The sequence below is a fragment of the Leiobunum rupestre genome, chromosome 5 (genome assembly GCF_980474605.1).
Source record: "Leiobunum rupestre chromosome 5, qqLeiRupe1.1.hap1, whole genome shotgun sequence".
In the NCBI taxonomy this organism is placed as follows: Eukaryota; Metazoa; Arthropoda; class Arachnida; order Opiliones; family Sclerosomatidae; genus Leiobunum; species Leiobunum rupestre.
In genome coordinates this window covers 28264084-28336172 of record NC_143388.1, presented here as the reverse complement: position 1 = coordinate 28336172, position 72089 = coordinate 28264084, and the positions used below count along the sequence as shown (strand labels likewise).

General features: G+C 36.2%; 4 protein-coding genes across 4 annotated transcripts; 3 read left to right on the top strand and 1 right to left on the bottom strand.

The window, feature by feature from the left end:
* Positions 1-6254: 6254 nt before the first annotated feature.
* LOC149944045 (uncharacterized) lies at positions 6255-7891 on the top strand. Its single transcript, XM_090175847.1, has 4 exons — positions 6255-6384; positions 6930-7172; positions 7241-7448; positions 7517-7891. The coding sequence occupies exons 1-3, from the start codon at positions 6332-6334 to the stop codon at positions 7425-7427; spliced, it is 483 nt and encodes a 160-aa protein (XP_090031973.1). The 5' UTR covers positions 6255-6331; the 3' UTR covers positions 7428-7448; positions 7517-7891.
* A 24683-nt stretch (positions 7892-32574) lies between these two features.
* On the top strand, positions 32575-33283 carry LOC149944044 (death-associated inhibitor of apoptosis 2-like). Its single transcript, XM_090175874.1, has 2 exons — positions 32575-32641; positions 32841-33283. Exon 2 carries the CDS (start codon positions 32848-32850, stop codon positions 33214-33216), a length of 369 nt encoding a protein of 122 aa, XP_090032000.1. The 5' UTR covers positions 32575-32641; positions 32841-32847; the 3' UTR covers positions 33217-33283.
* A 25207-nt stretch (positions 33284-58490) lies between these two features.
* LOC149944043 (uncharacterized protein F54H12.2-like) lies at positions 58491-59828 on the top strand. Its single transcript, XM_090176280.1, has one exon. The coding sequence runs from the start codon at positions 58491-58493 to the stop codon at positions 59826-59828; it is 1338 nt and encodes a 445-aa protein (XP_090032406.1).
* Positions 59829-60010: 182 nt separating this feature from the next.
* LOC149944042 (uncharacterized) lies at positions 60011-62409 on the bottom strand. The gene is made up of 6 exons (XM_090176278.1): positions 62268-62409; positions 61924-62205; positions 61166-61627; positions 60827-61108; positions 60551-60766; positions 60011-60069 (listed from the first exon to the last, which is right to left on the bottom strand). The coding sequence occupies exons 1-6, from the start codon at positions 62407-62409 to the stop codon at positions 60011-60013; spliced, it is 1443 nt and encodes a 480-aa protein (XP_090032404.1).
* Between the last annotated feature and the right edge of the window lie 9680 nt (positions 62410-72089).

The window sequence follows — 72089 nt, the reverse complement described above, 5'->3', positions numbered from 1 at the left end:
ATAATAAGATATTTATGAATCTGTTTTTTTATTCATGTACACAAAAATATTTTTGCCGTTGGTGGGGGCCCATGGCCTGTGCCTAGTAGGCCTAGTCCTTAATCCGGCACTGGTACGGAGGAATATTTCAAATGTTCAGGGTGACTATTCTTCCTTTATTTTATAATTTTTCCTATATATCAATGCTTTCCTTTATTTTCCTATAATTAAACCATTTTCCTATATATTCCTATAATTAGGTATTATTTTCGAATTTCGTGCGTGCCTAGTTCGCTTTCCGTAATACAGATGGCGCTTAATGTACTAAATCCTTTTGATAAAATGTAAACTGCTTCTCCAAAGAACTGCGCTGAATGGAATTAAGAATATCGTCATCTGCTTAAAAGAAGTTCCTTTAATATTAAAACAAATTTAAATTTTATTTATGCAAATTGCCTATATATTCCTATATTATCAAAGATAATACTGCTATATTCTCCAATAAATCGACCATGAATTTCCTATATTCCTATAGATGTTTTGGGGTTTTTCAGAGGTCACCCTGAATGTTTAGAAACCATTAATGCGCACGGCTCGGAGAATTTTAGATATTTTTGGAGCTGTCATTTTTGACGTTTGGAGATAAATGGAACTATAAATTATCGTTTAAGAGCGGAAAGGAAATCCCGAGAGAGCCGCTGTAGTCTCTTAAAGCAACTGTCGGCTCTATCATTGCCACCTATATTATGAAAAGGCCCCTGTTATTAGAGATGGCCTTGTATATATCCGATTCTTCGAAAAAAGCGACTTTAGTGGAGAGCGTGGTGCCATCTATTAATGGCAAAGGAAGTTAAATTCAAAATAGCCAAATGATAACGTCGTCAGAGAGCCTTTGTAGAGTATTATATTTAGACAACTTATACTCTATTTAGTGGGCTTTAACTTAAACTATATATCCCATGTAAAAATATTGTTTAAAATAACTGTAATTTCCATTGAGTTGGGAATATTAATCTAGAGGTCCAATCAAAACGTCGGATTTCAGTATTTCGCGAAACAAGTTTTTAACAAAACAAGAATACTGCCGTCTGCTCCCAAATGACGAGAAAACTTTATCATTCTACCCGTGGCGCCGCCTATCTCTCAATGGGTCGTTCAAAGAAGACGCAGCAAAAAGATTTTTTTTCTTCAAAAATAATGGATGGCGCCACGGGTCATATGATAACGTTTTCTCGTCATTTTAGAGGAGACGGTACATTCGTAATTTTCAAAAACTTGTTTCGCGGGGAGCAGATTTGATTGGATCTCTAGATTAATATTCCCAACTCAATGGTAATTTCTGACATTGACCAATTCATAAACGATCCAATCAACGCGAGATGAACCTATAAGTACCCGCCTTTTGGGTTAAAATGTAGCTTAACTAACTTGTTTTGATTACGACGATAGTGACATCTGTTGAAAATAAGACTTGACTTCGAGCCGATTTAAAAGAACTCGAAATGAGAGTACCAACGATTTCACCAAATCAGATCCAAAGACAATAGACGCTTCAATAAAACATCTTCAAGGAAATTTAAAAGAAGTAATATTTCCGAAAGACAGGACCTGCATGCTACTGTTTATATAGTACTAGTTGAAATATTGGAAACTTTTCACCTATACGGTATGCCACAAGTGTTTCCTTTTAATAATATAGCTTTTGGCCAATATATTAAGGCTTAGTAAAAACACAGGTGTGCACTCAAATGTCCGTGACACCTTGTTTTTAAGTGTTGCGATGCTGATGATATTATAAATATGAACAAATTTGCCAATTCAAATTTTATACGAACGCGATTAGCGTAGAAAAGTGTTAAAAATAATCTTTAAAGTTGACTAATTTCTAAAATATTTTTCATATATATTAATAAGGGTGTCTAAAGGAATTTATTTCGAGATTATTAGAAATTGTATTATATTAATAATAACTTGAAACCATTTTAATAGCTTAAGGGGGAAGACTACAGTGGCCATTGTCTACTTTCGCGCTATTTCAAGCTGAACTCTTTTAATTTTGTATTTTAACTTATAAAATTAATATTTAAGTGTAGGATAGCCTCTTTTTTAGTAACTAAAATCATTTTGAAAATTTTAAATTTAAAAGTAATTAAGTTATTACGTTTCAATTCGGACCCCCCCGGAGCAAAACAAGTTGGGCAAGTGCCTAATCTACCCTTTAGTTAGGACCTAATATATCGTTAACTATTAATATTGGAATAATCAAAATTATTTTAAGCACTAGAGGAAGGTTCAGCCTAATAAGAAAAATATAATTCAATTATGTAATTGTTAAAACAGAAACGTTCGACTTGAACGAAAAAGATGCTTCTAGTATCGATCTTAACTCACTGTGCTTGCGGGAAATAATCAAACAGCGCCTTCTGTATCTATTTTCCGGAATGAAAGAGTCGAATTTACCAGAAATCCATAATCTAGTCTAGGTATGGATATCTGAATTAACTATTACGAAAAAAATGCATTTACCCTAAATGCATAATCTTCTTTCTAGATAATAAACCATTGTGATATTTACGTTATTGTAAATAACCAGATGGCGGCCCGAAATATTGATTTCACCCTCATTTATCGCGTTGAATTGGACTTGCAGGAGAGGTACTGTCTATGTAATTATTAAAGCATTATTATTTGCAAATTAGCTAGAATAATTCACTACATAAAAAGTTATACATATATTATTTATTTAATCATTTTGGTAATTTTTAGAATTTTTGAAATAACATTTTTTATGGATATTCTAAAATGATTGATTTTGGTTTTCCGATATTTAACCAACTGATTTTATAATTTTTAAAGAAATAACAAAATAAAAATAAATATGAAACTTATCATAAATGATAAATATAGTACCACCCACCGTGTCTAAATATGCCTAGAACCCCATAGTGTATATTGTCTAATTATGACCAAAGATAAATATAGTACCACCCACAGTGTATAAATATGCCTAGAACCCCATAGTGTCTATTGTCTAATTATATCCAAGGATAAAAATAGTACCACCCATAGTGTCTAAATATGCCTAGAACCCCATAGTGTCTATTGTCTAATTATATCCAAGGATAAATATAGTACCACCCACAGTGTATAAATATGCCTAGAACCCCATAGTGTCTATTGTCTAATTATATCCAATAATAAATATAGTACCACCCATAGTGTCTAAATATGCCTAGAACCCCATAGTGTCTATTGCCTAATTATCATGTCCAAGGATAAATATAGTACCACCCATAGTGTTTAAATATGCCTAGAACCCCATAGTGTCTATTGTCTAATTATCATGTCCAAGGATAAATATAGTACCACCCATAGTGTCTAAATATGCCTAGAACCCCATAGTGTCTATTGTCTAATTATCATGTCCAAGGATAAATATAGTACCACCCATAGTGTCTAAATATGCCTAGAACCCCATAGTGTCTATTGTCTAATTATGACCAAAGATAAATATAGTACCACCCATAGTGTCTAAATATGCCTAGAACCCCATAGTGTCTATTGTCTAATTATCATGTCTACGCGTGTGTACAAGGAAAGTTTCACTGCTACAGCTCATGTTAAGCCCCAGACGTTAACGTCGACTTCCGACGCTCGCAGCTTTCATAGTTTAAGAGTATTTCACCAAGTTCAAGCATGGATGAGTTCAGAGCTTGACCCTCTACAATGGGGTTGGAAATTCTACAGGGACGATTGTTGCCACGAAGATCATCTCAACATCCGTCCCCATTACACCTACTTAAATGTATAATTTGTGCAAGTATCAAACTTTGCGCGTAAAGAAACCGGGTCTGGCATGCACATCAGCTTGTGCAGAGTGTAAAGTTATTAACTGTTGCAACGCCGAACGTTCGGACCTTGAAGACAACTTAGAAGACTAATTGTTATGTGTAATGCTATAATATTTACTTCGGTAATTACAGAAATAAAAAAAATATTTCTAATTGAATACTCGGACACATATTAAGTAAAAAAAACGTTAACGGTTGTAAGTAAATTATACAATTATCTTCCATTTATTAGTTTTAATAACGCGTATTTATATAAAAACATGACAATTTGACCCCTGAACCAAAAGAAGTGCCGCGTAAAAAAAAAAGTTTGTCGCATATTTTTCATCCAGAAATCGTTGAAATACTTTCTGTAATTGGAAACAAAGGTTTGTCTTTAGACAACGCCATACATAAGCCACGTTTTAGTATTGATTAAACAACTATTTATTTTCTTCATGTACCCGCTTTTAGCAAATATTTCTAACATGTTTTACAATTCTATTGTAACCGCACTTCATTTTTAGCCGTCCAAGTGAAAGCTCGCTTAGCTGATTTTAAGGATTTTAATTTCCCGAACGTCTAAATACTCCCCGTTTGATGTCATCACTAGAGCCAATCAGGAGACTCGATTCACAAAACGTTTCCGGGTTCGCGCGGTTTAACCGAAAAAAATATTACACGTCATTCTTAGAAAAAAAAAAATGTTGGAAATGACTTGAAAATCATAATTAAATGAAATTATTATTAATATCCTAACTTATTTTCATTTAACTAAAAATATGTTTATTAAAATTATAAACTAAATTTCGCAGCTAAGCCTTAGAACTGAAAGCTAGTCAAGTTTCAAAACGTTGCCCTTGAGCGTCGTAGCTAGGGGCTGGCCCAGCGGGGGTCTGCCAGGGGCGCAGACTCCAGGGGCCGCACTTTGCAGACCCACAGCCTGTAGGCCGCTTTATACACTTTCAAAGTAATTGTGTCGTATCTTCCTAGAAAATAAGTATTGGGTAGAGCAAAATTGAAATCTTGCGAAAGGCGCTCAAGACCCTAGCTACGGCGCTGTTGTCCTTCGACACAATTTTTGAGCGGCGGTGCGTGACCAACGTCATACTACCAAAGCCCCTCCCATCCAAGCGACTGATGCCATACTACCAGGAATTCATACCTCGAACTTGGTATGGTTATCCGGCCGTATTCCCTATGGTAAGAACTCGGGGACCATTTTCGGTGACGTCCATGAGAAAAAAATCGCCCCTCGCACGCGTCTCCCCTCTTTAGGAGTTTTTACCCCGCGTAACCTCCCGTTTTAACAAAGTTAGTTTTTTATTGTTTGACTCCCCAGCTATTTCGAAATGTAGGGTTAGGTTTGTCCAGATAATCTAGCAGACGGCTATACAAGGTAACTGGGGGTCCCGGATATTTTTGGTAGGAAATTTTAAAGCCAATGAAAATCGTAAGAGGAAACACGTGTGCTCTGACGTCAAAATGATTGGGGAAAAAATGGTCCCTTAGAGGGAGACGGAAATCGACCGAGATAAGCATTCCAAGTTCGATGTCTGAATTCCTGATACTCCTTAATGCAGTTCGTTATTCATGGTTGACATGAATACGTTCATAGTAGCTGCTTCAGTCGCCGAATGCTAGAAAACAGAATTTTGAAGGAGGTCCCATTTCAATATTTATGGAAAATTAGGAATTAACAAAGTAGTTCCAGGGACCATTTAGTCTTGGTTTCCGAAAGAATTTGTGAGATGAAATAATAGTGCTATCAATATTACGCGTTACCAACGAAAATATTCTAACACGGATGAACCAGTAAAAGAAAACCTAGCACTGTAGTGGAAAGCGGGGATGCTCGCGAAAACCATTTATTGAGGAAAATTAGTAAGAACCGGTGTACGCCAGGATGAACCTGGCACTGCAGCTTATGCATGGCTCCGATTTATCTGTTACACCGACGCCTCGTCCCATTTCTTGATATTATGTCTCTGGAACAGAATACAAAAAAATTTTCACACTTGAAATATATTAGTTTAATAAAAACGTTTTATTTATATATCTCTCGTAACCTACAGCATTTTTAAAAAGTACAATTAGAAGTAGTTATGAATTGGAAACATTTGGTATTTGTGAAAGTCGCCATTAATAATACTTTCGATTTCGCTAAATATATGGCGTCACCTGAATATATAAACCAATAGAATATGATTTTATAAAAAAAGTTGAGCAAAAAATAGAAACGAAAAATGTGTATCTTACGTCACATGACGTACGTAATCTAAGCGCGTGTGCACGCGCCATTTACACGCGCTAAATAGATGGCGTCATTCGAATTTGTCCGACGTCACGAGACATAGCTTTAATAGTATAATATTCCTCGCGACTCTTTCACGCGCTCCGGCACCTAAAAATTAGAAAATAAAGAAACGTTAAAACTAGAAGTGACTTTATTGGAAGACATTGTTTTATGTCCTGTCTATTTTCATTGTACTTGCACAACACTTTAGCGATTAACTACGAAAATGAACACCCACTGGACAGTGTCGGATAAAGAGTCGTCACCATTAGTAAACACGTAAGTTATACAAAACTTTCTTAGAATTTTAACTCCCCCTACTAGGCCTACCATAGAACAGATCAAAACGTTCGAAGAGTACCGAAAGAAATATCGCTACTACTAGACAAAAAGGCACATTAACTATTTCAAGGATTCCTAGTTTTAGCACTCCTCCCGAATTTATCAGAACTACTTTATGTCTTTTTGTGACGTCAAAACTATATCATTCTTCGTATGTGGCTATTTACAAGTCAATAATTTCAGCCAGGGTGCTAAATGCAGTTGAAGAAGAGTTACTAAAAATTAACTTCTCCGCAACTCTATAAATGGGAAATCATTTTGGGGCTTCTACTAGACAGGCCAAAAACCTGTGAGGGGAACTTGTAGATTTGGGTGTAGTCTGTACGCAATATAGCTAAGTTTAGAGACCAACTAGTTTTCGCTGCACGTTATGTAGTTGTAGCTAAAAGTATCTATTATGTTGGAACAACCGCTATAATCTTAAAATCCACCAAAACTATAATTAATGATTAAAAGTTTAATGAGTTTCTTTTATTATACAGGACAACAAAACACCAATCGAAAGATGAAGACCCTCAAGATGGAAATCAAAGGAAATCAAGAAAAGGTAAGTCTAAATTTAAATTAACCAGACTCACAAGATTGATTCAGAAAGAAGACAAAGGTCAAGAGAAAAGCGAAATTAACCAGCGCCGCAACATTCCGTTGATCCTGGCCACATGGGCCAGAAGGGACTTTGAAACCATCTCGTCGAGTGCACCCGAGGACGATCAGCCCCAACAGACGTAATAGGACACTTAAATGCCACTGGACATCTTGATCAATAGTTTTGACCTTTTCATTTATTATACAGGACACCAAAACACCAATCGAAATATGAAGACCCTCAAGATGGAAATCAAAGGAACTCAAGAAAAGGTAAGTGCAAATCTATATTAACAAGCTTCACAAGATTTTTTCAGAAGGGAGACCAAAGTCATGAGGAAAGTGATATGATCAAATTATTCAACTCGGAAGAAACAAACTTTGGACAGGCCTGAGGACGACCAACCCTAGAGGACGTAATAACCACCGCTACAGTTTTAAAGGCCGCGAAACATTGGTTAAACTAGAATTATTTTTCTTAAAGGACATGAAAGTACTTTCCTAAAGATAAGCAAAAATGGTTCACGCGAGGTACTAAAGCCAACAGATGCCAAACGAAGGTGGCTGAGCAAATTCAGAAACAAATCAGACTTCGAAATGGAAAGTTCAAAAAATTGTAGTAAGGCCCTGAATTACAAAATTTAATATCTTTTGAAGCCTTTGGAACAAATATCAAAATTGTTTTCGGGAGCTTTCAGACCGTGGTCCGTCGTCAGCCGTTACATCGTTAATACAGTAACGATGTAACGACTGACGAAGCACCACGGTCTGAAAGCTCCCGAAATTTTTAATAAATACCTTTTATATCCAGGAAGTATCAGCTCCTTTGATATTTATTTATTTTTTAAGTTTAAATTTACCATGGATCGAAATTTTAATATTAATAATCAAAATTGTTTTTCTTAAAGATAATCTAACTAACTGTAATCAATCTTAAACGTAAATATATATTCTTATTATGTTTTTTTTCTCAAGCCATACTTGGTTTTTCGTATTAATATAGGTTTTCATTTAAATGTGTTCATTTCTAGTGCATTCAATAAACATTACTTTCTTAAATAGCAACTTCAAGAACAAATATCAAAATTGCTTTTCTTAAAGATCATATAATTAACTGTACTTAATGTTTTACATGTATATTTCGTTGACGCCATAGTTACCGTATCTTAGTATTAAGTAGTTAGTTATTAATATTTAATTTAATTCTAATGTATTATTATATAAAATGCATTTTGATAAACATTATTATCTTATATATCAACTTCAGGAACAAATATCAAAATTGCTTTTTTTAAAGATAGAATTAACTGTTATTAAAGTTTTACATGTATTTTTTGTTGACGCTATAGTTACCATAACCCTTACTTAGTATTTACTAGTTTAGTATTAATATTTGTTTTGATCTTAATGTTTTATTATATAGAGTGCATTTTGATAAACATTATTATCTTAGATAAAAACTTTAGGAAGGAATATCAAAATTGTTTTTCCTAAACAAAAACAGTTCAAAATATTATATTATGTTAAATTTCCCTCAACTCTGCCTTTTTTTAAAACAGTCCTATTAATCGCTTTACGCGCTTTAAAACGTTTATCAATTTATTAGCTATTTGCTTTTGTACCGTGTTTGGTTTTTCAATAAAATTAAGTATTCCCTAAACTGTTTGTTTTTATTTCGCCGTCTTTTAGACTCACCCTCTAGTTATAGAGGAAATGAGACTGTTATTTTCACAATTGACGTTGTCGTTGGTGGTGGTGAATACCCCGCTGCGCTAGCTCCCAAAGAGACTCCGAAAAAAGTTGATTGCTCATCTACGGCACTTGATGAAAATTTAATTGATACGTCGTTCGATCGGTATTAATTTCCTCCGTCTAGCCGTGCCGTAGCAGCACCGTTGCTATTATTCAAAGGGGGTTTTTCGTCCCCCAAATGCCAAAGGTATTCCTAGGTCGATTTCTCCCCAAAGGCACAACGCGCGTGGTCACGCATTTCACGAATTTTCACGAGTATCACGCATTTAATGAAACGGTTAATTCTCCACAACGGCACTAAATAATTTCCCAAATTTTTCTCTAAGGTGAGCTATTCCAATAGACGCTTTAATAAAACAATTTCGATGAAATTGCCAAGAAGTAATATTTCCGAGAGCCCAGATCTGCCAGTTACTGTTTATATAGTGCCTGTTGAAATAATGGAACGTTTTTGTGATATTTATCCATATATAGTCCTTGGTTATATTACTTCTGGTGTTGTATAATTAGTCTAGGCTTAATTGTCTATGCTAAAAAAAATGGTTTTATTTTACTTGTGGAACAAAAAATAAATGATGTACAACCGCTAATAAAGTGAATTGGTTTTAATAATTAAACCAGTCTCTATGGTCCATTAGTGTAAATAGAAATAAAACAGTTTTCACCTCTACGATATGCAACAAGTGTTACCTTTTAATCAGGTACCTTTTTTGTGACATATTAAGGCTTAGGAAAAACACGACGTTCTGTTTACATTTGAAAAGTTTCAATTATTTCAACATAAATAGTAGCTTACAGGTCGTGGCTCTCGGATATTTTACTTCTCGGCGATTTTCTTAAAGCGATTTATTTTAAGCGTCTTTTCTGTATAAATGTCGTCCGCTTGCTTTCGTAATTTTAATTCGTTTCATGATACATTGAAGATTTCATTAGTTTTTGGAAAACTAGCATAGTGAAATAGTACACTTACAAAAAACTTATTAAACTAAACGAATTGCGATTTGTTGTGTCCACCATGGTGGTTTGCACTGGCGGTCCCATATGTTCGTATTGTTATTTGATGGAATATGTGAAGTCGCTAAATGCGTTATGACCTCTTGGATGCCTTCCCACGTTCGGAGATGGTTTGGAGTCGTTGTTGCAATGTAGTCCGCTTCCAGAGTAAAATTGGTCCAATTTGCACTTTTGTAAAACCATTTTCGGCGAGAGACTGGAGGTGATACTCTAGAATCTGGGGAAGGCAGATCTATAAAAATTGGGAGATGATCACTTGTACCTTCAGGCAGGGTCCTTCAGTGTAAGGTTGAAGCAATATCCGAGCTTGCCAGTGACAAATCGATCATTGTAGATCTGGTATTTCCTTGAATTCTGGATGGAGCCCCGTCATTAAGGATAACCATATTGCAATTAGCTAAAACCCAGTCCGATATAACTTTCCCTTGGCTATTAATAAGTGCGTCGCCCCACTGATAATGGCGGCCATTGAAATCTCCCAAGATAAGGAAAGGTGCTTTCAAACTTGAGGACAAAGTATTCAACTCGGCCATTGATGTGTCACCTTTAGGGCTGTAGACGGACACTACTTGAAGGGTGTAATTATTCCACGAAAGCTGAGCACCGACTAATTCCAGATGGAAGATGTGGGGGAGTTGGATTCTGGTAGCCTTAATATGTCGAGATACCATTAGAGCAACACCACTGCCAGTTGAAATTGTTCTGTTTGTACGAAAAACGTCATATGTCTGTAAATTGAAATTATTAGTGTGTTTTGCCATTAACCAGGTTTCTTGAAGGGCCACAATACAAGGTGTAAATCGGAGGAGAAGATCAGTTAAGGTGGAAATATTGGCGTGAAGGCTACTGATGTTCCACTGAATTGCGGAGATACGTTTATGAGGGTCATTTTTGGTTCGTGGGCACATTAACCATCATGGATGCTGCTACTATAACAGTATTCTGTTTAAGAATCTCCTTGGTGAGGGATGTTTTAATGAAACGGCTGGTGCTGTGGATGATTACTTCGGATAATTTGTCTAAGTCTGCCTCTGGCAAAGATTGGTAGAGAACGTCAGTAAGAATGTGTAAAAGTTTTGAAATAAATTTCCCAGTAATGGTATCTGAGTGAAATGAAGTGAGTGCATTTGGATAAAGGTTCCATGGGTTCTGCCGTGCATTGTAGCCTGAGGCCAATCCAGGATTGGGTGAAGCTAGCTCCGGGAAGTTTGAAGCGTTGTAGTGGTATGCCTGGTTATTAGAATAAGAATGGAATGTTTTACTTGCTTTTGTAATAAGATATCCGCTATCTAACAGATCTTGATAGATGTCTTCTATTACTATATTGGTGTCACCATTGTCGATAATTCCTTTATTCGCTAGTGCTGCATGTGAAACTGTTCTTTTAACCGAGATATGGAACTTCCCAAGACGGATAAGATTATTCAAGACTTTTTCTTGATCGCTATTATCACTGTTAAAAAAATTCGTTCAGAAGACGTTCAACTTAGAACAGTCTGTTCAAAAATGAACGATAGCGTTCTAAAGGTATGTAACAGAGAACGGTGTGTTCAAGATATTTTATTTCGTTCAAATAAGAGCGAATGCTCTTTCGCCCTCTGGAGGAAGGTTTGTTAACTACACAATAGAATAGATTCGTTCCAATAGCTAGGAGATCGTTCCCCTTAGAACATGTTTTACACACAATAAAATATGGATTTCTTTGTATTGGTTTCATGTACATGTACTAACATATTAGCATGACACTTTCAACGTATGACCAAAAGTAACAAATAAGTGTGACACTATTTTGCGGAAAACGTCGTAAGGCCAAAAGTAACAAATAAGTGTGACACTATTTTGCGGAAAACGTGGTAAGGCCAAAAGTAACAAATAAGTGTGACACTATTTTGCGGAAAACGTCGTAAGGCCAAAAGTAACAAATAAGTGTGACACTATTTTGCGGAAAACTTCGTATGGCCAAAAGTAACAAACAATTGAAACAAGTATAACATCCATAAAGTAATAAATGAAAGGTTTAGAGTGCGCTTTGTTATAGGTAGTTTTTTCGTACATTATTATGTTGTTTTAAGTTAGTGTACTGGTTGATTAAACTCGCAGTAATTTATTTACAGTTTGAGTTAGAACATGTTGTAATGAAGTAGTTTTTGTAGTTGTATGTACAGTGTGTTTGGAAATTTACCGAAGATTCAATTTCATTGTTGTAGCGTATAGCTCCTTCACTAGCGACTCAAATGGCGTTATGTCTGTAACGCTGTTTCTAAGAAACTACCCCTCCTATTGAAAAGAATCTTTACACAAATAACGATATAAATAACCTCCGTGTCCTAACGAAGTGGAAAACGAAAAAGGGTTGTGAAAGGTCCAAATTTATAGGAAACGCACTGTTTTTTTTAAGTATATTTTTATTTGATTGGCAAGGTAGACGGAATTCGTTCGGAAATGTAATTGCCCAAGTTCCAGAATTAAAATTTACAGAAACTATTCGTAATATACTGCAATTTGGTTTGACGTTTTCAGCATAAAAATAAATTCTAAAATCGTTTGTTAGCAGTTCTCGGCCCACAGGTTGAGAATAAAATGAAATATCTTAAGCGCTATGAAATGGTTTTATATAGTGTACGAATATCGCTTTCGTGGTAGATATTTTAAGCTTAATAAGATGGTTGGTGTTGAGGTTGGAACTAAATTCAGTAATCTAGTTTTAGGCCTGGTGTTCCTTTTCGGTGGGCAATGGGTTAGGTTAGGTTACTTTTATTAATTTAGCATGATGAACCGCCGGCAGGAGACATGAGCTATAATTCTGAAAGCAACAACATTATGTACTCTTTGTATTGAATAACAATAAAACATTCCGCGGCGAACGACAAAGCGTTCCACCGCGAACGACAAAACGTTCTAATTTGAACAAAGAAGGTTTGTTCAATATAGAACATCTAAGTTCAATATTGAACCATCAACCATCGTTCTTCATCGAACGAATATTTTTTGTTTATATTAGAACAAAATGGCGTTCTGTTACAGGGACAACCTTCTGAACGGCGATTTGTTCAAATTAGAACAATTTTTTTTAACAGTGTAGACGGTTGGATAAAAATATCGCCACTCTTTAATACTTCGATTGCTGCTATTTCTCCAATTTATTTTTTAATAATTAGGCTTAATTCCATAAGGCTTACATCACGAAAGGTCTTTCTGGGTGCATCGCAACTAGCTAATTTTGATTGTTGAGTTTGTTTCATAGAAATGATAAAATATTGACTAGGCAAAGGCTTAGATCCACAGTCTTGTGAATCGTCTTCCATGCTATCAAATTCAGTGCCTTCCTCATTATCCTGTCCTTTTTTACGTTTGAATTTCGGAGAGTGACCCGAGGGCCAGGCGCCCTGCGCCATAGAAGTGGAAGATGGGAAAAATGGGGAAGAAAGGACAAAGACGGGAGAAAAGATAGAAAAAAGAAGAAAGAAGGAGTCATACCTTAATTAAAGAAGGCGGCAAGAGCTAAACACAATTCAACTGTAGCGTACAAAAGACAGAAGTCGAATCCTACTAGTACTAATTTGCAAAATAAATCTGCACGAGCTAGTTACAACAACGTAGCAAACGTCTATCGGAGGGAAAATCGATGGAAATTATTATAGAAATATATTTCGCTATTGAAAATTCCAAAAACAAAACTCTTTAAACTTAAAACATTTTCAATATCTCAACACCTCCCCCTTTAATCAACCTTTCAACTGCTTTGATAAAAGCATTTTTTATTTAATATAAATATCTCTCGTAACATACAGCATTTTTCAAAAGTACATAGAGAAGAAGTTATGATTTGGAAACATTTGGTATTTTTGAAAGTCACCATTGTTAATACTTTCGATTTCGCTAATTATATGGGGTTATCTGAATAAATAATACCATGAATTTATTCATTTTACACATGAATATAGAACCGCTCTAGATATGTTTCTATCTCTGTCTGAAAGAGGCCGAACTATAAGCTCCGCCCCTCTTACACCTGACGGATATACCATGGAGGAAGCACGTGACTGATACTGCCTTCAGTCAATAGGAGCGGAAATCTCCATAGAAGAGTAGGGGTTCAAAAATTAAGTGGCTCTGCCGAAGAATTTTCATGAAAATTAGTTTTTCTCCCCAATGCTTTTCCTACGGGACTTTGTTTTCCTAACTGTGTTGCAGTTCTGAGACTTTTAAATAATTTTAGTGTTTGTACTCAACTATGAATTTTTCATATGATTGTTAGTACGTTTCCAGGTTTGATTTAAGACTACTTTCATAATTTTCCCTTAATTATTTCACTCGTAATCTACTTTTCAAATCGACGAAAATTTTAAGGCGAGGAAATGAATTCCCCGCCTTTGGGACCTGTATTTGTGCTAGGCCTCGGTTTTAATGTTTGGAATTTAAAAACCATTGCGCAATAATTGAAAACGGCTGGTTCGTTACTCGTTTGCTCCTATAGTGGGGTTTTAATTGTGAAATGGATTGGAGTTCCAGGGGGCCCCTTTTTAGTTCGTGTTATAACCTTGCTTTTGTTCTATCACGGCACGAGCTTTTTAGTCTGTAGGAAAAGAATTTCGGTCATCATTTCCGATAAATCAAGGATAAGTATAAATGAAGAAAGTCAAGAACCTTCATTAGCAGAGTTTCTTAAAAACGTGTGCCAAATTTCAGAAAAATTGGAAATAATTTCGGGTTTTTGTAAAAAATATTTAAAAAAAAAAGATTCGATGAGAAAGTTTTAGAGTGCTGTCGAAAATGTTCAAAGAAAATGGTTTCATTGGAAAAGAGCAATGTTTCACTAAGATATGAGCTGATGAAAAAACAAGCTGTCCATAGGGGCCAATAGCCTTCGCATTTTTGCACGTAAATGAAGGAAATCACGTTAAAAGATTAAATTGCTTAAAAAAAGTACATGTAATTTACAAAGATGCCAATTTAGGCCTACAGTAGACCTAAAAACGTATCAGTAGGCCAACTACGCACAAAGGTCAAGTTTTCAATTAGTATTTAATGTGAAACCATAGAAACTACCACAGGAATAGAAGACCCTGCCTTTGTACGTGCTTTACTAAGATTACACAGGCAAAAGGTTCTCCCTTCATTTCCGGTTATCTCTGGTCTAATAAAAAAAAAGCTTTGGAAATTACGGACAATTAGAATCAAGCGGAAATGAACGGATAACCTTTTGCCCGTACCGAGCCCGTAACACTTTTCATCGACTCTTTCTATTCCTCTTGTAGTTTCTATGGTGAAACCTTTTGTTTTCAACCATTCCCTAACGTTTATTGAGTCTAATCAACATGCCTCTAAATTTTTCTCGTGATCTGCGTGCTTTTATGGTCGAGTTATTTTATGGTGAAGCCAATCGTAACGCGGAAAGTGTTAGTGAATTGTTCACCGTTCGATATCCAGATAGAAGACTTAGGCACAACACCGTTCTTGGAGCTGTTCGTGACTTTCATAAATACGGAAACGTCAATCCTAGATTTCGTGGACCAGGTCATCAAGACAACAACATGGAAGACACCGTTCTAGCCTATTTTGTTGCGTATCCTCGAGCAAGCGTCGGAGGTACAAGCGACGATCTCGGACCACTCTTCACAATCATAACGTCCATCCGTATGGAGCGACCCTCCACCAAGCTCTTCACGAAGGAGATATGGAACGTAGATTTAATTTCTTGAGAACCCATCATTACATTACATCAATCAAATGCTGGTGACCGACGAGTGTTCCTTTGGGAGAGATGGGCCTCTCAACCATCGAAACGCCCACATGTGGTGTGACGAAAATCCTCACTGGGATTTTCCTCACCACCATCATCATCATCAACAACAACTCCGACTGAATGTTTAGGCGGGTTTGCTCGGGATCGAGTTATTGACCCATTTTTCCTCCCAGCTCGTCTTAATGGACAGCACTACTTGGCGCTTTTGCAGAACGAACAAGCAGACGCTATATAAGATATTCCGCTGGAAGCTTACAGACAGATGTGGTACCAACGTGACGGCGCACCACGCCACGTACCTAGACGTGTAGTGGAGCATCTTAACGAGTTCCCTCAGCGTTGGGTTGGCAGGAACGGTCACGTTCGATGGCCTGCGAGATCTCCGGACCTAATTCCGATGGACTTTTTCTTGTGGGGGTTCATCAAAGCACAAGTTTACGAGATGACCGTTGAGAATATCGAAGATTTGCGTCACCGAATCATTGCAGCCTTCAAACTTGTCACTCCTGATATGATCAGACGCTCGTTTCAAAACATGCTTCATCGTGCCTAAACATGTATCGCGGCAAACGGAGGTATCATAGAACCGCACTTGTAAAATTCTTATGTTAATTCGAATTAAATGTTCAATTAAATCTTTCAGACATTTCTTTCATTTACGTACAAAAATGCGCTAGCTTTTTTTTCGTGGAAGTGTTCTTTTCCAATGAAACCAAGTTCCTTGAACACTTCGACCGCACTCTACAACTTTCTCATTGAAACGTTTTTTCTAGCACCTACCGGTGAAAAAATATTTTTTACAAAAACCCGAAATTATTTCCGATTTTTCGAAAATTTAGGTATTAAAGCCATCCTACACTTCATAGCTAGGGGGCATCTACGAATCAAATTTCGAGGCGGTTTTCGCTATTCGGGAAGGTTGAGAGAAAAGGAAAGGTGGTGGAAGCATAGCTTTGAAAGTGCTAAACCCCCAAAACCCTCCTTAAATACGCCATTGTTTATTAGTAGTAAACCAAAGTCTCGCAAAAATCCGCATAAGGGGGCCCCAAAAAGAGTTTCGCGGGGGGCCCCGAGGACCTTAGTTACGCCACTGGTTCTTCGAATTGTGTCCCCATGTTTTTCCAATCCGAAAATCCCTTTAGAAATGCAGTGTTTCTACTGCCTAAAAAATGACGGCAACAAAAACAATACACTGCATCCTTTGCAACTGAATATTCAATCATTTGATATTTGTCATACCAAGAAGAATTGAAACCTCGATTTTTACCGCCAATTAATCTTTTAGGAAAAGGATTTAGTTTAGGCTGAACTGGAAGGCAATCTTTATCTAGACTAATATCCAAGTTATTCAACGCGTGTAAGCCCATTTATTTTGAATTTGACACGTTGTTTGATGTATTTTGTGCATGGTTAAGAGTTGGGGTTTGCAATTACTTCTGCAATTTCTCCTTCATGAGTCAGTTCCATTTCCATATCAGTACTGACGTTTGGAAGAACTTCAGCAGTATTACTAAAACAGTGACTGTTATCAGTCTCCAAGGATTCTAAACCCTTTCCCAATTCTTTGACTAGGTTTTTCTCAGAACTATAGTTATGGGTTTGCGCCGACGATTTCAAAAAACGTGAATTAAGCTTATGTTTATTGTGTTGGTTGGAGCTAAGTTATCACTGAGGCGAGCAGGTGGTTTTTTTTGCGGCTTTCCTTGCACGACGGACTTCCCCGTCCCGGGCCAGTCTTTTGTCATATACTCTATATCAATGTTAACAGAGTACACTACCAAAAGCAGAAACCACAGAGTTCGCTGCCTTTGTTTGTGTACTCCAGTAATATTGATTTCGAGTATAGGTGGTTCAAAAGGGAACGTTTTGTTAGGGCCATTTAGGACTCTTGGAAATTGGAATTGAATGGGAGTTCTTTTTTTAGGGGGCTAGATGACCAATTTTTAAAAATAAATAAAATTAAAAATCACATTTGGAGGCCCCAGAGGCAATTTTTTTAAACTTTTAGAGGCCCCTAAAATAGGCCTAAAATTTTTGAACATAGGCACGTGCCTACTTGTGCCTACTGCTGGCGGGGGCACTGACCACACCCAATACGAGGTAGAGGAGGAGGTTTGAGACCAGCCACAGTTTCAACTTCTGACTCCACCCCGGAACCAATGCCAACCATAGAACAAGGTAAAGGAAGGGGACTGCCATCATCCCGCCCCACAATCATGGACATCCATGAAAAAATACCAATCTACCTGGTGAATTCAGCAAAAGCACCAAGTATCCGGTCGCTAACCCCAAGAGGCATCGAACCATTGAAGACCGAAACCACTTCACTGACCCAAACCATGCCTTCATTATGAACAATGTGTAAAACTTTCAAAACCTTTTTTCTTTTTAGTCTCAAGTGTTTGTTCTATATGTCAGTATCCCCCTCAAGTTAATTTATTTTTATGTTCGAGGACGAACAGGGTTTTAAGTGGAGGGAGATATCACGACCCTTTAACTTTCGGGAGTGATCATCTTGTTATTTTTCTATTTTTTCGTGAAAAACTTAACTTGTATTTTCTTAAACTTTTTATTTTATTGTAGTATCTCTCACATTAATAATACCAACAAGACTGGTCCTAACCGTATCAATTTTTCACAAAGAGCCAGTTAATTACATTTCTAATGGAAACTAAAGCATGGACATTTACTTGGAAACATAGAACGCCCTCACAAAGGAGTGGCCTTCGGTCATTGAAAATCTAAGCTCAACATCAATAAAAAATATTGCCCTTCCGATTCCATTCGTTGAACCATATTCTGATTGTACCAAGAATGTATTGAAGTGACTAAGAATATTGGACTACAGGATTCTGATTCCCATCCTCGCAGCCTTTGAAGCTTAAATTCGTCTGCTTTCCCATTCGAGTTTGCTATATGGTATGACCTTGAATGCGCCTTAAATGCAGACGAACTTTCTCCACAACAGCTGTGAGGATGGTACCAGGGGTTAATTATAAGCTGAAATATTCTTAGTAACTTCAATACATTCTTGATTGTACTATTAAACTCAATTCTCAAGTTTCTTCCTCGGACGCAATTGACTTTTACTAAAAAATATTTTGAATACGAAATGAACTTTTCCACCAGCCTATCTCTTACAAGGAGAGTACCCGAGGTGTTTCTTGTCGATTTTGTTCAAAGTCGGGCGTAATGTAGACCTATATGAGGTATGAAATTTCCCAAAAGGAGACGTTGCACTACCCATTCGATTTGCCATGGCAACCGAAAGTGTCTCTGAAGATGATCTGCTAAGCAGATCGAAACTGAGTAAGACAAGGCTTAGTGCCTTTTTAATTAAAAATCTCATATATGCAAATTTAACGAAGTTTTTTATTCACAACAAATATTAAGAAATGCCGTACCGGCTATAAACAAAATGTTTTTTTATTGGTCGATAATCTTTCGAAATTTAAAGAGGTTTATAAACTATTGAAGAAGAGAGAAGCACCTTGCGTGTTTTAGAATTAAGTGACCATTGTTTAAATGACGTGAAATATTTAAGAATCATTTTCAGCTTGTAAAGAAATAAAATGTACATTTTTAAAAATATTTAACACTGAATATTTTCTTTGTTACATTAACACACTTACAATTACATCTTAACATTTATTTTAAAAACTACCAAATTATATTCGTATTTTAATGAACGCACGGACAATAGTTTTTTACAGATTCCGCAATAGTTGGATGTTTCACATTCAGTCGTATGAAACAATACACCGTTCCTGAATTTGGGAAAGGAATTAGCGCTAACCACTTAGGTTATTTTTATGTAATTTATAACTAACGGCTTTTTTATGCAAATATTTACTAACAGGTGGTCTTCCGTAATCAAGTTATTTTACTTCAAATTATACTACCATGACAAAAATCAGCCTCTCTATTACAGGTGGTATGTTAGTACGTAAAGATTTATAAATGCAATTTTTTATATTCATGAAGTTTTTTATATACATTAGATTAATTATAGTTTTATTAGATAATTTCGGATAAGGATTGTTACACGAAATTATTGATGCGTTAATATTAAGTATAGTTTCAATACGTTTGTAGAGATTTCATTGTAGCATTTACTGTACACAACATTTTCATTAATAATTGTAGATTTATTTGTTAAATATAGACTTAGATAAAACTTGATAATAATAATAATGATAAACAAATGCCAGCAAGCAAGACGACAGAAGCGAAAAGATGTACGCTTAATAAAACACCTTACAAAAGAGAGGGGGATGTCCATCCGGTGATTGAGAATTTCATTCTCAATCACCGGAAGGACACAAAGCTGTAGCTTGGCTCCCGCCGTTCACCCGCGCCTCTCCCGTTCCTCCCTTAATCACCAGAATTTCTAATCACCAGATTCTCGTTCACCCGCTCCTTTCCCCCATTGCGTTCCTCCCTTAATCACCAGAATTTCTAATCACCAGATTCTCCCGTTCACCGGTTGCTTTCCCCCAAACCCCATTCACTGGATACTTTATCTCTCGTTCACCAGCTCCTTTCCCCCTTTGCTATCCCCATTCACTGGATACTTTATCTCTCTCTCTCTCTCTCTCTCGTTCACCCGCTCCTTTCCCCCATTGCGTTCCTCCCTTAATCACCAGAATTTCTAATCACTAGATTCTCTCTCTCCTGTTCACCAGCTGCTTTCCCCCATCCCCATTCTCCAAAATTAGTTTTGCTCGCGCAGATATCTGGAGATTAGATTTTTACCCGTTTGCTTATCGCTTCCGAACTCCTTAATTTCTAATCTCTAGGTAATAAAAACAAGTTATTTACATTTAATTTTTTATTTTAGAACTTTGTTTTACATGTTAGTAGGTACTATCAGATATTCCATTAGATGGTTATATTGTACATTACACAATTAAAACAAATTAAAGTAGTTAAGTTTACATGCATCTAAATGGGGTGAAACGATCTCCTGCAACTTAATTTAATTTAAAGTTCTAACTCACGTATTTGTAGTGTTTAGCAGCAGTATCGTCTGACATCCGAGGGACAGTCACAAACGTCTTCTTCTTCTTCAGGTACAGGTGAGAAGCTTTTGTCAGAGACTGTAGTTGCTTTTGGCGTCGGGGGAATGTCCCATTCTAGCGAAAGGTACTTTTTTCCGATGGTGAATTATCCCTAGCCGGACAGTTTGGAAAGAATCTAGCATGTTCAAGTTCTGGTACGTCTCCTGATTTCCATCCTTCTAATACGCCATGGCATTTGTAACATCGTACTTCATCGCCCCGCTGAATATTGTAGAATCCAGCCTTCGCTAGTTGCTCCTTAGTGACGTGTGGATTTTTCCAGTGACGAAACGTTTCAAGTCGATACACTTCAATGTCCATAGCTGATCTAGACCAAATACGTTCTATAGTTTCAAATGATACATTCTCTAAGCCTACATTTACCCCTAAGTCTACTAAACCTAATTTTATCAATATGGTTAAATTTCTACGCTAAAATTCTCAATATAAACGCTTTTTTCAATATGCAAATTGTTTTAAATATGTCTAAAAATATAGTCTATTACAAAGAAAAAATAGTTACTTACTTTACGGGTAGAAATCCATTGTCGAGCTGTAGAAAAGACTGAGCGATCCGTCAGCAGGTCTTTACTCGTCAATGCGCCGTAGAGAAATGACGCACGGAAGATTAATTTATTCCTATCTTGTTGAGAATAATTCATCACGTGATCTAAACTTCAAATAACCCTCAAATTCTATTGGCTTTCTCTCTCTGACAGTTTAAACTGCCTCTAATGATTGACGGCACATATTAACCCACTTGAGTATTTGGAAAAAACCCTTTGCTACTCGAAGGAGAGTTTTGGAAATACCACGTTGACGATATCAAAATCGAGCTCTCACTTGAAAATGTTTACGGAAAACAATCCTCTTGGAAAATTGAGTTACGTAGAAGATTGCTAAAAAATGGCTAAGTGTTATGTTTTTTTCAATAATGAGTCTTATTTTTTACATTTTAAAGTATTTATTAAGAGTGAAAAATCCTATGACTACACTGACGGCATATCTTAAGTACCGGTGGAAAAAAAATCCATTGCTCAAAGTTCAGTTATCTTATTAAACGTGCGCGTGCACAGAAAAATGAACGAGTCACGTGATAGTAACTTAATTTCTACGCTAATCTTACCCCTACTAGACCTAATTTCTGTCTAATACATTTCCAATATATATATATATAAAAGAATGCCTAAAAATTTCATTTTAAATATAATAAAATAGCCTAGCTGATTATTATTATTATTATTATAACTTACTTTTCAGCGTGACCTTCAATGACTATTCCCAATGCTAAGACTCTTTATTGAGATAACGAAAACTGTAACTAAGAATTGATTCCCATGACTACCCTGACGGCATATCTTAAGTACCAGTGGAAAAAAATCCATTGCTCAAAGTTCAGTTATCTTATTAATCGGGTGCGCGCGCACAGAAAATGAAAGTCACGTGAGAATCGGTACGTCACTGAAAATAGTGGAAGTGTCATCACTAGAGTTCTTTTATCAATATATTTAATTAAGGATTATTTCAAATTTTAGATGGCGCCATGGTTCTCAAAGCAGTGATATTAAAAGATCTCAACGGGTGGAATTGGAGAAACGCTAAAAATATTATCGACATATTCATTCTCCCTGAGTATAAATAAATAAATAAATAAATAAATAAATAAATACATTCTTGGCGTAGTAGTAGGATTTTAAGAAAAAAATTAAATACGGAAAATCAATTATTTTATTTTAAAGGTTTTGTGATTTCTCACCAAACAATTTCAACATCTTCAATGTAGGCTATCACATCAGGGGCATCTCAAAAATCTTTTTCCTCTGATCTCCTAGTTTCTGCCTCTGTCTTTAGTATTTATAAATATTTTCCTATCCATAAACCATTTCCTAACTGGTGGACATTGATAACATTAAAAGTTTACTTATAATAATATGCTGAAATACATTTTCCAATACGCAAAAAATTAAAGCTAGACCTAAAAACCTGTAAAGTGTAAATAGTTAAGACTAAATTTCTAAGCTTAGCCCATGAAAGTACATTTTCCGTAAATCATATCCTAACATGAATGCATTTGTTAAGAATAAATGTTTTTTTTTTTAAATATGCTAATTAATTTCGTAAACAAGCATAAATTTTAGTTCGCCCTTCCTCCAAAATATCTAATAGAGTTAGTACATTCTCGATAAATATACATGTTCTTGGGGAATAAGAGACGTTTTTTATCAAAGTAAGCCAAGTTTAAAGCTTATTGTCATTGGTTCCATAACAAAAACCACATTGTAACGTGATAATGGCTGCTCACTAATCCCAATTCCATGTGAAACTCTTTCAGTTTCTTTTGAGTTTCAAAATAGGGTTTTAGAAATAGATTTTTCCTATTTCATTAAATATAAGTATTAAAATTAGAATTGCTTCATTAAATTATGCATTTGTACTGTACTGTACACAATACCTGCATTTGAAATTGTATAACATTAAAACACAGTTTTTAAAAAAAAAAATATATCAAGGTTTTCAATTCAGTTAAAAATAATTATATTAGATGTAATGTGTTTATATTTTTAACTTAATTGCATTGATGTTTTAAAAGCAAACCTCGGGCCTAAGAAACAGGCAAAGTGTAAATTGCTAAGACTAAATTTCTAACTCTAATAATGTGTAAATCAATTATACAATTATCTATTCATAAGTGTTAGAGACTTTATTACAATGAAATAAAACCACGTAGAAATGTATATGATATAAATTTAAGAAAACTCAAACATTCGAAAGACATAACTTTTCTGTTTTAAATCAACAATTTTATTATTCTTTCTTATCATTTTTTTTTATACAACCATTTGTTTTTATATAGATAACCTGAGGACGGCTATAATATGAACATATACCTAAAAAAAAAATCAGGGGTTAAACAAAAACAACCTTAAGTTTACTATTTTTATATATTCACACGTCCTCAATTATGCAAATTTTATATTAACATTTCTACTATACATATTTCATAATTATCTCGTATAAAAGAGGGTCATTTTTGTACTATAAAACCATTCCATTCCTGAAATCCGCTACAGGAAAATCTGCAAAGGGATAAAAAACAAACATATATGTATATATATATATATATATATATTTATATATATAGCTATAATCAAATAAATAAATACATATATTCCTTATGGATTATAAGTTCGCGAAAGGTGTGTATTATATTTAATTTCTTACATTTCGTTTCATTATTTAATGATTTTTTTTATTTTTTAAAAAAGTATGGCTTACTCTAAAGTCACACTCTGGTTTTTGGAGTTACAGCTTCAATTTTTGATGGTGCCCCAGCCGTGTACTTAACAAACGGTGTCAATAGTATCGTTGTCTCAATTCAATCTTGGGATTGTCTTACTGAAAAATGGTCCTATGTCATTGACGCTCTAGGGTCACAAACAGGAATACGAATTACTCTACCAACGCCTACTATTGAGCAGTATTCGGATTGCTGTTACAACCATTACTTTCGCGTAACGTCGACAGGCGGAGAGTTTAATTGGATTCTGCAACCATTTAGTCAAAAGTATTTGCTAGATGAAATGTGTTTAACTGGGAGTTTGACGCTTAGCGTACCCCAGGTAATTGCGTTCGATCAGTGCAAACCCAGAATTGATGAGCAACTTTCCGTACTTCAGCAAAATCAATCATCCATCACCACAATGTATGAAGTTCTCGAACAAAAATTCAGAACTTTCTATAGTGTTTTCAAACCTTTGGAGAGGAGAGAGAATCCCTGTGGCTTTTTAGAACTATACAGTGGATTCCGTCTCTCAAACGACTATTCTAAGCCTTTGGAAAACCTCTTTTTAGAAAAATTCTGTGGGAATTGCCCCTTTGAAATATATTCTCTAATGAATTATTGTTTGAACGATATAAAACATTTACAATTACTGTTGGGAGACATACTGTAATTTTCTAAACAATAAACAAAATACGAACCATTTTCATGTTTTATTATTATTAGGAATATGGATGAAAAAAAACACACATTAAATATTTATTTCAAATATCTGTAGAACCGAAGCCTCTTGATCCTCTTTCTGTATCTTCTTCAATTTGCTAATACAAACCAAAACAGGAAAATTGAAATAATAATAATAATAATTTTGGAGGGTGGAACATATCAATTTAACTCACAAGGCATTCCATAGGAACTGGCATCGAAATACATTCGCAGATAAGTTGAGCTATTCGATCGCCTCTGAAGATTTTAAATGCGTTTTTCCCGTGATTAATCAAGACAACCCCTATTGTACCAGTGTAATCTTTATCTATCACACCTGCTAAAACATCAATACCATGTTTTACGGAAAGACCCGAACGAGGGGCTAGAAATAAATAAATAAATATAAAACAACTCCTTCTGCGTTGAGTTTGCAAGTTCTCTCCCCACTGGTTTAAGGGGTTTTCCCCCGAGTTCTTCGGTTTCCCCTTCCATAAAAACTTGTCGAGGTTAACGGTAATAGTTAGTGTAGGGAGCTGTTGGCTCGATCACGTGGCATGCAGGGCTTGCCACCACCCTCCTACGCATTGTAACCCGGCCACCTGAATCAATGGCTTCAAAAGTCGCTTGATGACTTAGACCTAAGGTGGTGCCTTGGGTATTAGCCTAGCTGATTATTATTATTATTATTATATATATATATATATATATATATATATATATATATATATATATATATATATATATATATAAAATATTACCAATACGTCCGTAGCAGAAATCAGGTATAACTACACTTAAATCAGTATTTATTAGCTCTCTTGCCATGTGGGCTACAACATAGTTATATGCACTACATAAATCAAGACCTGCAGAGCCAGGTGTTTCTCGAGTAGGCGCGCATGCATATTTCGTTAATCTTACGAATTTCAGAATTTGCTGAGGAATTTCCATTATGGATAAATATTAAAGACAAATATTAAAAAAATATTCTAACGAGTAAAGAAGTTTCAAACACAAATGACAAGTTTTACGAAAAAATTCCTTTTATAGCGTTTAACTCGATTTAAAATTCTTTAGATACGCTACTTAAGATAATCTATGAAGTATTCTTGTAAACTGATCTTGTTATAGTGAAGATAAGTTGATTAAGCTAAGCAATTTACGAGCGACGTCCTAGCGTACTTGTAATTAAGAAAGTAAGTACTTAGTTTTACGATTTTGCTTAAAACTATGATTTTAAATCGATAAAGTGAAACACGTAAAGTGTCCCTGACCAAAATTGTTTCACAAACATCTGTACCGTTTAATAAGATACGAGTATGATAACGATTTCTAGAGCCCTATGTTCGATAATGATTCATTAGGAAAATTTGAATATAGTTTAAATTTTTAATTACTTATTTTTGGGTTGACTACCAATTTGGAGGACTACTGTTTTGATTTTGATATAACTAATATTGATTGGTTTTCGAAAAGTTTTATCTTCTACCCCCACACCCCCCAGTTTATAATTATGATGTCAGTTGTAAATTGTTTTTTTCGAGTATAAAAAGGGTAAACAGAAAAATTTAGTGATAGTATTAAGAAAACAGCCAATTCGAATTGTTTCGGAATCGGCTCGAGGGACTAAGTACGTAGAAATACCTCAATTGTAAATTCTAAACTTTGTATATATATTATATTCAATCATTCATTCTTACTAATTTTATAGTAATGGATCCTATTTCCATAACTTTGGCCTTGGGGAAATGAGTACGTCGGTACGACAACCGAATCTATGATTTGCTTTCACTGCGGCGAATGTACGGAAGAATTGGCAGTAAGAGGCGGAGGACTCTTCTTTTGCTGGGGTCGAGAGTGCGCGCATTATCAAATGGGTGTAATTTTTCGACATGGTAATGTCTATACCAAACACATCCCCGGGCATCTTATAAAGGAGTTCCCGCTCCATCTCCGTTGTACGTACTGTGGAAGAAGAGGGTCGAAGAGAAGCCGTCGACGGGAGGAGTGCTCAGCGTTCGATTTCATGGGATGCTGTCATTACCCTAAGCCTCCCAGAGACCGAACTGTAGTTCGTTTTATAAATAAATAAATAAAATTGCGAATAATTTACAAATAAATGTCTATTGACTTTTCTTCATCCTATAATATAAGTTTATTCCTAAATTTTTAAGCTTATTACAATAAGATTTCTTTAAGAGAGAGAGAGAGAGAGAGAGAGAGAGAAAAGAATTGCTTAAATTATTAAGTTAGGGTTATAAGTCAACATGATAACTTATATCCTGGGTATAATTTACTAAACTTCAATAACTTTGACTTGATAAAGTAGGTAATATATGTTTCCATCTAAGTATACAAAAAAATGCTTCAATCTTTCAATAACTTTATTTAAATTACATTGATTGTGAGTTGAATTTACAGGGTATTCCCCCAACGATATAAACGAATTAATTTCTCATTGTTTAAATGATGTCGCATACTTAAATTATGCCTTTTCACAATCAATGTAATTTAAATAAAGTTATTGAAAGATTGAAGCATTTTTTTTTGTATACTTAGATGGAAACATATATTACCTACTTTATCAAGTCAAAGTTATTGAATTTTAGTAAATTATACCCAGGATATAAGTTATCATGTTGACTTATAACCCTAACTTAATAATTTAAGCAATTCTTTTCTCTCTCTCTCTCTCTTAAAGAAATCTTATTGTAATAAGCTTAAAAATTTAGGAATAAACTTATATTATAGGATGAAGAAAAGTCAATAGACATTTATTTGCAAATTATTCGCAATTTTATTTATTTATTTATTTATAAAACGAACTACAGTTCGGTCTCTGGGAGGCTTAGGGTAATGACAGCATCCCATGAAATCGAACGCTGAGCACTCCTCCCGTCGACGGCTTCTCTTCGACCCTCTTCTTCCACAGTACGTACAACGGAGATGGAGCGGGAACTCCTTTATAAGATGCCCGGGGATGTGTTTGGTATAGACATTACCATGTCGAAAAATTACACCCATTTGATAATGCGCGCACTCTCGACCCCAGCAAAAGAAGAGTCCTCCGCCTCTTACTGCCAATTCTTCCGTACATTCGCCGCAGTGAAAGCAAATCATAGATTCGGTTGTCGTACCGACGTACTCATTTCCCGAGGCCAAAGTTATGGAAATAGGATCCATTACTATAAAATTAGTAAGAATGAATGATTGAATATAATATATATACAAAGTTTAGAATTTACAATTGAGGTATTTCTACGTACTTAGTCCCTCGAGCCGATTCCGAAACAATTCGAATTGGCTGTTTTCTTAATACTATCACTAAATTTTTCTGTTTACCCTTTTTATACTCGAAAAAAACAATTTACAACTGACATCATAATTATAAACTGGGGGGTGTGGGGGTAGAAGAGAAAACTTTTCGAAAACCAATCAATATTAGTTATATCAAAATCAAAACAGTAGTCCTCCAAATTGGTAGTCAACCCAAAAATAAGTAATTAAAAATTTAAACTATATTCAAATTTTCCTAATGAATCATTATCGAACATAGGGCTCTAGAAATCGTTATCATACTCGTATCTTATTAAACGGTACAGATGTTTGTGAAACAATTTTGGTCAGGGACACTTTACGTGTTTCACTTTATCGATTTAAAATCATAGTTTTAAGCAAAATCGTAAAACTAAGTACTTACTTTCTTAATTACAAGTACGCTAGGACGTCGCTCGTAAATTGCTTAGCTTAATCAACTTATCTTCACTATAACAAGATCAGTTTACAAGAATACTTCATAGATTATCTTAAGTAGCGTATCTAAAGAATTTTAAATCGAGTTAAACGCTATAAAAGGAATTTTTTCGTAAAACTTGTCATTTGTGTTTGAAACTTCTTTACTCGTTAGAATATTTTTTTAATATTTGTCTTTAATATTTATCCATAATGGAAATTCCTCAGCAAATTCTGAAATTCGTAAGATTAACGAAATATGCATGCGCGCCTACTCGAGAAACACCTGGCTCTGCAGGTCTTGATTTATGTAGTGCATATAACTATGTTGTAGCCCACATGGCAAGAGAGCTAATAAATACTGATTTAAGTGTATATATATATATATATATATATATATATATATATATATATATATATATATATATATATATATATATATATATATATATTTAACGAATACCATGTTTTATATTTATTTATTTATTTCTAGCCCCTCGTTCGGGTCTTTCCGTAAAACATGGTATTGATGTTTTAGCAGGTGTGATAGATAAAGATTACACTGGTACAATAGGGGTTGTCTTGATTAATCACGGGAAAAACGCATTTAAAATCTTCAGAGGCGATCGAATAGCTCAACTTATCTGCGAATGTATTTCGATGCCAGTTCCTATGGAATGCCTTGTGAGTTAAATTGATATGTTCCACCCTCCAAAATTATTATTATTATTATTTCAATTTTCCTGTTTTGGTTTGTATTAGCAAATTGAAGAAGATACAGAAAGAGGATCAAGAGGCTTCGGTTCTACAGATATTTGAAATAAATATTTAATGTGTGTTTTTTTTCATCCATATTCCTAATAATAATAAAACATGAAAATGGTTCGTATTTTGTTTATTGTTTAGAAAATTACAGTATGTCTCCCAACAGTAATTGTAAATGTTTTATATCGTTCAAACAATAATTCATTAGAGAATATATTTCAAAGGGGCAATTCCCACAGAATTTTTCTAAAAAGAGGTTTTCCAAAGGCTTAGAATAGTCGTTTGAGAGACGGAATCCACTGTATAGTTCTAAAAAGCCACAGGGATTCTCTCTCCTCTCCAAAGGTTTGAAAACACTATAGAAAGTTCTGAATTTTTGTTCGAGAACTTCATACATTGTGGTGATGGATGATTGATTTTGCTGAAGTACGGAAAGTTGCTCATCAATTCTGGGTTTGCACTGATCGAACGCAATTACCTGGGGTACGCTAAGCGTCAAACTCCCAGTTAAACACATTTCATCTAGCAAATACTTTTGACTAAATGGTTGCAGAATCCAATTAAACTCTCCGCCTGTCGACGTTACGCGAAAGTAATGGTTGTAACAGCAATCCGAATACTGCTCAATAGTAGGCGTTGGTAGAGTAATTCGTATTCCTGTTTGTGACCCTAGAGCGTCAATGACATAGGACCATTTTTCAGTAAGACAATCCCAAGATTGAATTGAGACAACGATACTATTGACACCGTTTGTTAAGTACACGGCTGGGGCACCATCAAAAATTGAAGCTGTAACTCCAAAAACCAGAGTGTGACTTTAGAGTAAGCCATACTTTTTTAAAAAATAAAAAAATCATTAAATAATGAAACGAAATGTAAGAAATTAAATATAATACACACCTTTCGCGAACTTATAATCCATAAGGAATATATGTATTTATTTATTTGATTATAGCTATATATATAAATATATATATATATATACATATATGTTTGTTTTTTATCCCATTGCAGATTTTCCTGTAGCGGATTTCAGGAATGGAATGGTTTTATAGTACAAAAATGACCCTCTTTTATACGAGATAATTATGAAATATGTATAGTAGAAATGTTAATATAAAATTTGCATAATTGAGGACGTGTGAATATATAAAAATAGTAAACTTAAGGTTGTTTATGTTTAACCCCTGATTTTTTTTTTAGGTATATGTTCATATTATAGCCGTCCTCAGGTTATCTATATAAAAACAAATGGTTGTATAAAAAAAATGATAAGAAAGAATAATAAAATTGTTGATTTAAAACAGAAAAGTTATGTCTTTCGAATGTTTGAGTTTTCTTAAATTTATATCATATACATTTCTACGTGGTTTTATTTCATTGTAATAAAGTCTCTAACACTTATGAATAGATAATTGTATAATTGATTTACACATTATTAGAGTTAGAAATTTAGTCTTAGCAATTTACACTTTGCCTGTTTCTTAGGCCCGAGGTTTGCTTTTAAAACATCAATGCAATTAAGTTAAAAATATAAACACATTACATCTAATATAATTATTTTTAACTGAATTGAAAACCTTGATATATTTTTTTTTAAAAACTGTGTTTTAATGTTATACAATTTCAAATGCAGGTATTGTGTACAGTACAGTACAAATGCATAATTTAATGAAGCAATTCTAATTTTAATACTTATATTTAATGAAATAGGAAAAATCTATTTCTAAAACCCTATTTTGAAACTCAAAAGAAACTGAAAGAGTTTCACATGGAATTGGGATTAGTGAGCAGCCATTATCACGTTACAATGTGGTTTTTGTTATGGAACCAATGACAATAAGCTTTAAACTTGGCTTACTTTGATAAAAAACGTCTCTTATTCCCCAAGAACATGTATATTTATCGAGAATGTACTAACTCTATTAGATATTTTGGAGGAAGGGCGAACTAAAATTTATGCTTGTTTACGAAATTAATTAGCATATTTTAAAAAAAAAACATTTATTCTTAACAAATGCATTCATGTTAGGATATGATTTACGGAAAATGTACTTTCATGGGCTAGGCTTAGAAATTTAGTCTTAACTATTTACACTTTACAGGTTTTTAGGTCTAGCTTTAATTTTTTGCGTATTGGAAAATGTATTTCAGCATATTATTATAAGTAAACTTTTAGTGTTATCAATGTCCACCAGTTAGGAAATGGTTTATGGATAGGAAAATATTTATAAATACTAAAGACAGAGGCAGAAACTAGGAGATCAGAGGAAAAAGATTTTTGAGATGCCCCTGATGTGATAGCCTACATTGAAGATGTTGAAATTGTTTGGTGAGAAATCACAAAACCTTTAAAATAAAATAATTGATTTTCCGTATTTAATTTTTTTCTTAAAATCCTACTACTACGCCAAGAATGTATTTATTTATTTATTTATTTATTTATACTCAGGGAGAATGAATATGTCGATAATATTTTTAGCGTTTCTCCAATTCCACCCGTTGAGATCTTTTAATATCACTGCTTTGAGAACCATGGCGCCATCTAAACTTTGAAATAATCCTTAATTAAATATATTGATAAAAGAACTCTAGTGATGACACTTCCACTATTTTCAGTGACGTACCGATTCTCACGTGACTTTCATTTTCTGTGCGCGCGCACCCGATTAATAAGATAACTGAACTTTGAGCAATGGATTTTTTTCCACTGGTACTTAAGATATGCCGTCAGGGTAGTCATGGGAATCAATTCTTAGTTACAGTTTTCGTTATCTCAATAAAGAGTCTTAGCATTGGGAATAGTCATTGAAGGTCACGCTGAAAAGTAAGTTATAATAATAATAATAATAATCAGCTAGGCTATTTTATTATATTTAAAATGAAATTTTTAGGCATTCTTTTATATATATATATATTGGAAATGTATTAGACAGAAATTAGGTCTAGTAGGGGTAAGATTAGCGTAGAAATTAAGTTACTATCACGTGACTCGTTCATTTTTCTGTGCACGCGCACGTTTAATAAGATAACTGAACTTTGAGCAATGGATTTTTTTCCACCGGTACTTAAGATATGCCGTCAGTGTAGTCATAGGATTTTTCACTCTTAATAAATACTTTAAAATGTAAAAAATAAGACTCTTATTGAAAAAAAACATAACACTTAGCCATTTTTTAGCAATCTTCTACGTAACTCAATTTTCCAAGAGGATTGTTTTCCGTAAACATTTTCAAGTGAGAGCTCGATTTTGATATCGTCAACGTGGTATTTCCAAAACTCTCCTTCGAGTAGCAAAGGGTTTTTTCCAAATACTCAAGTGGGTTAATATGTGCCGTCAATCATTAGAGGCAGTTTAAACTGTCAGAGAGAGACAGCCAATAGAATTTGAGGGTTATTTGAAGTTTAGATCACGTGATGAATTATTCTCAACAAGATAGGAATAAATTAATCTTCCGTGCGTCATTTCTCTACGGCGCATTGACGAGTAAAGACCTGCTGACGGATCGCTCAGTCTTTTCTACAGCTCGACAATGGATTTCTACCCGTAAAGTAAGTAACTATTTTTTCTTTGTAATAGACTATATTTTTAGACATATTTAAAACAATTTGCTTATTGAAAAAAGCGTTTATATTGAGAATTTTAGCGTAGAAATTTAACCATATTGATAAAATTAGGTTTAGTAGACTTAGGGGTAAATGTAGGCTTAGAGAATGTATCATTTGAAACTATAGAACGTATTTGGTCTAGATCAGCTATGGACATTGAAGTGTATCGACTTGAAACGTTTCGTCACTGGAAAAATCCACACGTCACTAAGGAGCAACTAGCGAAGGCTGGATTCTACTATATTCAGCGGGGCGATGAAGTACGATGTTACAAATGCCATGGCGTATTAGAAGGATGGAAATCAGGAGACGTACCAGAACTTGAACATGCTAGATTCTTTCCAAACTGTCCGGCTAGGGATAATTCACCATCGGAAAAAAAGTACCTTTCGCTAGAATGGGACATTCCCCCGACGCCAAAAGCAACTACGGTCTCTGACAAAAGCTTCTCACCTGTACCTGAAGAAGAAGAAGACGTTTGTGACTGTCCCTCGGATGTCAGACGATACTGCTGCTAAACACTACAAATACGTGAGTTAGAACTTTAAATTAAATTAAGTTGCAGGAGATCGTTTCACCCCATTTAGATGCATGTAAACTTAACTACTTTAATTTGTTTTAATTGTGTAATGTACAATATAACCATCTAATGGAATATCTGATAGTACCTACTAACATGTAAAACAAAGTTCTAAAATAAAAAATTAAATGTAAATAACTTGTTTTTATTACCTAGAGATTAGAAATTAAGGAGTTCGGAAGCGATAAGCAAACGGGTAAAAATCTAATCTCCAGATATCTGCGCGAGCAAAACTAATTTTGGAGAATGGGGATGGGGGAAAGCAGCTGGTGAACAGGAGAGAGAGAATCTAGTGATTAGAAATTCTGGTGATTAAGGGAGGAACGCAATGTGGGAAAGGAGCGGGTGAACGAGAGAGAGAGAGAGAGAGAGAGAGAGAGATAAAGTATCCAGTGAATGGGGATAGCAATGGGGAAAAGGAGCTGGTGAACGAGAGATAAAGTATCCAGTGAATGGGGATGGGGGAAAGCAGGGCTGTACCCAAAAATGGACCAAAATGGACCAAATGTACCCCAAAAACGACCAAAGTCACCATTTTCGGCCCTATGTACCCCATTTCGGACCAAATGTACCCCAAACTGGACCTTTTAGCTTTATTGTAATGTTAAACTCCCATAGAGATTCCCCTAAAAAGAATAATAAACTGGCGGTCCAATTTTGGGTACATTAATTATTTCGGAGAGATAAAACTAATTCTGGCAAACTGCTGCGATTTATAGCGAATGGGGAAAAAGCCAATTTCTAGCGATTGGGAGCGATAGTATGAGAGATAACAATTATGGTTGTTTTTGTTGCCTAGAGATGGGGGAAAGCAACTGGTGAACGAGAGAGATAAAGTATCCAGTGAATGGGGATAGCAAAGGGGGAAAGGAGCTGGTGAACGAGAGATAAAGTATCCAGTGAATGGGGATGGGGGAAAGCAGGGATGTACCCAAAAATGGACCAAAATGGACCAAATGTACCCCAAAAACGACCAAAGTCACCATTTTCGGCCCTATGTACCCCATTTCGGACCAAATGTACCCCAAACTGGACCTTTTAGCTTTATTGTAATGTTAAACTCCCATAGAGATTCCCCTAAAAAGAATAATAAACTGGCGGTCCAATTTTGGGTACATTAATTATTTCGGAGAGATAAAACTAATTCTGGCAAACTGCTGCGATTTATAGCGAATGGGGAAAAAGCCAATTTCTAGCGATTGGGAGCGATAGTATGAGAGATAACAATTATGGTTGTTTTTATTGCCTAGAGATGGGGGAAAGCAACTGGTGAACGAGAGAGATAAAGTATCCAGTGAATGGGGATAGCAAAGGGGGAAAGGAGCTGGTGAACGAGAAAAAGTATCCAGTGAATGGGGTTTGGGGGAAAGCAACCGGTGAACGGGAGAATCTGGTGATTAGAAATTCTGGTGATTAAGGGAGGAACGCAATGGGGGAAAGGAGCGGGTGAACGAGAATCTGGTGATTAGAAATTCTGGTGATTAAGGGAAGAACGGGAGAGGTGCGGGTGAACGGCGGGAGGAACGGGAGAGGCGCGGGTGAACGGCGGGAGCCAAGCTACAGCTTTGTGTCCTTCCGGTGATTGAGAATGAAATTCTCAATCACCGGATTGACATCCCCCTCTCTTACAAAGTCTAGTAATAATAATAATCAGCTAGGCTAATACCCAAGGCACCACCTTAGGCCTAAGTCATCGAGTGACTTTTAAATCCATTTAATTCAGGTGGCCAGGTTACAATGCGTAGGAGGGTGGTGGAAAACCCTTCATGCCACGCGAGCCCACAGCTCCCTACACCAACTATAACCGTTAACCTCAATAAGTTTTTATGGAAAGGGAAACCGAAGAGCTCGGGGAAAAACGCCTTAAACCAGTGGGGAGAGAACTTGTAAACTCAACACGGAAGGAGTTGTTCCGAGTTTTCACCCAGAGTCATAAGCTGGGATCGAACCCGGCTCCTCTTGCTAACCACTCCGCCAACCCACTTCAAACAATCGTCCTGAAAGTATTGGAAGGAATAAAACCGTACAAGTAGAAAAACCATCCAAAAATTCCATTAGAAGTAAGAATCAAAGTGGCTATGTTTTATTTGTAATATTTCATATTTTAGTTTAGAAATAAAGGACGATAGTTTTTGGACGTAGAGAACTGTTGAAGAGTAATATTTTAAACTTTTAATCTTAGCCTCTCAGCTAGGTCATTCTCCCTAGATACGGAAGACTGACTTCTGTTTTATCCCAATGTCATCCTTGCTGACAACGGCTTCCGTGAAGAAATAACAAACTACTAACCGTAATATTTTAAAGAATTTAAGGAAACATGTTCGATTTCAAGTAATGGTTATTACAAGATGTATATCAGTTACACCAGAAGTAAATGAACCGAAGTTATCGAAATAGCGCTCAGAATCGGAGGGCGTTTTCCTTATGAAAATTATGAGGAAATCGAGTCAAATAAAAGCTAATTTCCACCCCCTTCTTTTGACGCGATAAATTGCACTTGGGAATTGTGGGTATAACTATGTATAAAAAAAGTTTTCATAAAAACAAAAACGTTATTTTTTTCGGCCTAGGAGCGCGCAAAATTTCAAATTCGAGATAAAAATGTAACTTTATAAGGAAAACGCATCCAACATGGGGAGTATAGCAGTCTGATAACTCGGTTCATTTACTTCTGGTTACACCGAATAAAACTAAGGCTAATCAAAAACAATGTTACTTCACACCAAGATCAATGAAGGGAGAGACGAGTTACTGCGATTTTTCTTATTAAAAGAAAACTCTTCCCTAATATTTGGTCGTTTGATGAATTTCAACAAATAAAATTGACAATGAAAAGGTTAAACCAACAAGAAAAATAAATAGAATGAATTTTTCGTCTTGAAATGTGAGAATTCTGTATGAATCGTGTGAATCTTGAAATGTGACTCGGTCCCATTTATATTTATACTTCTTCCAATCAAAGACCACCATTTCGGACTCAAACATACTCAAAAACCTATAAAAATAGACAAACAATTATTTGGTAATTTACCCACTAAAAATCTGATCCAGAGTTGGTAATTGAAAATATATTTTACCCAGGAATTTAATATTTAGCACGTGGAGGGGGTCATAAGATAAAACCAAAATCAATGACCTTGAACTTTATGCTCAAGGTCATTGAAAAACTGTCTCTACAACCATGGACACTGTATCTCTAACCGGACGGGAAAAGCTGAAATGGGGGTTTACATTCTTTCGAATGACCTTGACGGCCCTGCGAATCGAGTACGGCCGACTATTTCAGCTAATACGAAGTAGGACGCAAACGGACAGTGAGGGGTAACTCTTTTAGCCTGCTTTTCCCGTCCGGTTAGAGATACAGTGTCCATGCTAGAACCGTTGGGTTTAGAGACTCCATTCTATATAGCATGGTGTGCGTCATTTGAACCGATGAAAATTACCCAATAAGAAGCCAAGAAAACACAAAAAGCAAATGTCCAAGAGATCATGCTTAGTTGTTTATAATACTTGTGCTACGGCATCGACATTTCCAGGACCAATTAACTCTGGTAAGATCTTATGCTATTGAAATTCGGTTGACTTCTAACGAGGTCTTCAAGGTAATTCAAAATTTATATCGAAAACTGTAAGTTTGGAAGGTCGGATCCAATTCTTAATGTGTTCCGACCTAATCTGAGCTTAAATGAAATAAATTTTAATGCTGATAATTAGTCATTGAACATTTTTATTTATGACCTTGTTTTTGGTGTTAATTTTCTTAAAATCCTGTTGACCAATTTACATAGGTTCAGAGCCACATGGGCATAAAATGTGATTGCGCACACCTTTCTAATTGGAACCGCGTCTCTAAGCCCAACGGTTCTCAATATAGATTTTGAATAACCTTGAGGACATGACTCAAGGTCATTGTGTTTTGTTTCATCTAAAGACCAATACGCGTGCCACAGTGTTTCAACGAAATCCAAAGGCGGCACTGATGGGTACCCCTCGCGTTCATGGGATCGTTTGTAAATTGGTCAATAACATAAATAACAGTAGTTTAAGCCGTTCGTTTTTACACGGGATATATAATTTAGGTTAAAGTTCACTAAGTAAAGTATAAGTTGTCCAATTATAATACTCTAGAATGGCTCTCTGACAACGTTATCATTTGGCGATTTTGAATTTTAGCCACCTTTACAAATTACCATTAATAGATGGAATCACGCTCTCCACTAAAAACGCATGGCCAGCTCTAATAACTAGGGCCTTTTCACAATACAGGTAGCAATTATACAGCCGACAGTTGCTATTATACACGGCATTAAACTAGCATCAATAGGTGGTTTCTTTTGGCCTGTGTGGCTTGTTCCGGAGTATTAGGGCCACTCTTTTTACTCCTTCTGGAAAGGAGTTGTAAACATAAAGGACTTAATCGGATTTTGTCGTCTGCTAGCGAGAAATTATCTCATAAAAAGGCCATAGGCAGCCATTTTGGGGAAAAAACGTTTTTCCTAAATCCTGGATCAAGCGAAAAGAAACAATCTAATATTTATCGATTGGCTAACCACTTCCTTAAATTATGTACACCAATTACAGGCAATGCCAATTCTGTAATCAGTAACGTCATTACTTTAGAACAGTCAAACCTACAAGTTTGTATACCAATTACGGAGAGGGTATTAGCCTAGCTGATTATTATTATTATTATTATTATTATTATCTAGCGATTGCTGGTACAAATTAGATTAAGTTAATATGGTTTTTAATATAATAATGGGTGCAAATTACTTTTATCAAGGGGTAACATTAAATTCCGAAACGGTAGGACTATTCTGATACCATTATTTCTAGCCAAATTTTCACTAGGAATTTAGTCATTAATTTCTTAATTTTAAAAACCAATTTTCTCCCAAGGTTGCCAAGGGAAACTAAAAAAATATATTAAACGAACTAATTGTAATGTTCGCTAATAAACGTTGGAAAAATAATTTCTTATTAACACGTGTCTTTCGGAATAAATCGCGTGTTAACACGCTCAAAAATGGCTTTTTTTCCGACCCTTCAACTAAATGTACTGTTTGAAATAACTTATGACTGTGAATATTTTTCCACGTTCTAAATTAGCTAAGCTCTTTCGAATGACACCGACGAAAGCTCTGTCAGGGAAGGTAACTTCACCGCTAGGGGTCACTGCTAAAAACTTTTAGTGCTGTGTTACTCTCCATTATTTCCTTATTACAAAAGTGTAACGGTACATTTTTTTAAATTTTTGCCAAAATTCGGCCTCTTTGAAAAACTGCGGCGTGCTATGCGATCTGAAAATATCCAATTATTAGGAAAAATAGCTTTTCAATTATAAGCTCTAGATCGTTTTTTAGTGGACACTCTGTATAAAGGTACTAAAGCATTTTGGAAAAAATGTCAAAAAATAGGTGACAGTCAACCAAAATATAATTTTACCTACTTTATTATTAAAAAGTATATTAAATCAATTGAATTTGTTTCCCAAGATAGAAATACTAAGATTTAAGCTACATTGAGTAAACCTTGAGACAACTTTAAACTAACTTCGTCATTTGAACTTAAAATGTAAAATACTAAGGCTCTAGAAAGTATTGTTGATTGATTAAATTACATAATTTAAACTAATTACTGTTCTTCAAAATAAGGTGAAATAAAACCAATACGTCGCCAATTAAATCCTATTTTACTCACTTCTTAGAAAATACATTTTACTGGCGATACGAAAAGAAAATGGAAACCACAGAACGAACCAGATTTAGTACTTAGGCATTTGGAAATTTTGTAGATGAATTTAAATTGATAATTGACAGAAAAAAAGGAGATATTTTAGCAAGTTTCAAGTTAATTTTGATACAAAACCAATATTTCTTCAGAAAATTATGGACCTTAGTCTATAAAACCTCCATTTTATAAATTTTAACCAAAAATGAAGTTAAGGGCAATGACGTTAGTTTCCCCCAGCCCCAGGCCAATTGATTGGTTGTGGGATTGCTACCCTGCTCCCCATCGGTCCCTACGCTCCTGCTCTAGATTATAGCGATAGCTATCCGGTTCATTTGATTATCCTCGACCACGAAACTTATACCTCCAACTTAATCCCTTTCTTGGTTTAGCTAAATCTTACTGAAGTATTTAACTAAAACTTGTCTAGTTGCTGCTTTTTACACCTTTATCTTGCCTCATCTTAAGCCTTTAATGGAATAGTAAAAATACGAACCCCTTGTTGATGATTTCCATGCAGGACGAAGAGACATTCTTAGAAAATGGGATGGTCATCAACTTTTCCACGACTATTCCATCTCCGATATACACCTTGTCTTTTTTCAGGTCAAACGCTTGATACATTCCAGTCTTAATATCAAATTGGTAATGGTATGGGTCTATAAAAATAGCGACGAACGAGTTCAAAATGTTCCGATTTTCCAGAGTATCATAAATGTGCTGGGCAGAATTTAACAGACCGCCCTTTCTTTTCGATTGATCTATGACCTTTCTTCCAATTTCACTATTTTCGGTCTGCAAAAAAATATCAATTGGTTCAAAATAAACCAAAGAAAGTAGGTGGTTTTTTTTCGCCTGTCCGGGGAAAGATTTGCCCTGTCCCGAATTTTGTTCGCTTGTTCCAGAGCTCAAAGGTGTAGAGGGAGTAATCTAGCTTATATAGAAAATTCGTCTGCTTAAATTTCGTTTCACGAAAACATGACTGGTTTTGAAGCTTTTAATAACGAAAATACAAATGTAAAATTATATTTAATTACTTTAAAAGAAGCTTGATAACTTAGGCCTAAGGTGGTGTCTTGGGTATTAGCCTAGCTGAATATTATTATTATTAAATAAATAAGAAAAATGAGTCATATATTGATGGCCTCACCACCGGTCGCCATCTTAAAAATAAAAGAAATAAATAACCTTTAACCTTTAACTACTCCCTTCTTACTTCAACTCGTTTTTTTTTGGGTCAAGATAGAATTGGAGTAAAATGACGTCATAGGGCTACACTTTTTACCCACTCAAAAAACCCAGAACAGGCAAAAAAAAACCACCTAATAATAATCATCAGTTAAGCTAATACCTAAAGCACCAGCCAAGGCCTAAACCGCCCAGATACTTTTAATGCCATTATTCCACCTGGTCTTGTTATTTTGAAGGAGGATGATGCCAGGCCCTTATGAGCCAACAGCTCTCTACACTTCGTATTATCGTTACCCTCGACATGTGATCATGAAAAGCTGAAACCGAGAATCTCAAAGGAAAACCATCTAACCAATAGGGATAGTTTTAACTTACAAGGAGACGACCCGAGATGTAACACACCGATTTTGTTCAAACTCGGGGGTTTGGTAGACCTTCATGTAACTTAAAACACCCTAAAGGGAAATGTCTCCGTAGGCAACCGTTTTGCCATGGCAACCAAAAATGTTTTTGACAACACAAAATGGGTGCCATGGCAAAACGGTTGCCTATGGAGACATTTCCCTATGGGGTTTATCAAGTTACATGAAGGTCTACCAAACCCTCGAGTTTGAACCAAATCGGTGCGTTACACCTTGGGTCGTCTCCTTGTTAGTACCACTAGCTTGGATCAAACCCCGCGCCTCTTTCTGCGAGGTTTGTTTTAAGGACTATAGAACAATGAAAGTGTTAAATAAGAAAAATTTATCCTTTAACGGAAACAATTTAATTAATATATTCATTTGTAGAATTAATTACCTCTCCGAGGGGACTATGTCCCCTAGGAGGGGTAATACAACCCACCGTGTCTGTCTGTGGGTCTGTGGGTCTGTCTGTCAGGCCTGCGAACGCGTTCGCATTTTCGGTGCAAAACCACCGTGTGACGGTGAGCGTTAACGGATTGATTTGCGGTTGGGTTTGGTTGGTCTTTTTTCGTCCACGCTCACCGGATATTTCGTTATTGTTATGTTGTAGGTCGTATGGGCGTTTTCTCTCCAACTTTCCTTCTTAATGACTTTGGGACGGACCGAGTGCAGAGTGTAATGCTACCTCTCAACGTCCAATGGCAGGGTTTCCACCAGTTGTACACGGTATTCATCTAAGTATCATTTTGCGATTTTTTGGCGTCGGCCGGGAATCGAGCCCAGGTCTGCCTCGTGCAAGAGATGTACTCTAACCACTCAGCCACCAACGCTTGTTAATTTACGGTGTTTTTCTAAAAAACAGCTTTGGCGAATGTCCTTTACCAAGTTATAACGTTAGGTACTATAATTTATTCTACATCATTTTAAATATTTATAAATTAAATCAACCTTATATTTAATTAAATATTTATAAATTATATTAATCTTATATTTAATTAAATATTTATAAATTATATTAATCTTATATTTAATTAAATATTTATAAATTATATTAATCTTATATTTAATTAAATATTTATAAATTATATTAATCTTATATTTAATTAAATATTTATAGATTATATTAATCTTATATTTAATTAAATATTTATAGATTATATTAATCTTATATTTAATTAAATATTTTAGTATTTTAATGTAAAATTTGATCGTTTTGGTTCCTTTGTTAACAGTTTGTGGTATAAAACGACTCCCTTCAGGAAGTTACACTACCCCCTTCAGGGTTCTGCAATACTCTCTTAAGGGTTATATAATACTCCCTTTAAAGTTTTTAACTACTCCCTTTAAGGTTCTAAACTACTGCCGTAAGGGTGCTACAATACTCCCTTTAAAGTGTTAAAATACTCCTTTTAGGGTACTAAACTACTGCCTTAAGGGAGCTACACCCTCACCAGGTGTTAAATCACTCAATTTACGGGGTAATATAACACCCTTTATACACCTTTTAAAGTTTTTAATTTGGGACAATAAAAATCCCTTTAGGGCGTTTAAATTAACATTAAAAAGTGTTTTTTTTACAGATATTACACGCTTAATATACCATTAAAACACCCTTTTTTAAACAGTGTACGACTACAACAGGCTAGGTTATCAGAAAAGCTAAAAAACCCCTTCTTCCCGTGCTAAGAACACTTTTCCCTCATTTCTCCCCCGCGAAATGCCGTTTTCCCTCACTTTTCCCGTATTCCCTCTAAAATTGCATTATTCCCTTTTCGCATCTTGGAAGGTTGAAAAATCCCGGAAAAGGGAAAAAATCCCCGCATGTGGAAGCACACTACAAATGAACAGTAGTCATCCCATCGCGGCTAGACGCTTGAATATATTGTATCGGCTTCCTACCTTTGACTCAATTTCGAATATCTTCCGAGCGAGATGCTTCGGGATTTCTTTTGGGTTCATGGAGACGAGGCGTAATGTTTCTATATATAACGCGATAGGAAAATTTACCATCATGTATTTCTCGTAAGTTACATCGGTTACTCGAACGAATACATCGTGTCCCTGAAATATAATTTATTTAATAAACATTGTTAATGCATTTGTTAAATCTGAATAAAGGATGCGTATAATAATAATAAAAATCTTTTAGATACAAGAAGTCCAGGGCTACAGCATATTTCTGAAAACGCTTAGAAATAACTATTCTTATTACTTTTGCATGACGACTGTGGTTAATATGTTCAGTGACAATAACAACAGTTTGGCGTATATACGTCAGAATGGGTATCACGATTAGCGTCAATTATTTAAACTGTTAACTCCAATGTTAATTTAAATACTTTTGTAGTAGCGTGTATGGTAAAAAACATTTAACCAGAAGTTAATTAAGTTCTAGTTTTTTATTGGCATTGTCGAGGACGTGAACTAGGAGGGTCCAGCTGTCTAGTGCTATAGTAAAAGAGTTGTTGTTTTTTCGACGGGAAAGGTTTTTATCTTTAAAAGTCTCGCGTTAGGAAAACATTTTTGAAATTTCGTTGGAAGGTTAAGGTATTATCATTAATATATCCTCATATATGGAAATTTAAGTCACAATTTGTTACAGATCTTTTTGAAACGATTTTTAATCATCGGCGGAAAAGACTTTATGATGAATGATCTCACGAGCGTGAAGACAAAATGAAATAAACTCTTTCCATTTAACTAACGCCATGCCAATAAATTCGATTTTAAAATTCTCCAAAGGTTTAGTTTTGATTTGGTTTGTCAATTTTAATTTTGTTAATAAATAAATAAATCTGAACAAATTTGAGAATTGATATCATATTTGATCTCTAAGAAAATAATAATTATTAAAAAAACAAAAGGCTGAAAAACTGATCCAAAAATGACATAAATCATCATATTCATAGTACAAACTCCATTTACTGTGAAGATTTTTAACAATTTACTTTGGTTTAAAGTGTACTATTCTTTTAAAGGTCATTTATAATTTTACAAAAATGATCAGTTTTCTGAAAATAATTTACTTTTTCTGTAAAAAGATTCATCCAATCTGCCCAATCGTTATCGAATTTGAAGTCCACGTCTTGATGTACCCTAAAATTATTTCGGAAATAGCAAAATATAATTTTAGAAAATAATTTTCTTATTGTTGTAAGACGGGCGTACATGATTATGCTATTACAAAACCAAATTTTATGTTTACAATGATGAGAGCTAGTGGCAAGTTGAGAATCTTTGAAAAATATATTTGAAGACTGTCTTATATTTGAATTAATAATATTCGACCGCCAGTACCCAGCATTGATCAACACTATTTTAAATGCATAATCAACTCATAAGCCGTCATATTTATCTCTAAGTTTTTCTCAAGAGCAGAACAAGTAATATTTCTATCTCATATCAAACGTGTTAATTTATGTCTCAGCTCTGCTCTCACTCATTCAACGCTTGGTTCAATAAAAATATAATTATTGCGCTCGTCTTATCAAACAACTTCTTTAAATATGATGATAATTTTAACTCATTTTAAAATATTACGTACTTCAGAAACAACGCTAATAGAGTGCTAGCAGTTAATGCGTTTTTAAAAGTTAGTGACGTCACAGCCGTAGCTTCCGTAGTGGTTGTCATAAAACCTTTTTTTCTCAATAGACGCTTAACATTGGTGACGTCGCAGGGTTTCAAGCTGCTGGCACTCTATAATACTTTGTAGATTTAAATCTCCTCTCAGAGTATAGGGAACTTATAAAAAATAATCTATTAACAGGTGAAGCTCTAGTATCTCAGGTGTGCTCACTATTAAGCCTAGTTCCCACTTTCGCGCTGAAAATTGACGCTCGCGAATAAAATTTGCGATTTTTTCAATTTCGCTGCTAATGTCGCGTCTCCGCGGTATCTAGTGAATTTTCTTTTTTTTGACGTCCACACCTTGGCGATAAAAAGCTTCAGCCAATCAGAAAACGCGTTCCCTCGATCTATTCCGCTCCCGTCGGTCACTTATTAAGCCTAGGTCTTTAGAAAAGCAGCTCAGCCAACTTGACCAAGATACTGAAGTAAAGGTATTTATCTCACGAATAGAATCATTTATTTATTGAAATTATCGGGGTAGGTACATTTTTTCGAATTTCAATCGTCCGAACGGTGGAGCAAATGTTCGAATTTTAACGTCCGAACCGCCGAAATAACAAATGTTTCAATTGTTCGAATTGGACAACTTGTTTGTTTCATTCGTCCGAATCGGTAGCATCACTTATCCGAATTCTGTCACTAAATCAGTATTTCTTATTGCTGTTTTTTTGGTCCGGATTTTTTTTAGTGCAAGAATAAAAAATAAAAAACTAAATTGTAAATATCGTTGTTTGTTCAAGTTCAGTTAATTGCTGCTATATCTATATATTGTATATTTTACTTCATATTCGTATTAATATCGATAATGGCAACTAACTTTAAATTTGTTGGTCGTTGTTTACGTTTCGAAAATGTTCTTTACGTTAATTTCCTTTTAGGTTAGGTTAGGTTAGGTTGGGTTCACGTTAATGTTACTATTTTCTTATATTAACAATGTTTAAAAAAACAATTCCTAATGTTCGAAAAAACGGACAAACGATTATTCGAACAAATGAAATTCGCCACTAAAGTTAACATAAATTGAACGGCTAAATCACCAACAAAAGTTGTGTTAAATTTTTCGGGCAAATGAAATACGTTTTCGGACAAACGATCCTGATTTCCGGCATTCGGACAAATGATCTTTCGGACATTTGTACCACCGTTCGGATGAATAAAATTCGAACAAATGTACCCAAATCAAATTATCAATACGAACATCCATTTGGTTCATTTTAAACTGATGTTTCATGTTAGGCCTAAAGCATTACTAAAAACCCGCACGAGTTTTTTTCAGCGTTTTTAAATATTCGCGCTAAAGTGAGAACCGCTTCCCCAGCGACCAAAAAAACACGTCTTTTTTCATTGCGCGAAAATTTTATTCGTCTCGAAAATTCGCCAAGTGGGAAAAAGCCTTTACACCGCTCTAATTACTTATTTATTGAAACTCAAATTTGATAGAGGTAACTCAACTTTTTTCCTCCCAAATGTTATTAAATGTTCTTCTCTGAAATAAACGGATCACGCCCATCACTGCTCCCCAGATTATTTACTTAAAAGCTATTTTTATCCCAACTCTTAATTATATAAATAATTATAATTAAAATTTATAATTATATAGCTGTACATATTTACGCTTACGTTGAATTACACTAATTATGAACGTGGCGAAACAAATGGTACTTGAGGGATAACCGATAAATTCATGTTTATTAATATTTTTCGTTTTCTTTTCTGTGTAACAAATAAAAAAATATATAATTCATTTTATAACTCTGTTCAGAGAAGGCCTATAAATCTAAAAAGACTTGGCTAACAACGAACTGAAATAATTAAAATTGAATGGAGTTGAATTGAAGTACACATACGTTTTTTGATTCCACAATTGATACATTAACACACACTATTTCGCCAAATATTAGAGAGCTCATACTTATATTTTGTAGTGGAAACATAAATTTCATTTTGGATGGGTTAGGTTGGGTAAGGTGGGGTCGGTTAGGTTAGGTTAGGTTGGATTAGGTTAGGGTAGGTTAGGTTGGGTGGGTTAGGTTAGGTTAGTTTGGGTAGGTTAGGTTAGGTTGGGTGGGTTAGGTTAGGTTAGTTTGGGTACGTTAGGTTAGGTTAGGTTAGGTTGGTTTAAATTTTTCAGTTTCAACCTCGAATTTCGGTTATTTTTTTGAAATTGCGTTTAGTATCTTTTTTTACCAAAATTTCAAAAGAGCACGAAGTATTTCTAAAAAACATTTATTCCATATCTTTTATTGATGTAGGGTGCTTTTTCGTATGATAAATTTCATTGTTTCACAGCGTTAGTTTGGTCTGACCGCATCACACTGCTACTTATATCGTCATAAGATGAAAAATCCGCATTGGTCAAATAGATAATTCTAAATTTTTCTGAGAATTTTGTTTGCATCCTTCCATGGCGGTTAAAAACTGTTGTGGTTTTCACGCCATTGGAGGTCGCAATCTTCGTGAATCAATAATACAAACAATATATAATATGTAAGCCTTGTGAGGGCCCTTAACGGGACTCCGTGTTCAATAACTGGAGGCTTAACCGGTAAGTCGGGGTCCAGATTTTTTAATACATAAGGGTGATGGCACATTGGAAGATGTAAGTCGTAGTCAAATAGTCCTATCTCCACATCCGACTTCAGTCAGGTGGGGGCCGGAAACTGGGTTTCGGCTCAGGCTAACGGAGAGGGTCGAGGCATCCGTGCTTCGGAGGAATTGGTAGTCTGCGGTGGGGCAGCGGGTCTCCGTATGAGCTGCTATGGCCCAGTTTCCCGGCCTTTTGGTTACGCTGTTATTGGAACTGTTGAATTCAATTCGGACCGTCATGGTGATACTTCCATTTCGATTAACGATGCTGTACAGCTTGAAACGGATAAAACGGTCGGTGATTATACTTCTACTGCACCTTCTACTAATAGTTATTATAAAATGTGTATGGGATGAACTCATGAACTACTAGTAGTACGAATCACCGCCCTAGAATCTAAGATTGACTACTTAATTTTTAAACATGAAAGTGCCTTATTGAAGATTGCGGACCATCAAGAAGTTAGTGACGTCATAACCAGTAGCGGCGCCAGGATTTTTGGGGAGGTAGGCCAACCATTTGGAGGCCCCACCAAAATTATGGAGCCACCCCCCCCCCCCACCACAATTTTTTCAAATCCGCCCACGTGGATTATTTAATTTTTTAAGCAAGTGGTGCAATTTTTGGGTAAAATGGGCACGCGACGAAAAGTATGTATTATTATTAAGTTAATTATGAATTTAAACATTACTAAAAGCTGAGTGTGTGTTGATCCTTTTTTGTGTACCGATAACACTTAACAAATGAGTGTTAATTACTTATTTCTACCACTGAATTCCAGTCTATCAATTTACATTCATTCCTTCAGTACTTCGCATGTACATCCCTTACATCAGAACTTACAAATTTAGGAAAATGAATGTACGTAGGTACAATAAGTTAAGTAAGTTTAAGAACCATTAATTTGTAAAGATAAAATTAAAGATACAATTTCTATATAGTAGCGCTCGCGAAAAATTAAAACTAAAAAATAAACTACTGTCAAAGAAAAGTTACTCGTACCTTTAAAAGGAATAAAAACAGCAGTGTCGTTAAGCCAATCACTCGCATTGAATATTGGAAAATTAATAATAATAATAATAATAATAATAATAATAATAATAATAATAATAATAATAATAATAATAATAATAATAATAATAATCAGTAAACAAATTACAGAATTTTTTTATATTAAATAATTTCGAGGCCCATATATTAAATTTTGGAGGCCCCTTAAGACGACTTTTGGAGGCCCCTACCAAAATTTCAAGTAGGCCTAGACCTACCCCGGCCTATTGCTGGCGCCGCTACTGGTCATAACAACTGATATGGCTACTCAGGGCCAATAATTATTGGACGTTAGAAATGAATGTCAAGACCTCAATTTCAAAGTTCGTAATGAGTTTTCTGAAGTTCACTCGAATTGTTCCAATATCCAATCGTCTCTAAGGAACACGGATAAATCCATTGCCTCTTGACTTCCAACCTGAAACGATTGGAGCACACGTTTTCCAACTTCACTGGCGTAGAAGCTCGTATTGAAGACTGGCTTCAAGAAAGGAATGAAATTCAACACCGACAGTTCAATGCCTTCCTTTGAAATATTCCTGAATCTCCCTAGTTTATTTTCAGATATTGGTTTCATTAACTCTGAACTGTCCACGGTTTTAGTGGAACGCTTAAGGAAACAGCGATCTCCTCTTCGTCTACTTAAATGGATGATTCCTATGTTGATTTTGCGTCTGTGGTGTGGTAATAAATTGTAGTTCTACTCCTCCTCTTATTTTCCAAAAATAATTTTATTCGCTTCAATTGATTATTATATTTTTTTTTATTAAATGTAGTTACTCATTCTTTCTTCGACATTTTACGGACAAGCCTACTGTGGTTTAGTGGTCTTTGTTTTTGTTCATATAAATCAATAAATATAGCAAACAAAATTTATAAAACGATAACTAAAAATGTACACCCAGATCAAACGTATGGTATGCCAGTGAGAAACATTTTCAAACTTGAACATCACGAGATCATTATATTCGGGATGTATTCGTGCGAGTATGTTAATACAATCCGACAATCGTTGACATCTTGAGAGGCGAGAAGTGTTTTCGTCCTTAAGTACCAAAACTCAGATTCGTGAACTGAGACCTAAAAAGAGGAGTAACTCGGAAAACGCGTTTTAAGGCGAACGCATTGGCTATTAAACAGTTGTTTAAACGTAAGTGTGGGATCAAGCCTCCTAAAAATACCACCTTTCGTCTGGGTTTCACTTCTCTAGGAACGGCCTTTAGAGATGTGACTGACTTTGAGCCCTAGCTTTAATGAAGGGTGCACTTTTTATTAAGCTGAATGTCATTCGGTTTCTGTTGCCCTTAGGCACCTCGCACGTGTGCAGAAGATGAATGTGGGCGATTAGCAGGATCTAATACGGTCGATTTCCGGGTTTTCGATGTAGTAGTAGACTTGATTTTGTTCGGAGTAGACTGTGCCTTCCTAGCGGCGCCAGACCTGGTAGCTCGTGGCTATAATATAGTAATATAATAATATAATTATATATAAACCAGGGAACAAGCCGTCGTTTTCAAGGGGGTTACCAAGGTTTCTGCTAAGGAATACGCAAGATCCATTAATTAAATTCACGGAAAAGGTAAAACCCTATACATCTCAAAAATTTCAAATAGACGTGGGTGTGCGTACGTAGAAACAACAGATATTGCTGATAGATTTAGTATAGAAGGATTTGAACATAATGCTGTTAATTTAAATTGCGATAGACTATCAAGACTCTCTGAAAAAGTAACCTTAATTAACTGCCCTCCAGAATTGCCCAATAGTTAACTTATACCAAAATTAGGAAATTACAGCAAAATTAACATTGAAAATTAATAGAATTCAAATGGGGTTCGAAGATGAGGATGAAGATATAGGCGTATTATTTACGGTTAAGCCTACATGCTACCAAGTAAAGAATTGCCAAAGTGATTTGATATGAAATACGAAAATATAAGTTATACAGTATATATCGATGTAGGAGATAAGCGCTGCGAAAACGGGAACATACCGTAGACCGCTACTACCAAGCGAGGCCTAAAGAAGATGACGTAGATGAAGCAGATAGAGATTTTTACGAAATTACTGATAACGAAAACACCAAAATAATAATAATAATAGAACATATGCAAAGTGTGTTGACTTAACTGAAGAAAATTTCCCTGTTCTTGACTCACCACATAGGCTCAGAGTAGTAAACATGATGCCATTAGAGAGAAGCGTTACTAATCGATGGCGCACGAAGACAGAAACCTGGCAGGAGGTAGTGGACTACCAGGTTTCAGGAAAATGGCAGCGCTTTTACAGAATAAAAATATTTGAAGGTCACCTACTGATAGTGATGGCACGAATGCCGACGCCACTGAATCGGTTTTTAAGACCCCGTTCACTACTCCAAAAAAACCGAAAAGAAAGCGTTGAGTCCAGCCAGTTAGAAGCATTAGACGACAGCGATGTCACACTCACTTGTCAGTCAAGAAAAAAATATTAAAATATTTGGTCAATTAGGTAAATGGAAACCCAAGGTATATACGCGCGCCAGATATACTACAGGCTTTCCAGCTTTGTGCAAACAAATAGGAAACGAAATAATCAAAATTACGGTTATGGTTGAAATTAAAAGATTATAAAAATTCCTAAGTAACGAAATCTACTTTAAATGCGTATCTCCTTTATGAATCATAACACAAGATGTTTCAATAGCCTTTTTTAGATAAATTAATAATATGTCGCAAAAAATTAACGTTCGCTTGCTTCCAAGAAACGTTTTTTGACAAATTTCCTTTAAATATTACAATTTTAGAAATTAATTCGAGGATACAAAGACCTGGAGAATTGTCCGTCGATTTTATAACGTGTATGCAAAATTTGATGCGCCGATAAAGTAACCCCCTTTCACCACATGAAAAAGCGCGGTCAGTTTTATGAAAACTACGACCCCCATGCAAAGCTATCTTGTACAAAAGAAGTCCGAGAGATTATAGCAGACACCGCTAAGGTAGAACGTATCATCCATTACGAAGCGGTAGGACACGCAGTGGCTACTCCCGAGAACAGAGACAAGTTTCTCTGACCTGTCCGCGGTAGACAAGAAGGTCACCAATTTCCTCCCGTCCCGGCTCAAATCTATGCTGGCCCGAGTCAGCACTATAACAATTACCCTCCTTGCGCTTTTGGTAACGTGTACAGAACAAGTGGCGTGGCTAGGAAAATTGGGCCCCAATGCAAGATAAGAAAATAGGCCCCTGTGACACGTCAATTTTTGTGGTTTCCAATGTACGCGATTGGGTGCTTTGGCCTATTTATGTCACTGGCTTCCACATCGTGATAATGACATCACGGTAATACTTTCTATAAAAATATACATGTATTCGGCGTTCATTCGTGAGACAGCCGATAGGACAGTCGACTAAGTAAAAGTTTATTGGTCCCATTAGTGGGGTGGGCCCCAATGCACCACATTGGATGCATTGGCGTATTTACGCCACTGTACAGAACGCCAGCTCCCCCTCAGCATGGTTGCTTCGAATGTGAATTCCATCAGCCTAATAGAAGTTGGCGAAATAGCCCCAGTAACTCTTTAAACTCTGGCCACCAGGGCAAACGGAAAGAACGGCGTACTTACCAGTAAATAATCAAAATCGCCCCTCGTCAGGACACCAACCCATAGCGGAAATTAATGTTAAACAATTTATTGGAGAAAAGCTTTTATTTGTTACCATTGCTTTTTAAATTATATTACTTGGATAGCTGACATCTGCGTACTTATTTCGGTAACGTATAATCATACCCCTAGACGTTCTTATATCTGGAATAGTATTGAACGGCCATAACTAGAATTCTTCTTGCCTTTGCTGACGGGCCCTTAACGGGTCGCGGTGTGCAATAACTGGTGGCTTTACCGGGGAATCGGGGTCCGGCTCTTGTAACCTATAAGGGCGGTGGCGCACTGGGGGATGTTAGCTGCGATTTAATGGTCTTATCTCCACCTCCGACTTCGGTCAGATAGGGGCTGGTAAATGAGCTTCGGCTCGGGTTAACGGAGAGGGTCCAGGCAAACTGGCTGCCTCGGTGGATTGAGTAGCCTGCTGTGGGGCTGCGGGCCTCCGTATGAGGGCACGGCGGACTCATCTCCCGGTCTTTTGGAGTTCACCGGGATCTCAAGTGCCAGCTGTGCTGGGTTATGCAGGGTCGCTATGTGCCCGTTGTTCTCCTTTAGGAGCTCTCTCCAAAGAGTTTGGCTCCTTACCTCCGTAGGAAGGGTGTCGGCATGCACTCTCTATCCCACAGCTATGCGTGAAGTGGGAGCTGGTCGTCCCATTGCTGCGCCTTTTGTCGGGATGAGTGGCTTGCGTCGAGGGTGCGACCATCAGTAGTAGGGTACTACTACCCATGCCGGCTTTGTCACCTGTCCGGGCTTGTGGACGCTGGCGTAGGGCATTCTGATGAGACCACCTATGTAGTAGGCTGTATGATCGCTTGTAGCAACGGTCTATAAATTCTGACCACATGCCTTTGCTAACGCTAGGGAAGCCCTAGAGCCCAAAATAATTAACCAATAATTAAAATACACTTTTTGTAGAGTTTTTTAAAATAAGCGTCGCAATACTTACCAACCGATTAGAGTGCATCCCAACTGACACGGGCACACATCGATTCCAGGTGCGCGATAAAATACTCCGCGTTTAAACCGCTTCAAGAAGAACGTGCAAAGGCTATCAATAGCCTTATAGCTGTAAAGAAATAATATGAATTAACAACAGACCTATATTTAGAAACTAAAAAATTTCATACTCACCTCTACCAATATGTTCCAGTACTCACAATTGTCAGTTTATTTCAATTTTACCGAAGTTGACCGAAACAGAAAAAAGCAACTGTGACGGCGATTTTACGAAGAAATTCGAGATGTGATTATGTTTTTAAATATCGCCAGGTGTCGATGGCTTGTCAAATGAATTTTATAAGTTCTTTTTTTTTTAATTGGTTTTTTTTTACAAAATGTTTTGAACTCCATTTTAAACTTAACACTGATATCCCGAGCTCCTTTACCAGATCAAAAATTGTGCTGTTATATAAGAAAGGGGACCCGTTAGATTTGGCAAACTGGAGGCCAATATCTTTATTGAATGTTGATTACAAAATAATGTCAAAATGCTTAGCAAATATGATTCGGGGTATAATTCAATATATTATCTACGAAGACCAAACATCAAGCATTCCTAATAGGAACATCCAATCAAATCTGACCGTAGTCAGAGACGTTGTTTATCATTTTAACAATTTTTCGGGTGATAAACTTGCAATTGTCTCACTATATCAATCTAAAGCTTTTGATATGGTGGCCCATAGTTATTTGTTTTCCATTTTGGAACATATAAATATTGGTAATACGATTATAAAATTGATAAGGTCGACTTATCGATGTGCCGAAGCGCGCATCAAAGTCAACAACAACGTAACAGCGAATTTCCCTATTAAAAAGGGAATTCACCAGGGGGTCCCACTAGTCAAGCTTCCTATTTGTGTTATCCCTCGAACCATTACTTTGTCATCTTAGGAAGGAACTGTGAACGTAGCCTAATCCTACCTTTTATACCACGCCCTTGGCTTTTGCAGACGACTGTACCCACTTTATCAAGGGCTTATATAGGATTTTACGCGACGAATGTGCCAGATATTGTAATTTTAGCAATGCAAAAATCAATTTAGAAAAAAGCTGCGGTTTGTTGTTTGGCGCTTGGCGCTGCCATTTTGATACTCCCTTGGACATAAAATAGAATCATACCGAAATCAAAAATGTCGAAGTAAATTTCCAAGTTGACAATATTTGGCAAGACAATTTTTATGATAACCTTCAAACAGAATTTACCGACGGGCTAAATAACAATTCCGAATTAAAGCCTCACTTGTCCTTCAAAGCTCGCACGCAGTTGTGTTATCAAGAAATTAGTAAATACTTTTATCATTTACCGCTTTTAAAATGTCCAACCAAAATTTCAGAAACGATACTTAAAACGTGTTTAACTTTTTTGACTCTGACACACATTAGTAGGGTCTTCGAGCCGGTCCCAGGGAGTATTCTTTGGAAGGCCTCCACCCAATCCTCCCATTCCTCCTATTCCTCCAATTCCTCCTCCCATTCCTCCAATTCCTCCCGCACCGCCGTCCCGCCCGCACCGCCCGCGAGTACCGTGGTGGTGAACAGCCAAAGGTAGGGTTAACTAGCAAAGTTATGTTTAACGAAAGAGTGACGCAATACTTAGGTGGTGAACGTACAAATGCAGGGGTGGTACAGGTGGTGAACGTACAAAGGCAGAGCTAGTCTGTAACGCTATACAACTTTTATGAATAAAAACTTTGATTTAGGGAAAATGTGTCATTCTTTAAAATGGATTTCAGGTTGCAACATCCTTTTAACGGGCTGATCGCAGGTGCTACTCAGTCAGGAAAATCCTTTTTCGTGGCTAGTCTAATCAAATATAAAGATACGTGTATTTCTCCGCCACCAGAGAGAATTATATGGTGCTATACGGAATATCAGCCCAAACTGTTTAATTCGGTATTAGATGATACACCCACCGTTGAATTTCACGAAGGGTTATTAGACGTTAAAATTTTAGACCCAAATGTCAAGAATTTTGTTATTCTTGATGATTTACTTTGTGAAATATCAAATAACAAGGATGTCACGAATTTGTTTATAAGAGGTTCTCATCATAAAAACACGTCGGTTTTTGTACTCATGCAAAATTTGTATTATCCTGGGAAGGAAATTAGAACGTTAAATTTAAACGCGCACTATCTGATAATTTTCAAGACACCACGTGACAAATCGGCGATATTTCATTTGGCTAGACAGATTTCCCCAACTAACAGTAAATACGTCATCGACGCCTTTCATCAAGCAATCGCTAGAGACTTTGGGTATTTATGGGTGGATTTGAAACCAACTACGTCAGATGATCACAGACTACGAACCGGACTTATACCAGGAGAAGAGGCTGCCGTTTTTATCCCAAAATGAAGAGAATTCATAATCATAAGGAGTTTTTGAAATATCTGTCTAAGTGTAATTCTTGTCAAAGAAATGCCGCCATCAAATATGCTAATAACGACGCGATTAAAGCTATTGTGGAATGTTGTATAAATGTTCTGCGTGGCAATGTAAAACTGTCAGATGATCATAAGAAGAGATTGAAGCGACATTGTCATATTTTGCGGAAGATATCTAAACCCACTACAATCGCAAAACGGAAAAATATTCTAATACAGAAGGGAGGTTTTTTACCGTTACTCTTAGCACCACTTCTTTCAATTGTGAGCAGTGCGGCAGGCGCGGCTATAAGTAGAGCTATCAAAAATGGCTAGGAAGATGATCTTAGTCCCCGAAGACGTTTATCGACGACTCAATTCGCAACCAAAACTTGACGAAAACTTGGATACGAAAACGGTTTTAAATAATCAAAATCTTAATCAATCACAAAAAGTAGAGTTGTACAACCATTTATTACAACTCAACAAAAGAACTAAGAAAGCGAAACTCGTTGAAGAACCGAAAAGAAAGAAAGACTGGTATTCGGAAATAGCTATCGCGATACCAGATTCACATCTAAAACCCGTCATTGCTTTGTACAAGTGGATTGAAAGAAACAGTAAAATTGAATGGTCCACCAGTGGTGAACTTATTTATAAAGGACGTCCTATAGTTAGATCTAATATCATGGATATTTTACACGAATCAGTTAAAGGATACAAAACCAAACCAAAACATGAAATTGTTGGATTAGATAACTTTTATAAATTGTTGGCCAAGGAAAATGTACCCAAATCACTTGTAAAAAATAAATTCCCCTTTGAATCCCCTATTGAAAATGTACCTATTATTTCTAACGATTCACCAGAAAAGGTGTACGATGATTCAAATTATTTACCTCCAAGTCCCGAATCAATGTATGACAATGGATTATTGAGTTGGATAAATTTGAAATAAAGAATATAATAATATATCAGGTTTCAGTTCTTTCATTCACGAATTATACCTCAACATGGAAGGTGGCATCGATCCTACTCCGTCTGGGTTGATAACCTCTTTATCGATATCATACTTAAAATCACCCAAAGTTATTACGGCGTTTTTGTTATTATTTATTATTATCGTTTTTGAACTATTTGATTTCGCGTACTGGTATCACGAACGGAAAATGAACTGTACGATGAATGGATAAGTTAGAAGAAATATACTTCAACGTTAAGGACGCCGGTAGTTACGGAGGCATTCGTGGTCTCTATCGGGCTGCCAGAGAGAGGGGAATTAAAGTTAACATAAACGACGTGAGATAATTTTTAAAACGCCAAGATACGTACACGTTACACCGACCAGTGAGACACAATTTTCGAAGAAACAAGACGATAGTGTATGGGATAGACGAACAATGGCAACTTGATCTGGCAGACATGCAAGATATAAAAAATCACAATAGTGGATACCGATATATCTTATGTTGTATAGATGTTTTTAGCAAATACGCATTCGCTGTGGCTACCAAGGATAAGAAAGGATCAACTATGGTAAAGTCATTCAAATCTATTTTAGAATCAGGTCGACAGCCGAAGGTTGTACAGACTGATCACGGTAACGAGTTTCTATGCAAAGAAGTTCAAGGTGAATTAAAACGTAGAGGAATCAAGTTTTTCGCAACGCACTCCGAAGTAAAATCTAGTATTATAGAACGATTCAATCGAACATTGAAGTCTCGAATGTACAGATATTTTACGGAGAAAGATACGCACAAATATATCGACGTTTTACCAGATTTATTGGAAGCTTATAATAACAACTACCACAAATCTATTAAATGCAAACCCGTTGAAGTGAAGAATGAAAATTCTAAACAAGTGTGGCAGAACCTATATGGGAAAGTTAATTTTTCACCCCCAGTCTCGTTCCCTTTTGAAATAGGTGACTTGGTTCGTATAAGCAAGAATAATACTACGTTCGAAAAGGGTTACAAAGCCAATTATACCGAGGAAATATTCAAAGTAGCGCAGTGCATACCAAGAGACCCTCCGGTATATAAACTGGAGGATTTGAAAACTGAGCTCATTTCAGGTGTGTTCTACAAGCATGAAATACAGAAAATCGGGAAAGACCTTGATAACTTTTTGTTTAAAATAGATAAAGTTTTGAGAAAAAGAACTAAACCCGACGGAACGAAAGAACTTTTAGTACGTTGGCGTGGTTACAGTTCAGATTTTGACTCTTGGGTTCAAGAAATCGTAGTACTATGAGTTTCTATATAACGCTACCCTCGGACTCTTCTATACGTTATTTCAAAAACAACACTATAAGCAAGTTCAGGACGTATTTACCCGAACCCATTAAACTTGATGGAGCGTACGAAGTTGGTCTAGCCGAAATAAGTTATCCTAGAACGTGGAATAACGTTAATGAAGAATGTTTAGTTCGAATTTGGAATACTGTAGAAGATACTATAGACTCCTTGGAAGAACCTATAACTAAGAAGTCTAAAAAACAGTCAATCAAGAAGACGGAAAAGAACCCCGAAAATTTTGTGATGAGAGATCTCAAAGATGAAATGCGTGATATAAGCATTCTTATACCTCCCGGATATTACGGCTCTACCGAAGAATTACTAGAGATTATGTCACTCGATGATGACGGACAAAAAATTAACTCAAGGGTCGAGTTTTATTACAATAAACCTAATCGGCGGGTGGTTATCGAAATTAAAGGAATGAATCAAGTTTACATACCACATGAAATCGCCATTATATTAGGATTCACGAGAAATCCAGGCAAAGATGTAACTGTAGTTACTTCAATGACAGCTCCTTTTAGTTGTGATATGGACGCTGGGTTACATTCTCTGTTCATATACTCCGATATCATACAAAGTCGATCGGTTGGAGATTCAGACGTTCCCTTATTACGTATTATAAGTATTCAAGGAAAAGACGGAGACACTGTTGAGAAGGAGTTTTCTAGACCTCATTATATGCCTATTGCGCATAACAATTTTCAAACCATTGAAATTAATATTATGAGTGAAATGGGTCAGCCTGTACATTTCGAAAGAGGAAAAGTTCACGTCACTCTTCATTTTAGACCTCGAAGGACATGGACTTCTCTATAAAATCAGGTGTAAAAACTTTCTTCCGTTCATTTGTGGTTAACGTGTCAAAGGAGAAACATGTCTCCGCGTAATTTAGACCACGTTTCCGTAAACGATTATAATAACTATTATTTAAATCAAATTGGGCACGGATCAATTCCGGTATACCGTGGAGTAGCCGTGCAAAGAGGATATGGTCTTGGAAATATATTAGCCTCGGCATTTCGGTCAGCCATGCCTTTACTCAAAAAAGGTGCCACATTCCTTGGTCGAAAATTTTTAAATACCGGAGCAAAAATTGCTTCCGACGTCTCGAGTGGTGTGTCTATTAAAGACGCGTTAAAATCTCGGGGGAAAGAGGCGGGGAAAGAAACCTTAAGAAGAGCCGCCGAAGCAGTGAGTAAACTTAGTAAAACGTCTCCCATCATCAGTTCAGTTCGAACCAGGAAGAAGAAAAGACGTTCTCTGCTTCAGTCTGATATATTCTCGTAATCATAGAACAATGTCGTTAGCCCACCCCAGTTCGCAGAACAGCATTAGCTCGGAACTTGATTTATTTCACGTACCTTATACTCAAACTGGCATAATAGGAAGTCAATGGGTTGAATATAATCCAACATCAAACATAAATGAAAACCAAGCAATTATCTTTAGTATCGCTGGAAAATCGGAGACATACATTGATTTGAAATATACTTTACTTCAAGTTCAAGTGAAAATTGTGAAAGCAGATGGAACTCTACCAAAACCCGATATTCACGACGCTGTATCTAAAACCACAACTCCTGCGGACAAAGTTGGCCCGGAAAATTTGTTTTTACACAGTCTCTTTGGCGAAGTTCACGTATCATTGGGTGACAGATCAGTTACGTCATGCCCTCAACAGTATCCTTACAAGAGTATGATTCAAACGCTCTTGACATATGGTGGGCCAGCCAAGGAAAGTTTCTTAACCGCGTCTCTATTCTATAAAGACAAAGCTGGGAAATTTGACGAGTTTTTCAATAACGACGGATTTACGAAACGCGCAAAATTTGCCCAAGAAGGTGTGATTGACATGATAGGAGTTGTACGAGCCGATATTTGTCAACAAAATCGATTTATTCCTAACCTGATAGACTTAAATTTCAAGTTTATCAAAAGCTCAAACGAGTTTTGTTTACACACAGACGGTGAAAAATGCAAAGTCATTTTCACACACGCATCAATGTTTGTCAGAAAAGTTAGATTGACGCCAGAGATTATGTTATCCCACGCTAAAACTTTGGAATTGGCAACAATGAAATATCCCATCACCCGTACGGAGTGTAATTCATTTTCAATTTCACAAGGGAACAAAATATGCGTCAAAGACAACTTATATAATGGTCAAATACCGAGTAAGGTGGTGATCGGATTTGTGGACCAGAATGCGTATTTGGGAGACTACAAAATGTCACCTTTTAACTTTAAAAATTTTTCGTTAACTCAAATCGCCCTATACCTTGATGGTAGTAGTGTCCCGGCAAAACCATTAAACCCAAATTTCAAAGATAAGTTGTTTATGCGATCATACGCTAATCTCTTTCTTCAAACTGGTCAATGGAATATTGATGAAGGAAATTTTATCGACCGTGATGAATTCGCCAATGGAAACGCACTATTCGTATTCGATTTAACTCCCGACCTCAATGGAAGTTCAACTGACTGTTTCAACCTGGTAAAGAATGGGAGCGTTCGTCTCGAATTAATATTCGGAGAATCATTGCCGTCAACAGTTAGCGTGATTTACTATTCCGAATATCAATCTTTGGTCGAGATCGACAAGAACAGAGCAGTTTTATATGATCAAAGTTCATAATGGACTCGCAACAACTTGAAATCATACTCAAGAATGACCCGTATACCAAATATTTGTTCAGAGGAGTCTTCCCTGCCGACAAACTTCCCAAGAATGTGAAAACGTATCCTTCACTTTACATCGTGAACACTGATACGTCCAATGGGGTCGGAGAACATTGGTGTTTGATATATCTCTCAAGGTCACTCAATTGTACATTCTTCGAGAGTTTCGGGAACAGGCCTGATTTGTTTAAATTTAACTATTTTATAGATAAAAACAGCTTAACTGTCACGTATAATTCTGTTCAATTGCAAGGAAATTCTAGTAAAGCTTGCGGTGGTTGCTGTATATATTTTGCAATTAATTTGTGTCAGGGAATAAAAATGTTTAACGTATTGCGAAGATTTTCAAAAAACAAAAATGTTAATGATCGTATGATTGTAGAATTTATGTATAAGAAATACTCAATAAATTTGTCATAAAAATATTTTATTGTTTCGTTTTATAATGTCCGTGCGCGAGCGTTGATATACCATCGGCTAAAATATAACGTTTATCATAGCACGGGTTTAAACACAATTTGTTTTGTCGCACAGTCGTCACAATATGTTTATTACTCACTATGCGCTTCATCTCCGCGATAGTTAACTTACGGTTCAGAAGACACTCGCGATATTCCGCGTGACGGACGCGCTTTTGCACAACACGTTTACACACACCCTTGCAAGTCTTTTTCTCACCTTTGGCGGACAAAATAGAGTACATTTTGGGTCTCAGTCCGTAAAATTCTTCAATAGGTGTACCGTCCATTTCATCTTTAAACTTTCCGAGTCTCTTTTTATTGGTTTCGTCAAACAGAGGATGATTTTTGGGGTATCCAGAAAAATCATACATTTCCTTCTGTTGGGCGAAATCTTCGTATAAATCCGGTGTTTGGATTTGATACGTGAGACTGTCTGTAAATTACAAATAATCATTAGAAATGAGCTATACTATATACAAGAGGGTATACGTACCAGTATCGGTAAAAAGAAGTTTGACCTTTTCTCCGTACTGTGGCTTTATGACCTCATAGTGAAATCTATACATTAAAAGTTTCGATAGATCCAAAATGGCGAAACCTGTATAGATGGGCCGGTTTAGAATAAGCTTTTTCTTGGCGGAATGAATTCCAACAAGGTCGTTTTGGAAGATGGTGAACTTTTCGAACGCGGGCGAGCTAGCTTTTTTAACAGCCTTTTCTGGTGTCGTAACCAATTTAAAATCCTTACGTAAACGTAAGTTTTCCATGGTTTTACCTGCAAAAAAAAATTAATTTTAAATTAAATTTTTAATTTTAATTTTTAATTACTTACCAAAGACAGCGTTGTTCATTAATTTGAAAAAGTCCTTTTCAAAATCGTTGGCGGCCATCTTCCTTTTATCTGTATTAAAGTCAATATATGACTTTAACCAGGCACCTTGTTCGAATTTCATAATTCGGTGGATTTTCGTGATTTTTAGCCCTTTTTCCACGTAATACTTGAGATTGCGATAGTGTACAACGTATCGCTCTTTGTTGTTTAGGTTGGGCACCAGTTTCGGTAGGCTCTCTTTAACAGGGATTTTCAGTTCAGTCATCTGGGTTTTGGAATACTCGGAAAGCATTTCCGGTTTAATGGACATAGACTCCGGAGCTAACGGGTAGCAGTTATGCTCGTCGTGTAATGCGTCCGGATATTCCAAATCCACTTCCAAAATAAATCCCTCAGAGGCGTCGTCGGGGCAACTTAGAAATTCGCGTTGACAGTCAGGGGTGGGTTCAATCCACTCAAAACCTTTCATTGGTAACGCGTCGCACATGACAGTACCGTACAAATTGTTACAATATGTTTAAGATAACATCGTTAAATTTTGTTTTTATTTTTTTTATTAAATTTTTAAAAAATATTTTTTTTTAAATAAAATTTGTAATTTTTTTTTAATTTTTTTTTAAATAACTTTTTTTTATTTATTTTTTTTAATATTTTTTTTTATTATTTATTTTTTTTTAATAAAATTTTTAAAATATATATATATATATATTTTTTTTTTGTATAATTAAATTTATTATTAAAATTTTGATTATTCTTACCGAGATAACAGATGCAACTATCTGGTTTGGAACGGTCGTGTGTTTCCAGGTACTTGTTATTACCCTGTGCGAGACGATGGCTGATCATTGAAACTCCACCTCGTATCCCTTTTTCTATGAAAAGATGCATGTCCTCATCCAGAAAAAGGTCTAGACGCACCGGACCTGTGTAGGAATGGGCGGGGTCTAGTCGGTAATACGTCATGCACATACGACGGAAACTTTGAAAGACGTCTGCCAGAAGTAATGTGTCAGACAAAACATAAATGTCGTGATACCGTCCTTTAAAAATAAAATTTTCAATTAAAGATTATACATATTTATTATTTTAATAGTGTTCATACCCAAATTTCCGATGTTGAAAGTTTTCCAGATGTTTTGCGCATGCACGTAGTTGGCTTCACTCAGAGGCTCATCGGTTAAATCGTTGAAGAAACACTCGATAGGTGGTAGTTGTGTTTCTTTAAAACGATCTTCCGAATCCATGTAGGAATACGGATAAACCCCTTTTCGCAGAAGTAAATTAACCTCTTCAGGTGTGAAAACCGAGTTTAATTGCGGAAAATTGTCAGCCCCACCTTTCGAGAGAAGCTGGCAAGAATCGGATGCTATCAACAAACCGTAGTTTGCCCAAAGTGAAAGAAATGTATGTTTCACTGTTGGTAGCGATACAGTCTATATTTTTATTTTTGATTTTTGCAATTTGTTGCATAATGAGGTGTGCGTCATATCTACAAATGTTTCATGTCATAAGTAAAAAATACCTTAAGCATATTTGCATTTAACTTACCTGCTCAGATTATGAAGGAAAACCGGGATGAATTTTGGCGCCTTCATTTTCAAATTGCAGTTCTGACAGGCGCAGCCCCTATACGCTCCTGTATAATGGTCATGGTCACGTGTTTTAATTGAAGGTTTGGTGAATGCTTCTTCGCAGACGTAACAATGAGTTGCGGTTTGGTAGGATGTTTCTTCAGCTTCAGAAAGTTGCATAGGAATGTTTTCCTTCAACGCTTCCGATATAGCCGTAGACTCGTCCAAAAGCATATTCAAAAACTTCAACGCACCGTCTTGTCCCCTGTAGGTCTCGTGCTTTACGAGATTTCCTACATAGTAAATAAATATTAGATAAAGAATTAAAAGAATTTCAAGTGATCAAACGTACCAGTGGGACTGACAATTGCGTATGAAAATCCGCACGTGACATGTACGGCTAGGGTCGTGGTCGATGACAATGTTGCGTCTGGCAAACATGTCGCTATTTTTGACATTATCGACTCGGCGAAAATGGTGTAAGGAACCTATATGAAACAAATAAATAAATATTTCGAATTTAAAAGAAGTTTTAAATTATTTACCATTTGACTCCAACCAAAATTTTTGAATTTTAAAATTGGTTCTTTGGTTGGCATCTCCACGCGTTGTGGTTGGTGAACATTACAGTCGCGCATATGGTCTTTGATAATGTCTTCAGAATTACTCCTTTTTAGACACCGTCGACAATAAAACGTCTTGTGGTCACGTTTGGTGAATCCACTGAACAAACGACTTAGGTGGCGGATCAAGACGTAATGTTTATTTTTACCGTTTGTCACCAAAAGTAAATCAATTTCCCTAGACTCGGGTACACGTTTTTCACTTACATAACGCGGGAAATAACCCTTTTCGTACGCGAAAATGTTAATTGATAGGTTATTCGCCTCTTCGAGCTTTTTAAGTTTATAAGCATCCAGTTCGAATGGGAAAGTAATACCGCACAAATCGAGTTCGTTCTCGTATCGTTTATTGGTTGGGTGTAGATGTGCTAAAATTGACCACAAGAAACATTTATTGTCACTTGGGTCTTCAGGGTTCACATTTACCGTAGCTCGTTTATTTTCAATCACGGGCGGTAATTGAAAATATGTACCACCTACGAGTGGTAAGTATTGTATAATGTTTATTTGTAAATATAAAATTCTATCCAAACCCATCCACTTCCTAACCCTTCATAATTGTTCATAGAGTCGGCAATTTTGTCTCGACTAGAGTTTATTTGTTCATGGATTACCTCGGGTGAAAGCGTCGCGTGTGTAAAACCCCTGAAATACGGCATTGCCTCAACGTCCGTACCAGTATTGCCAAGTTCACGGGTATATCGTGCCCGCACCACCATATACCACTTGATACCTTTATTGGTACTCAGTTTGTTTTGAAGATACGTTTCAACCTTAGCACGGTGTTCATTTATAAATAACACAGGGTCGGTTACGCCATCTGGTGCCGTTATACGAGCCGAAAAAATTGCGTCACCAAGCGCATTAACCTCCTCTATTTGAAGTGGATGGATGGCCGGTGGGTCAGCTGGTAGCACTGCTGGTGGATTAGCTGGTAGCACTGGTGGTTGTTGACCAACTGGAAGGGCAATGGGTAAGTTAACGGGTGAGTTAGTGGGTTGGTTAGTAGGTAGGTTAGTGGATGGGTTAGTGAATGGGTTAGGAGCGTCGACGGCTTGCTGGTCAACAACGGCTGAACCAACTGCGGTTGGTTTTTGGTGTTGGGCTTGAATATTATCCCAATGCTCACCAAGCCATTCGTCTTCGGCATGAGAGTCTAATAGATGGTTTAAGGGATCTGATTGATGAATCACTTTGTCTTCTTGACCATCTATATAAAAAAAAACTTTATGTAACAAATAATAAAATTTTCTTGAAGAAACTTACCATTTTTAACTCTTTTACGAGAAAAAGATTCGGGTGATGAGACCCTTTTTACAGGCGAGTTTGGTGGTGGTAATTCATGTGGTGCGCCTGAACGAGTGAATGATGGGTTGGCAACGATACGAGGTGTCAGATCGGACCGTAAAAACGTCTCTAGCTTCGGGGACAGCTCTGGCCGGGAAAACGTTTCGGATCTCGGGGACGGCTGGGTCCTCGAAGACGGTCCGGGTTGGAGAAACGTCATCGGCGGCGGTGGATGCGGATAATTCAGTACCGTAACGGGGACCGCCCCGTGATTAAAATTACGTTGGTGACGATTTAAAAGGTCGCGTCTCGAAAATGACTTATCACACACGGGACATTTTAACCTGGTATTACCATGAACTGATATCATATGACGGTTGAAATTTCCCTTTTGGGAGAAAACGGTTGAACAGATACTACACGAATACATCTTGAATATACCTTTTTCACCTCGTACCAGGACTTTTTATACCCTTTTTAGATTTGAAAACTTCACCCTCACCCCGCCTTTGCGCGTTCACCACCAGTTCGCCACCAAGATTCTCATTGGTTAAAAATGACGTATACCTAAACGGTGTCCGAGAGGGCGGTGAATTCTATGTTTACCCCAAACACAATATTGAGCAATTTTTGAGGAGCATCTCTCTTTTTCCCTATTGGCTGAAAGTGACGTATTCCAAATTAAGGTGTCCAGTTAGGATAATGGGTTTCTTCGGGACACTTTGGCACTCTCTATAGCTTTACACGTACACCACCTCTGATGTTTTATCTTTACTCGTTCTCCACCCAACGAAAAGCGGGGACTGTCAATCAGGATTAAAACCCTTCTTTTCGGTAGGAAATTAATAATACAGAGAAAGGCTGCTACCTTCTATAAACCTTTCATTTTAGCGGGGTACAGTCTGTACGTTTTCTTATGCACCACTCTCTATAGCGTTACAAGTTCACCACCCAACGGAAGCGGGGTCTGTCAGTCAGGATTATAACCCTTCTTTTCGACGAGGGGGTAAAGGGATGAGCGTCAACCATTAATACACAAAAGGCTGCTGCCTTTACAAGTTCACCACTCAACTGTAGCTTTGTACGTTCACCACCTGTACCACCCCTGCATTTGTACGTTCACCACCTAAGTATTGCGTAACTCTTTCGTTAAACATAACTTTGCTAGTTAACCCTACCTTTGGCTGTTCACCACCACGGTACTCGCGGGCGGGACGGCGGTGCGGGAGGAATTGGAGGAATGGGAGGAGCAGGAGGAATTGGAGGAATAGGAGGAATGGGTGGATTGGGTGGAGGCCTTCCACTGTATACTCCCTGGGACCGGCTCGAAGACCCTACTCACATTGGTCGAGTAAAGATGTAGTTACGCGGACAGTAGACGAGGGAGGCTTAGGTTTGAAAACTCTAGATATTCAGTGGCAGGTGTTTATAACGTTGAAATGTAAAAGGTTATTATCGAACCAAAGTCATAGTGCAGAATTACATTTCTTCAATTTCTATCTAAGGAAAACCAATTACTCTGGTTTGGAGGCTGTAGTTTTCTGTTTTAAAAATGTTGATTTTGATTTCAAATTTATACCACAAGTTTATGTTGATGTTTTTAGCTTTTTAATGAAAATGGATTTAACTCTAGGAAAACCAGTCAAATTACAAGTTTATTAGTTTACCAATGGACGCTTCAATAAAAGATACTCGGTTTCTACTCCCCTCTCCAAATTCATCTGGGAAGGAGCTATTTCCGGTCGGTCGGTTAAACGGTTAGAATGGCTAGCCAAAAAGTCATATTTAAGCCAATTGGAGACGCGTTTTGGCCCTCATGAGAATTTTGCGTCAGATAAGAAACGCGTCGGCTCACGTGTATAAGGAACGTACTAATGTTAATTTTCGATAATATATTTTACGGTAAAATATATAATGTTACTAAAACTAAGTATAAGAAGATAATGTATTTCTGCTCTTATGGTATAAATAATTAAAATTATATGTAATATTTTTATAATACCGGGCAATTTTAAAGCTTCTCATGGAGGCAGAGTTAATTCATTTCGTATAAAATTATATTTTGGAAAAAGATGAAAACTGATTCCTTTAGAACTAAGCATATTACTTTTGCAGTACGGTATGCAACAAGTGTTTCCTTTTAACCAGGTAACTTTTTTGGCATGTTAAGGCTTAGCAAAAAACCATGTTACGTTCGAGAAAGTTTCCAGTTTTCTAATATTTCAACAAGCACTATATAAATAATAACGTATGAGTCCTGGCTGTCGGAAATATTACTTCTTGGCAATTTCTGGGAAGATGTTTTATTTAAGCGCCTATTCAGCACATCCGTTTACCACAGATACTGAATTTAACAAGAAATGGATCAAGCTAAAATTTATTTTTATCCACCAAATTTTTAATACAAATACGAAGCTTTGGTACAACCCTTTTTTAAAAGGCGGCCTAAATATTAGGGCTCTCTGACATTGCAAAGTCTTTTCCCTTGGAAGAAATACATACCTGGGAAGAAGGCACTCCAGAGGATGAGATTAAAATTAATTACAAAAGCATTTGGCTATACCATTTCACTGGTAAGGAAACATTTTGTACAGAAAAAGGAAAATCTAATAACACCAAATGTGGCACATAATATTTTTATTTTGTCCCTTCTGCTCCAAAGAAATAGGTAACCTCCAACATATGTATTTACAGTGTAAAACGACCAACAGTTTACAAAAATAGTCCAAAGTTTTAATAAGGACTTTACCTTTGAACATATTGAATATTGGTATAACGATGTGGAACATAATACAGTGTATCTATAGCTGAAACAATTATTGTATGATATTGGAAAAATAAATATATATTATGCATACAACGAAGCTATGAATTTGGCAACGCCAACATGAAACCAAAGATAAAAGAAAGTTTCTTTAAAAAATTATTAAATAATAATGTGAACCAGATCGAGTCATTCTTAAATTGGATGTCCGAGGCCTGATTATTCGTGGCCTCGGTAGTCCAATGGTATTGGCGTTGGCACGGTAACCCAAAGGTCGTATGTTCGATTCCTACCCGGTGTGATATGATTTTTCTCAGTCACTCTGGTATGGAACAATACGCAGAGATATTCCTTGATTTAAATTAAACTTATAATTATATTAATTCCTGCGTAATTATAAAAAATAAATGTATTGTACAGTTTCTCAGCTTACTTCTAATGTTATGGCTCACAAATCAAAGTTCAATACCTGTAGAACATGGTAGGCACTCTGAATATCGTTAATAATAGAATTTCTGTGTTGGCGATGAAATTATTCTAACTGCTTTCGCGTTCAATTTTAAATTTATTAATTCATATGAAATGAATTGAATGGGAATACACAGATGAAAGATGCGTAAGAACTGATAAAACGGTATTGTGTAAAACCTTGGGAAAAGCCCTTCTTAGGTTTGAGGAAATGGGGACCGTTTTATTCGCCTCTCACACACGCTCATTTTTTGACTGGAAACCGTTTGACCTCACTTCCTCACAATTCCGTAGAAACAACACCGGCTAACGCAAAAGATGGTTGCACCAGCAAACGTTGTCGATTCCTTCGTGGCAACGTTGGAAGAAAGACTACATTTTAAATTTGCGGTCGGCTAAGCGAGTGAACAAAAAGATTGGTGACGTAGTCTTGGTATTGAATTACCATCTGCCTCGTCAGATCTAGAAGATGGGTAAAATTGGAAAAGTTATGAAGAGACAAATTAATCTTTTATTCCCTTTAGAACTAAGATGAGTGGTTCTGAGTTCGGTTATCCTAACTCATCGGGCGGCTGTGTTGCATATTTAGAGAAAAATCATTAGTTTTATGAACATTGAAAATTTATACTAACTTATAGCAAAATAATATGAAAGAGTTTATTTGTTCGCCTCAAAGCTAGAAGAAAGTACTATAACCCAAGTAAAAAGGGTACTACGCAATTTATTAAAACCTTTGTACCGTTAATTTATTATATTCTTATTAATCGGTTTATTTAAAAGGTTTTTTGATTCGTAAACATTACATTTCAGTGTAAGCTGGGCAAGGGCGTATTTAAAGGGGGGGGGGGGTTTGGGGGTTCAAACCCCCCCGAAATGCTGATGACTGGGGGGGGGTGCCTAATAAAAATCAGTGAAACTTCCGTCAGCACTCCCCCTTGAAATTTTCCCTCAAAACCCCCCCTGAAATAAAATCCTGGATACGCCCTTGAAGCTGGGTGTCTGTTGGTGAAGCTATAGCATCGCTTATCAATTGAATTTGTTTTATCGATAATACCCATACATACACAAACACATATAACTTTGCTTACCTACATACGCGTATAACTTACCCCATCAATTAGAACTTTGTAATGAGTTTCATTTGCCATAATGATATACTTTTTTAGACTACCGCTCTCGTCAGTGGTTCAGTTGCGACAAGTCGAAGCGGAACTGCTTTCTTCTGTAGAAAGTGTTCATTACAACTTTAGAATCGATAAGATCCATATTTAAATGAAGCCATTAAAGCTAAAGCACTAGTTTACTTTTAAAGCTATAAAATATGTTTAGCATAACGTCTACATATATTACTTACATTCCGTTTCTGAATTTACAATTACGTTTAAGCCCACTTAGCAAAGGTATCGTTGATTTGACTGAATAATTTTACATTAACATCAAGGTTCCTATAAGTACAAACGCACTATGCATTCACATATAACTTACAAAAATTGAATGAAAGTTGTTATCAATGTTAAAAAATGTCCCTCTTTGTATTATGGTGGTAGTTTCCGTTCTATGTATCTTGTAGCTAAGTGCGCCTATTTTATGTATATTCAAAACTTATTTACTTATTCATTAGACTTACAATATGGTGTAGCGTAGAATTCCGAAAGGTACGGGGTAGACCTAAAATAAGTGGACTTTAAGTGCTGGTCGCCTGGAGACTGCCAATTGAGCTTAGCCCTGGTCGGGAATTTGGTGAGCATCTGGCCTGGCACGCCGTTTCACCTTCGCCAATGGTGTTCTCCGAGTCTTACTCGCTTTCTCTCATTTATTATTTGCCCCTTTATTTAATTTATAATAACCAGGCTTAAGATTGCCAGTTTAACGGTATTAGTACGTGTAGGAAGCTTTTGGCTCGCGTGGCATGAAAAGCTTTCCACCCCCCTCGGATGACTTGAACCTATGGTGGTGCTTTGGGTATTAGATTAAACGATTATACTTTTACCAGGAAACTATAGAGGTATACACTACGTGCTTCATCACGGCCGTAAAAATCTTCCTTGGACATTCCAAGTGTATACCTATACAGTGTCCTGCTTTTACTTATCTTTTAGTATTTTTATAATTAATTATTTATTTTGTATGATATTGTTAGTATTGTGCTTAATTGTTATAAAATAGGTTTAAATGAATTTAAAAAGACGGTTGGACATTATTTTTTATTCGTGAATGCGGTCAGCGAGAGATGAAGCGTTTTAACGAAAAGGAGGTAGGACGATTGTAACGCGATGATGAAAGTTACTCACTTTGGGGAATATATTACTGAGGGATAGTCACATAATAACGTCATCACAAGAAGAAAATCTCCCCCTACCGAGGCGTTGGCAAAGGCTTCGCGTGACGCGGGAGCAAGTGGAAGCAAAACTGCGACGAAGCCCGTTACGCTCTCTGTCTTGTGAATAACTTTAACATTTGAAAAATAGAAAGTTTAACACTTATGTTACAATATTATACACTTATGCTGCTATCAAGTCGTAAGTAAATATTATTTTTCCCTTGTTACAAACTGGAGGCCCGGCCGGAATATTATTTGCTTATATCTGTTGAAACCTGAACCTATTCTAGTAAGGTTGATAGGACGTAAATCGAGACTTTTTTAATAGTTAATATATGTTAGGCGACGTTTCGATATTTTCCTGGTAGCCGATACGTTTATTTAACCACATTTTAGACTTATGTTTTTTTGTACAATTGGGTTAGAATGCCATTGTTAATGTTCTTCGTGGTGCTTTATGGTTTTTGGAGTATAATTGTACCGTTACCCTATTTGAATCCCATTGGGTTAGAATGCCATTGTTAATGTTCTTCGTGGTGCTTTATGGTTTTTGGAGTATAATTGTACCGTTACCCTATTTGAATCCCATTGGGTTAGAATGCCATTGTTAATGTTCTTCGTGGTGCTTTATGGTTTTTGGAGTATAATTGTACCGTTACCCTATTTGAATCCCATTGGGTTAGAATGCCATTGTTAATGTTCTTCGTGGTGCTTTATGGTTTTTGGAGTATAATTGTACCGTTACCCTATTTGAATCCCATTGGGTTAGAATGCCATTGTTAATGTTCTTCGTGGTGCTTTATGGTTTTTGGAGTATAATTGTACCGTTACCCTATTTGAATCCCATTGGGTTAGAATGCCATTGTTAATGTTCTTCGTGGTGCTTTATGGTTTTTGGAGTATAATTGTACCGTTACCCTATTTGAATCCCATTGGGTTAGAATGCCATTGTTAATGTTCTTCGTGGTGCTTTATGGTTTTTGGAGTATAATTGTACCGTTACCCTATTTGAATCCCATTGGGTTAGAATGCCATTGTTAATGTTCTTCGTGGTGCTTTATGGTTTTTGGAGTATAATTGTACCGTTACCCTATTTGAATCCCATTGGGTTAGAATGCCATTGTTAATGTTCTTCGTGGTGCTTTATGGTTTTTGGAGTATAATTGTACCGTTACCCTATTTGAATCCCATTGGGTTAGAATGCCATTGTTAATGTTCTTCGTGGTGCTTTATGGTTTTTGGAGTATAATTGTACCGTTACCCTATTTGAATCCCATTGGGTTAGAATGCCATTGTTAATGTTCTTCGTGGTGCTTTATGGTTTTTGGAGTATAATTGTACCGTTACCCTATTTGAATCCCATTGGGTTAGAATGCCATTGTTAATGTTCTTCGTGGTGCTTTATGGTTTTTGGAGTATAATTGTACCGTTACCCTATTTGAATCCCATTGGGTTAGAATGCCATTGTTAATGTTCTTCGTGGTGCTTTATGGTTTTTGGAGTATAATTGTACCGTTACCCTATTTGAATCCCATTGGGTTAGAATGCCATTGTTAATGTTCTTCGTGGTGCTTTATGGTTTTTGGAGTATAATTGTACCGTTACCCTATTTGAATCCCATTGGGTTAGAATGCCATTGTTAATGTTCTTCGTGGTGCTTTATGGTTTTTGGAGTATAATTGTACCGTTACCCTATTTGAATCCCATTGGGTTAGAATGCCATTGTTAATGTTCTTCGTGGTGCTTTATGGTTTTTGGAGTATAATTGTACCGTTACCCTATTTGAATCCCATTGGGTTAGAATGCCATTGTTAATGTTCTTCGTGGTGCTTTATGGTTTTTGGAGTATAATTGTACCGTTACCCTATTTGAATCCCATTGGGTTAGAATG

Bases quoted from the DNA above. Each gene is read 5' to 3' on its own strand.
- LOC149944045 (XM_090175847.1), top strand. From the start codon at position 6,332: ATGAACACCCACTGGACAGTGTCGGATAAAGAGTCGTCACCATTAGTA. The intron at 6,385-6,929 runs GTAAGTTATACA...TTTATTATACAG, and splicing joins TCGTCACCATTAGTAAACAC to GACAACAAAACACCAATCGA. The intron at 7,173-7,240 runs GTAATAGGACAC...TTTATTATACAG, and splicing joins GACGATCAGCCCCAACAGAC to GACACCAAAACACCAATCGA.
- LOC149944044 (XM_090175874.1), top strand. From the start codon at position 32,848: ATGGACATTGAAGTGTATCGACTTGAAACGTTTCGTCACTGGAAAAAT.
- LOC149944043 (XM_090176280.1), top strand. From the start codon at position 58,491: ATGTCGTTAGCCCACCCCAGTTCGCAGAACAGCATTAGCTCGGAACTT.
- LOC149944042 (XM_090176278.1), bottom strand. From the start codon at position 62,409: ATGGATTCGGAAGATCGTTTTAAAGAAACACAACTACCACCTATCGAG. The intron at 60,767-60,826 runs GTACGTATACCC...TGTAATTTACAG, and splicing joins ACTTCTTTTTACCGATACTG to ACAGTCTCACGTATCAAATC. The intron at 60,070-60,550 runs GTGAGAAAAAGA...TCTATAAAATAG, and splicing joins CTCTATTTTGTCCGCCAAAG to TTAAATTTAAACAAATCAGG.